The 72,089-nt window shown below is 37.1% G+C and overlaps 1 protein-coding gene across 1 annotated transcript; it reads left to right on the top strand.

The window, feature by feature from the left end:
- The first annotated feature begins 44,806 nt into the window (after positions 1-44,806).
- On the top strand, positions 44,807-50,326 carry PCDH20 (protocadherin 20). The gene is made up of 2 exons (XM_046028119.1): positions 44,807-44,938; positions 46,016-50,326. Exons 1-2 carry the CDS (start codon positions 44,807-44,809, stop codon positions 48,740-48,742), a joined length of 2,859 nt encoding a protein of 952 aa, XP_045884075.1. The 3' UTR covers positions 48,743-50,326.
- The last annotated feature ends 21,763 nt before the right edge of the window (positions 50,327-72,089 follow it).

The following is a 72,089-nucleotide window of genomic DNA, read 5'->3' as shown; positions in this document are numbered from 1 at the left end:
ATATAAACCAATTAATAACAAAATCAAGGAAACACAATGATAATAATACAATAATAGTAGGGGATTTTAACAGCTCACACTGAAATGGACAGATCATCCAAACAAAAGATCAACAAGGAAATAAAGACCTTAAATAACACACTGGGCCAGATGGACATCACAGATATATTCAGAAAAGTCCATCCCAAAGCAACAGAATACACATTCTTCTCTGGTGCACATGGAAAATGTTCCAGAATAGATCACATCCTGGGTCACAAATCAGGTCTCAACTGGTACCAAAAGACTGGGATCATTACCTGCATATTTTCAGACCACAATGTTCTGAAGTTAGCTCAAAGACAAGAGGAAAGTTGGAAAGAACTCAAATACATGGAGGCTAAAGAGCATCCTACTAAAGAATGAATGGGTCAAGCAGGAAATTAAAGAATTGAAAAAAATTATGGAAACAAATGAAAATGAACACACAACTGTTCAAAATCTCTGGGACACAGCAAAGGCAGTCCTGAGAGGAAAGTGTATAGTGATACAAGCCTTTCTCAAGAATAAAGAAAGGTCTCAAGTACACAACCTAACCGTACACCTAAAGGAGCTGGAGAAAGAATAACAAAGAAAGCCTAAACCCAGCAGGAGAAGAGAAATCATAAGGATCAGAGCAGAAATCAGTGAAATAGAAACCAAAAGAACAGTAGAACAAATTAATGAAACTAGGAGCTGGTTCTTTGAAAGAATAAGGTTGATAAACCCCGGGCCAGACTTCTCAAGAAGAAAAGAGAAATAAAATCATGAATGAAAGAGGAGAAAACACAACAAACACCAAAGAAATACAAACAATTTTGAGAACATATTATGAGCAAAATATACACCAGCTAATTTGACAATCTGGAAGAAATAGATGCATTCCTAGAGATGTATAAACTACCAAAACTGAACCAGGAAGAAACAGAAAACCTGAACAGACCCATAACCAGTAAGGAGATTGAAGCAGTCATCAAAAATCTCCCAACAAACAAGAGCCCAGGGACAGATGCTTCCCAGGGGAATTCTACCAAATATTTAAAGAAGAATTAATTCCTATTCTCCCAAAAGTGTTCCAAAAAATAGAAATGGAAGGAAAACTTCCAAACTTATTTTATGAGGCCAACATTACCTCGATCCCAAAACCAAAGACCCCACTGAGGAGAAGAATTACAGACCAATATCCTTGATGAACACAGGTGCAAAAATTCTCACCAAAATACTAGCCAATAGGATCCAACAGTACATTAAAAGAATTATTCACTGCAACCAAGTGGGATTTATTCCATAGCTGCAAGTTTGGTTCAACATCCACAATACAACTGATGTGATACAATACATAAATAAAAAAAGAACAAGAACCATATGATAATATTAATAGATGCTAAAAAAGCATTTGACAAAGGACAGCATCCTTTCTTGATCAAAACTCTTCAAAGTGTAGGGATAGAGGGTACATACCTCTATATCATCAAAGCCATCTATGAAAAACCCACAGTGAATGTCATTCTCAATGGGGAAAAACCAAGAACTTTCCCCATAATGTCAGGAACACGGCAGGGATGTCCATTATCAGCACTGCTATTCAACATAGTACTAGAAGTCCTAGCCTCAGCAATCAGACAACAAAAAGAAATAAAAGGAATCCGAATCAGCAAGGCAGAAGTAAATCTATCACTCTTTACAGATGATAGGATACTTTATGTGGAAAACCCAAAAGACTCACTCCAAATCTGCTAGAACTCATACAGGAACTCAGTAAAGTGTCAGGATATAAAATCAATGCACAGAAATCAGCTGCATTTCTACACACCAACAGCAAGACAGAAGCAAGAGAAATTAAGGATCAATCCCATTTACAATTGCACCAAAAACTGTAAGATACCTAGGCAGAAACCTAATCAGAGACAAAGAATCTGTACTCAGAAAACTATAAAGTACTCATGAAAGAAATTGAGGAAGACATAAAGAATTGGAAAACATTCCAAGCTCATGGATTAGAAGAACAAATACTATGAAAATGTCTATGCTATCTAAAGCAATCTACACTTTTAATACAATCCCTGTCAAAATACCATCAATTTTTTTCCAAAGAAATGGAACAAATAATCCTAAAATTTATATGGAACCAGAAAAGACCTCGAATAGCCAAACGAATATTGAAAAAGAAAGCCAACATTGCTGGCATCACAATTCCAGACTTTAAGCTCTATTACAAAGCTGTCATCATCAAGACAGTATGGTACTGACACAGAAACAGACAAATAAATCAATGCAACAGAATAGAGAGCCCAGAAATAGACCCTCAACTCTATGGTCAACTAATCTTCGACAAAGCAGGAAAGAATGTCCAATGGAAAAAAGATAGTCTCTTTAACAAATGGTCTTGGGAAAATTGGACAGCCACATGCAGAAGAATGAAAATGGACCAATTCCTTACACCACACACAGAAACAGACTCCAAGTGGATGAAAGACCTTAATGTGAGACAGGAATCCATCAAAATCCTGGAGAAAAACACAGGCAGCAACCTCTTCTACCTCAGATGCAGCAACTTCTTCCTAGAATCATTGCCAAAGTTGAGGGAAGCAAGGGCAAAAATGAACTATTGGGATTTAATCAAGATCAAAAGCTTTTTCACAGCAAAGGAAACAGGCAACCAAACCAAAAGACAATTGACAGAATGGGAGAAAGATATTTGCAAATGACATATCAGAAAAAGGGGTAGTATCCAAAATCTATAAAGAACTTCTCAAACTCAACACCCGAAGAACAAATAATCCAATCAAGAAATGGGCAGAAGACATGAACAGACATTTCTGCAAAGAAGACATCCAGATGGCCAACAGACACATGAAAAAGTGCTCCACATCACTCGGCACCAGGGAAATACAAATCAAAACCACAATGAGATATCACCTCACACCAGTCAGAATGGCTAAAATTAACAAGTCAGGAAAGGGACAGATGCTGGCAAGGATTTGGAGAAAGGGGACCTCTTCTATAGTATTGGAGGGAATGCAAGCTGGTACAGCCACTCTGGAAAACAGCATAGATGTTCCTCAAAAAGTTGAAAATAGAGCTACCCTATGACCTAGCAATCACACTACTGGGTAATTACCCTAAAGATACAAATGTAGTAATCCGAAGGGGCACGCACACCTGAATGTTTATAGCAGCAATGTCCACAATAGGCAAACTATACAAAGAACCTAGATGTCATCAACAGATGAATGGATAGAGAAGAAATAGTATGTATATGTACAATGGAATACTATGCAACCATCAAAAGAAATGACATCTTGCCATTTGCAATGACCTGGATGAAATTAGAGGGTATTATGCTGAGCAAAATAAGTCAATCAGAGAAAGACAATTATATGATCTCCCTAATATGAGAAATTTGAGAGGCAGAGTGGGGTTTTGGGAGGTAGGGAAGAAAAAAATGAAACAAAATGGGATGGGGAGGGAAATAAACCATAAGAGACTCTTAATCTCACGCAAAAAAACTGAGGGTTGCTGGGGGATGGGGGTGTGGAGAGGGTTCTTGAGTTATAGACACTATGGACGGTATAGGATATGGTGAGTTCTGTGAATGTGTAAGTCTGACAACTCACAAACCTGTACCCCTGGGACAAATAATACATTATATGCTAATAAAAATTATTAATTAAAAATATTACAATTGTATTTGAATTATACCTCAGTAAAGCTGGAAAAAAATGTTTCTTGGTACACAATAGGCACTGAACAATTATTTGTTGAATAAAAGAATCCCAACTTGATATAGATGATAATAAATAAATAAATAAAATCAACCACCATAATTATGGATTTAGTTCAATTGCGATACATAATTTAAGAACATTATGGAGACAAATTAAAATAGCACAGTTTTCTAGGGAATTGAATCTTTTTATCATTCTGAAGTAACTTTTATTTCTAATAATGGTTTTTGCAAAAAAAAACGTTTTGAATGTCATCAATGTACTTAAAATTGCTTTCTTTTGGTTGGTATTTATAAACCTGAATGAATGTAAATGTTACATTAGGCCTTTTTATATTACTCTAGTTCAGATTTATCACAAACAACTTATGATTGGATTTTATTTATTATCAAATAATTATCATCTTTGAGTTCACATTTGTACATTAACATATATGTTATGTTATATCATATATCATATACATGATTGCTGCAATATTTACATTTAATTCTCTCATATTTTATGCTTTTTATTTTTCTTCTGTTTTCCTGTTTTTGCCTCTGTAAAATTAAATGATTATTCTGTTACCATTCCACTTTTTCTTTTGTACCAATATGAGAGTTACATTTTGCTTCTTTCATTGGTTGCCATTGTGGATAGGATGGTGTTAAACAGCTGACCTCTAATTCATTCCTTTCCAAATTATAGGAAGGATGTTCACAGGAGAAAGACAGCAAGGCAGGTGACCTGGCTTAATTTCCTGATCATCATGACTATTGGTATTCTAGCTAAATAGATTAACAATATTTTCTAGTAAGTAAGTCTTTATGGAATGTTTTAAATAGGACTCTCAGACTAAAAGATTACTTATAGTAGTAAGCCTTTTAGAATCCATAAATTTAAGCAGCATTTTCTCTAAGAATACATCATTTTAAGCTGGGCATATGAAATGGACATGAATGAACCCTCCCAGCTATAAAGTGATATTTATATATCTCACTTAGAAATGACTTCCAGTCTGGACAGGGACTGGATATTCCTTAAGAGAAGGAAAGATTTGGGTAGATACCTCAATACCTCTCCCTGCTCTGCAGATCCTCTTTATCACCTCTATTCTTGAAATTAATGGTAAAGCTTGATATGGGTTAGGAGTTTGATTTGAAAATCAGGTCTTCTGTTGGTTCACTGGATTTCAACATGCATTCTCTACTTATATTTGCCAAATCTAACTTGAATCAACAGTTTTGTTCTCTTGATAAAGTAATTACCTTAATTTACTGAAATGGTTTATTCTCTGTCAGTTTATATACTATTTCTGCATTTGTTTTAATTCCCTATAATCCAAACATTTTCTTGTGTTTGGGTTTTTTCCTTATTTGTTTGTGGTTTTATACAATTAATGCTCATTGTTTCCCCTCCCCCAAATATTTACCCCATTATTTTGGTGCTTCATTCTTTTCTATCCCTCAGATGTCCCATTTCAGATCACTTTGCTTTATACTAACATATATTCTTTATAATTTACTTTAATGTACATCTCTGGGTGATGAATTGTATGTTTGTATTTCTTTGAAAATGTGTATTTTGCAGATTTTATTTATTTGGAGGAGAGAGCACAAGCAGGGTAAAGGGCAGAGCCTGAGGGAGAAAGCAGCTCCCCTCTGAGCATGGAACCCAATGCAATATAGGGCTTGATCCCAAGACACTGGGATTATGACCTGAGCCAAAGGCAGATGCTTAACCAGCTGAGCCACCCAGGTGCCAGAAAATGTGTATTTTGCAAGTGATTTTGAAATATATATTCATTGGGTATAATATTCCAGGTTAGATTTTTTTTAATCAAAATTTTCTGAGGCACCTGGGTGGCTCAGTCAGTTAAGCTACTGACTCTTGGTTTCAGCTCAGGTCACAATCTCAGGGTCCTGGAATCAAGCCTCGTGTTGGGCTCCATGCTCAGCGCAGTCTGCTTGACCCTTTCCCTCAACCTATGCTCGTCCTCACCTCTCTCGAATAAATGAAAAAAAAAAATCTTTAAAAAAATCAAAGTTAAGGGGCGCCTGGGTGGCTCAGTGGGTTAAAGCCTCTGCCTTTCGCTCAGGTCATGATCCTAGGGTCCTGGGATCGAGCCCCGCATTGGGCTCTCTGCTTGGCAGGGAGCCTGCTTCCTCCTCTCTCTCTCTCTATGCCTGCCTCTCTCCCTACTTGTGATCTCTATCTGTCAAATAAATAAATAAAATCTTAAAAAAAAATCAAAGTTAAAAACAAATAAAAATTTTCTATTACAAATATGTATTACAGAAGATATAAGTAATAGATTACTATAATTTTATAGTATCTTCAATGTCTCTTATTTTCTATCTCATATTTTCCATATTTTCTCTTTATTCTTTAGTAGTTCTGATTAATAAGCTTCATTTTGTTGCATTTAATCTGTAGTTTTTAATTTTAATTTTCATCTTTTCTACCTTTAGAGTTACTATTTGGTTGTTTTCCAAATCAATATTTTACTTTTTATAGTTTCTTACTCTCTATAATTATTTCCAAGATTTTCCCCACATCTTTTAAAGTTGGTTATTTCTGTCTGATCATTTCAATATCTCAAATTTTTGTGCTGTTGGGTTTTTGTTGTTGTTTATCACTGATTTTTATTTATTGTGTCTTATTGTGTGTCAAGTTATTTTAGGCTATAACTTGAACACTGTATGAAAATTTAGGTAGTTTGAGGTCTGGGTTACTGTATCTTTTTCCAAGAAAAGAATTTCATTAGTCTGGAATCCTATGGGCACTGTATTTCCAGGAAATATTTAGTCCAGTTATACATGTGAAGTTTACTGGACCATTCAGGAGCCAGAACACTAAACTGAGTTTTTGATAAAATACTTATAATTCCAATTGCTTTTGCCATGAAATCGTAGCCAATCAGGTCTAAACTTAAGATGGGGAAGGGTATCAGACTCTATCTTGTACACAACCTGGTTTTGGGCTCTTATCTATTTGTCCTTAAAGTGCCAAAAACACAGCTCAGTTTCATAGCTGTTTGGTCTCTATAAACAAATGTCCACAGGGTAAAGACAACTTATAGTGCTAGGTTTAAATACATGGATTTTTATCCTTTCCTAAAAATTTGGAAAGATTAAAAGTGATACTGTTAGCATTTCAGTTGCTTTTCTGAAGTTTTTTTTTTCTTTAATAATGGCTACATAGCTTATAGAATTTTTATTTAAAGAGAAATGGAAAACATTTATGTGATGTAACTTTTGCTTTTTACTGTCATTTCTCTTGATTGTTCTTGTCTGATGACACTATATTGCTGCTGTTTCATTTAAAAGAAAACATAAGAATATGCTAATGGCAGGGGTACCTAGATGGCAAGTTGATTAAGCATCTGACTCTTGATTTCAGCTCAGGTCATGATCTGAGTTTTGAGATAAAGTCTGATATAAAGCGTGGTGCTCAGCTCGGAGTCTGCTTAAGATTCTCTCTCTCCCTCTCCCTTTGTTCCTGCCATCTGCTTTCTCTCTCTTAAATAAATACATAAATTTAAAAAAAAAGGCAATGATAAGAAATGGTGACAAAATTCCCCATTGATAAGTCACTTTACACATAGAAAGGGCAAGTGATCCCAAATAATCACTATTAATTCAGTAACAAAAATTATAAAAAAACCCAAATTCATAACTTGTATACTAACAGCTTTATCTCAAACTAAAGAAAATTATTCCTGAACTTTTTTATATAGCAAACTTTATATTTATTAAAAAATGTTAATAACTATAGGTATAAAATTCTTTCCTTAAAATAACTAGCTGTTTTTATTGAAAATAAAAGGTAATATGAAGGAGTGAGAATGAATTAACTTCACCATTTTATCAAATGGATTTACAATAGCTTATCCAAGTGGCTGTGAGTTCTTCCCAATGCCCCTCTTATCCCTTGTGTTTCAGATAGTCAAAAGTTCATGGTTTTTTAAGGTTGATAGTTAACGTGGTTTCATAATATATAACTCTACTTGCACTTTTAACATTCTAATTTACTGGTTAGGCAAATGTTGCATATGTGAAATGAACTATCTAATTAAATTGTCAAGAACTAACTTCTTATGGGTGAATGGAGTTATATCAGATATGTCTAAATATTCTGAATAAACTTGGAATAAACATATATAGTTTATATAAAAAAGTTAGGGGCACCTGGGTGGCTCAGTGGTTTAAGCCTCTGCCTTTGGCTTAGGTCATGATCTCAGGGTCCTGGGATCGAGCCCCGCATCGGACTCTCTGCTCAGTGGGGAGCCTGTTTCTCCCTCTCTCTCTGCCTGCCTCTCTGCCTACTTGTGACCTCTCTCTCTGTCAAATAAATAAATAAAATATATTTTTAAAAAAGTTAATAAATTTGTAAGTTTATAGTCTAGAAAAACAAAATTTAAGTAAACAATTATAGACATTACCCAATTTTATTAATTCTTAACAAGCTGGCATACATCCTTCTTCATATATACTTCTCAAGAAGTATATTCATGTACTAATGACTCATAAAACAGAACCCATAAATCTTATCTTAATGGAGAAGTATTTCACATTTATTTTAGGAGATTCATCATGATTAGGAAAGTTGCATGCTTTACTTTGTTCCAAAATAACTTCCTCATGGGACATTAACTTATGAAACTTTGTCCTACAATGTTATATATCCATAAGATATTTTTATTTATTTTTTTTAAATTTTATTCTATTTTTTTTCAGTGTTCCAGGATTCATTGTTTATGCACCACACTCAGTGCTCCATGCAATACGTGCCCTCCTTAAAAACCATCACCAGGCCCTCCCAAACCCCAAACCTCCCTCCCCTGCAAAAACCTCAGTTTGTTTCTCAGACTCTATAGTCTTTCATGGTTTGTCTCCCCCTCCAATTTCCCCCAACTTCCTTCTCCTCTCCTTCTCCCAATGTCCTCTGTGTTATTCCTTATGCTCCACAAGTAAGTGAAACCATATGATAATTGCCTCTCTCTGCTTGACTTATTTCACTCAGCATTTCTCCTCCAGTTCCATCCATGTTGATACAAAAGTTGGGTATTCATCCTTTCTGATGGAGGCATATTATTCCATTGTATATATCTTCCTTATCAATTCGTCCATTGAAGGGCATCTTGGTTCTTTCCACAGTTTGACAACTGTGGCCATTGTTGCTATGAACATTGGGGTACAGATGGCCCTTCTATTCACTATGTCTGTATCTTTGTGGTAAATATCCAGAAGTGAAATTGCAGGGTCATAAGGTAGCTCTATTTTTAATTTCTTTTTTTTTTAAAGATTTTATTGATTTATTTGACAGAGAGAGAAATCACAAATAGGTAGAGAGGCAGGCAGAGAGAGAGGGGTGAAGCAGGCTCCCTGCTGAGCAGAGAGCCCGATGCGGGGCTCGATCCCAGGTCCCTCGGATCATGACCTGAGCCAAAGGCAGAGGCTTTAACCCACTGAGCCACCCAGGCGCCCCATCTATTTTTAATTTCTTAAGGAATCTCTACACTGTTTCCCAAAGGGGCTACACCAACTTGCATTCCCACCAACAGTGTAAGAGGGTTCCCCTTTCTCCACATCCTCTTCAACACTTGTTATTTACTGGCTTGTTGATTTTGGCCATTCTAACTGGTGCTAGGTGGTATCTCAATATGGTTTTGATTTGAATCTCCCTGATGGCTAGTGATGCTGAGCATTTTTTCATGTGTCTATCAGCTATTTGTACGTCTTCTTTGGAGAAGTATCCGTTCATGTCTTCTGCCTATTTTTTGATGTGATTGTCTGTTTTGTGTGTGTTGAGTATGAGAAGTTCTTTATACATCTTGGATTTCAGCCCTTTGCCTGTAGTGTCATTTGCAAATATCTTCTCCTACTACGTGGGTTGACTCTCTGTTTTGTTGACTGTTTCCTTTGCTGTACATAAGATTTGATCTTGATGCGGTCCCAAAAGTTCATTTTAGCTTTTGTTTCCTTTGCCTTTGGAGACATGTCTTGAAAGAAGTTGCTGTGGCTGATGTCAAAGATGTTACTGCCTATGTTCTCCTCTAGGATTTTGATAGATTCTTGCCTCATGTTGAGGTCTTTTATTCACTTTGAGTTTATCTTTGTATATGGTGTAAGAGAATGGTCAAGTTTTTTTCTTCTACACATAGCTGTCCAATTTTCCCAGCAGGATTTATTGAAGAGACTATCTTTTTTCCACTGGATATTTTTTTCCTGCTTTGTCGAAGATTAGTTGACCATAGAGTTGGAGGTCCATATATGGGCTCTCTATTCTGTTCCACTGGTCTATGTGTCTGTTTTGTGCCAATGCCATGTTGTCTTGGAAATCACAGCTTCATAGTAAAGCTTGAAATCAGGCAACGGGATGCCCCCAGTTTTGTTTTTCTTTTTCAACATTTCCTTAGCAATTCTGGGTCTCTTCTGGTTCCATACACATTTTAAGATTGTTTGTTCCAGCACTTTGAAAAATGCTGGTGGAATTTTGATTGGGATGGCATTGAAAGTATAGGTTGCTGTAGGCAGTACAGACATTTTAACAATGACATTTTTATTTCTTATGTATCTTTCGTTATCAATCCCCAAGTTTTAAAATTACTTCCTTAATAAAATCAAAGTTTTTCCATGTCCTGTTGTCAGAAGCAAAAGCTATTCACTTCCTTATAGTACAGCTAAGAGTTGTATATATTCTTGTGAGTGAGACAATGGTAGTTTTAGATGTGTATAAAGACTGAGTTTACAGTTTTCTAAACAATTTGTGGATTTAAAGTATGTCACTCTAGTGTCTTATATACCTGCATTTATTTTTCTGCCTTTTGTCCTGAAGATAAATTAACTCCAAATTTTTTAACAGGCTTATATAATAAATATTTCTAGAGGAGAGTAAATCGTGTTCAATGCAGCAGTGTTTGCACTGATACATATTACTATGAGATAAAAATTAAAATTAAAATATCCTTAAGAGCAAAATCTTCATAAGTATTAGAAATGAAATTTCACAAACAGAATGATTAGACAACAAAAAATCGTTGACAAATTTAAGTTATCCTCAATTACTCCAATATTTTTATGAAGATACATGTTTTAAATTTTTTGTTGTATTAAAAATGCATGGCCATAAAATTTACCATCTTAATCATTTCTAAGTATACAGTTCAATGGTATTAAGTATATTCATAGTATTGTACAACCAATCTTTAAAACTTTTTCATTTTGCAAAACTGAAACTTTATACCCATTAAACAAGTACCTATACTCCTCTCCCAAATACAACAAATAAATTAAGAAGATCTTTAAAATACAACATAGCGGCAATCCTTCTTGCCTTTACAGGAACCATTAAGCCTTTCTTTTTTCCAATAGAACCCAAATTTAATTCAAGTAGTCTCTGCATTGCCAACTTCAGGGTGAGCGTAAATCAATAATAAAATCCCTATTTCTGGGGGCACCTGAGTGGCTCAGTGGGTTAAGCCTCTGCCTTCGGCTCAGGTCATGATCTCAGGGTCCTGGGATCAAGCCCCGCATCTGGCTCTCTGCTCAGTAGGGAGCCTGCTTCCCCCTCTCTCTCTCTCTGCCTGCCTCTCTGCCTACTTGTGATCTCTCTCTGTCAAATAAATAAATAAAAATCTTAAAAAAAAAATCCCGATTTCTGGGGCATCTGAGTGGCTCAGTTGGTTGAATGGCTGCCTTGAGCTCCAGTCATGATCCAGGGTCCTGGGATAGAGCCCCATATCAAGCCCCATATCAGGCTTCCTGCTGAGTAGGGAGTATGCTTCTCCCTCTCCCTCTGACACTCCCCCTGCTTGTGCTCTCTCTCTGTCAAATAAATAAATAAAATCTTTAAAAAATCCCCATTTCTAATGACTGACTCAGGAGTCTAGACTTAGGACAATCCCCATATGACCTTCTCCTGTTAATCATTATTGCTCTTCAGGAGTCAGCATGCATACTAAGTTTACTAACCAGACTATGAGGAAGAACTTATAATGCAAAGTTGGAAGTACAAGTTGTTGGAAGATACAATTTTCTTTCTCTCTTCAACTAACCTTAAAGAAACAGGCTGCTTTAATTGTTACTAAAACCACATTATAACTGATCAAGACAGCCTTTGTAGCCCCCTCAGCTTAACTAAACTTTAAACAGGTTTCTCCCTGACTCAGCAGGCCTTGACTTCCCTTTCCTATGAGATTTACCTTAGAAAAGTTATAATTTTTTTTTGCCCTTTTGAGATATAGATCTTTCAAAAATACTTGCCAGTTTTACAAACCAGGGCTGTCTTTTTCAAGGATTTAAAGCCATCTCCTTGAAATGTAATCATCAGGGAAGATAGAACCCTTCCCTCCCAATTCTATGGGTGAGTAGGAGCCGACCTTCTGCAGTCCCTTTGCTCCAAGTAGTTTCAGAAGGTATGAGAAAACTTAATTTTCTTCAATTAACCATTATCCAATTAAGATAGGCCTATTATATACCACACCCTAGCTCTAAAAAATCCTCCCGGTTTTCACCATAGTTGAGTTTAGACTCAGTTCTGACCACTATCTCCTATTGCAATAGCTTTATTATTATTATTTATTGAAGTATAATTAACATATAGTGTTATATTAGTTTCAGGTGTACAATATAACGATTCAACAATCCTATACATTACTTAGTATTCATCATGATAAATGTATTCTTAATCTATTTTACCTATCCATGCCTTCCAGTTCCCCTCTAAATTATTATTATTATTATTTTAATATTTTATTTATTTGACAGAGAGAAATCACAACTAGGCAGAGAGGCAGGCAGAGAGAAAGGAGGAAGCAGACTCCCTGCAGAGCAGAGAGCCCGATGTGGGGCTCGATCCCAGGACCCTGGGATCATGACCTGAGCCAAAGGCAGAGGCTTTAACCCACTGAGCCACCCAGGTGCCCCTCCAGTTCCCCTCTAGAAACTACCACTGTGTTCTCTGTATATAAGGGTCTGGGATTTTGTTCATCTGTTTGTCTCTTTTTCCTTTGTTTGTTTTGTTTCTTAAATTCCATATTTGAGTGAAATCATATAGTATTTATCTTTCTCTGACTTACTTACTTAGCATTACACTTTCTATGTCCACCCAATAGTTCTGAGTAAGATCTTCAATGTCTGTTTGACTTTGTCTAATGCAAATTTTGCTTTGACATAATCATGAAGTTTGTCAGCCTGGGGACAAATACACTGATGTAAGGGACAGAGTACAGAGAAAAAGATCAAGGAGGAGGAGAACCACAGCCCCAATAATGCCTGTCTAGAATTCACCTTGTGTTTAGGCCTTCTGTCATGGGAGATAGTAAGTGTCAAAAATGTTTAAGTCAACTTGACTGAGAATCTTTTTTTTTTTTTAAGATTTTATTTATTTGTCAGAGAGAGAGAGGAGCGAGAGTGAGCACAAGCAGACAGAGTGGCAGGCAGAGGCAGAGGGAGAAGCAGGCTCCCCGCCAAGCAAGGAGCCCAGTGTGGGACTTGATCCCAGGACGCTGGGATCATGACCTGAGCTGAAGGCAGCTGCTCAACCAACTGAGCCACCCAGGCGTCCCTTGACTGAGAATCTTGTAGACATTTACAGTCATTCACAATTTTGTATTTTAATATCAGATAATAAATATTAAATTATTGTTGACTCATAACAAATAGTAACTAAAGTCAGAAGGTGAAGTAATTCTTACTTGTCCTCACTGCTAAATTTAGACTGGCTAAAGATTAAAGCTGTAAAAATTATAGTGAAATATTTATTTTATCAAAGTTGAAAAATTTTCTCCCAGTAAAGATAGAATTTTTTTGAAAAAGAATATAAGTTAATCAAGTTTAAATATATTCATTTTATTGTGCTCAGTTCTTAGGGCAGCATCCAAAGCCTCTGAACAATGAATAAGTGTGAATTTATCAAATGACCATTCCCCTATACCTCATACATAGTAATTTTATCTAAGTCCTATGAAAACCAGAAGAGATTATTCAAAAAGTATATTTTCATAATATTTTTAGATGATTACAGCACATTTTATAGGCATTGAATGAATGCTTTCTCTGTCTACTTTGCAAAAAGAAAAACTTACAAATTAGCAGTCACAGGGGAATACAGATTCATTCACTGCTGTCATTTTTTTGTCTCTCAATGAAAAGGACTCAGGTATAATACAGAATTACACAGTCAGATACACGAAATGGCTTAGTGCCTATGCAAAGTACTTATGCAAAACTATCAGCTTAAAGGGGATCAATAGTAAACTGTCAAATTGCTACATTGGCAACTGCAAGCAAGTCAGCAAGAAGCTTGGCAATGAAGAAAGAGAAGACTCTATGGATATACATACCTCTCCTTTTGCTGCCAGGATGGTAGACATGCTGCCTGTAGCCTATTGGTCTTGGGTAGTCAATTGGATGACACAGAATGCTATCAGAGAATCCTCATTCCTGTGTTCTCAGAACTGTCTGGCAAGGTCTACACCTTTCTCTCAGGTGTTGTACTCCACTGCAGGTGATAGAATCTTCCTTGAGAGAATCCAACTTCTGGAAGAAAAAAGAAAGTCAACTTCAGCTGTTGAACCATAGCACAGAGTCAACAAGAGCTTTGTCACAACTTTTAAATATTCATGAATCTCCAATAGTTGGAGGCAATGGGGAGACTAAGCTGGCCAGCAGAGGAATGCTGTCCCTGTGTTAATGTGATAAGAAATGGTATGAAAGACTTATGGTATTAAGCATTTCAGCTGTATCATATTAGCACTGTATCATAGACCACACTTTTCCCCAGCACAATACAGAAATCATTATTATGTTAAGACTTTCCTCCTAAGAAATAATTGGGAAAAAAGCTAATGGGATAAAAGTTCTAAAATACTTGATATTTCAACACTTTTCTTAAAAGGGAATCTTTAAAACTCTTCCCCAAATCAAAATATGTTTGAAAACATTTGGTTTACAGTGTCTTCCAAAAATATCATAAAATAAATTTGTGATAAAATTTGCATTACTACTTATTACTACTTATTGTATCTATTAGCATTAATGTGGGTATATGTGCAGGTGGATGTGTTTGGGGGGGAGTGTATGTGTGTGTGTGTGACTGTTTGAAGGTCTGTGTGGGATGTTAGTATAAGGTATGTGAATGTACTTTTACAAGAATAGGCAGTAACCATAAAATTAGAGCTTGGAAGGGCCCAGGAAATAATGTTAATTATTATTAATTATATTATTAATTATTATTATTACTAATTATATTATTAATTAATAAGTGAGATGTTGACCTTCAAATTTTCCAAATGACTTGTGAAGAAATATACATCATATATATACTATAAAATTCCTATTCTGTTCTTTAGAAAAGTGGACAATTTTAAAATAAAAATTCATGAGTAAATCAACATTTAATATCTGTAAGCAAAATTATCTAAAATGTTTCACCATTAAACGGTTCACTATCTTACTTGAATATATAGAATAAAAGGAGCTTTTTTCCTATTTCCTAATTTCATTTTGAAAAGTGAGAGGGGAGGGAAAAGGGAAGAAAGGAAAGAAGGAATGAAAGAAAGTGTCAAAAGTTAGAAATTGCTGAAGTAAAACCAATGATTTAACTGAAGTAGTAATTAATAAAAGTTCCTTGTGCACACACCAAAAAGACAGTTTGTGAACCCAGAACCCTCAGACCAAAACATGGAACGAGGCTCAGGGGCATATTGTCATAAAGCAGCTTATACAGTGAGAAAGTAGAGATGGTTTATTCTTCACAGCGATTGGTTATAATATTAGAATTCTCTTAAATGATATGGAATTGATTAGTGGTCACCTCATATCAATTATGGAAAAGAGTTCGAGTTTTGCTGATGATTTCCAGAAGCACAAGCAAGAAATGACCCAGGTCACGTTAGTCTTGGAAAATAAATTAACCTAAGCTTTGTTTGTATGATTAAATTAGTATGACTAAATTCCTGCTCAGGGAATTTTCAAGGCTGGATTTCATTTGTTTCTTATTTTAACAAAAGAAAGGAAAGAAAGAAACAGGATGTGAGAAATAGGAAGAGAGAAGAAAAGACAGTGAAAGTTCTGATCCTGATATGTACATCATTATCCCATAAACATCTATGCTTCCCTAGGCTAACTACTGAAAGTTCCCCTCCCTAACCACTCTTACACATCCTCAGGTTGCTTTCTGTCATTCCCCTTCCCCAAAGTTTAAAGATTAATGTTGGGTTAAGAACAAAGAAAAAGATGACAAGCACCAAACTCAAGAAGAAACTGTTTTAGACACTGTCAGAACTGAAGTCAGAATAACGGGAAAGGATTTCAAGGATTCTCAGTCCGATGGCCTTACTATACAAATGGGTAAACCAAGTAAACACTGGGACACTGTTTCAGTCCGCTGAAGCTGCTATAATGTAGTATTGCATATGGGCACCTGGGTGGCTCAGTCGGTTAAGTGTCTACCTACAGTTCAGGTCATGATCTGTGGGGTGCTGAGGTCCTGGGATAGCAGCCCTGCTCATCTGTGAGTCTGCTTCTCCCTCCCTTTCTGCCCCTCCTCCCCTGCCCCTGCATGTGAGCATACTCTCTCACTCTCTTAAATAAATAAATAAAATTAAAAAAAAAAAAAAAGGAAATACCATATAGATGAGGTGGCTTAAATAACAAAAAAATTATTTCTTCTGGTTGTGGAGGCTGGAAGTCAGAGATTAAGGTGCCAACATGGTCAGTTTCCTTCACACAGACTTTTCTTGATGTCACATACTGAGGGAGATCCTGTATCTCCTTCTCTTTATATGGGCACTGCCTATCATGATGGCCCACTCTCAAGGCCTAATCCAAACCTAATTACCTCCCAAGCCCTCCCCACCACCAAATATCATCAATATATGAATTTGGGGGAGAAACAAACATTCAGTCTGTAGCAGACACTGAGACTTGCCTTAGGACACTGCTCAGATATTCTGAAAATTGGTCTAACAGAATTTCCGCTGCAAGATGACTCAATACCTGTTATTCAAAGGGGTTAAAAAGAAGGGAAAGAAACAAATTATCAGGGGAGCCACACAGATCTAATCTTTTCAGGCATATGATTCAACTCTATCCTACCCACCTCTTTGAAGGCACCGAGCCATCCACTTTCCCATCTTCATTTTATCTCTCTCTCTATTCTATAAACTTTTCTTCCTTTAATTCCCATCATCCCATTCAACTACATCCCTAGTGCAATTCTTTTCACTGTCAAATGCTACAAAATATTCTACATTCATATATCCACTACCATATTCTCATCTGTTCCTCGGCATATGTACACTGTAGTCTGGTTTCTATCCTTCTCATTTCTCAAAAGTAGAACTGAGTAAAATCTCATATTAGGGGATTGCAAATGTTATGTAAACTTCTACTATCCAATCCTCATAGTGACAGATTTTATGTATGTTGCTCAATTTACCCCTCCAAAGCAAAGTGAGGATTGTTTACATTTCAGAGACGATTAAGCTGATACTGAAATATTAAGTAACTTGTCCATTGTTGCTCAGTTTGTCTAACTATACAAATCATGGCTGCCTATCATCTTTGTCTTATAATTCCTTTGTAAACTTCTTACCTCCAAGTTACATCTTAAAAAATATTTTTCCATAAATTCCCCAAGATTTAATTGATTCCTCATTCTAAAACACCAAATTGCTCTTACTATCCACTAAATCCAACGGCCTCTTTTTCAATCTTGATTTCATTTTCTAATTAATTTCCACTTGATTAATTTCTGGCTTTGGGCATTATCAACTCTCAATCTCTTCTGATACAGAGGGGCACTTAAGAGTATGAGCTGCACTCAGAAAGAACAGAGTTCCAGCTTCATCTCTAATAATTAGTGGATATGTGTGGCATTAAGCAATTTTAACTGTTCTCTGCTTCATTCACCTTATTTTTAAAATTAGGAATATAACATATTGCTTCAAAGACTGTGGGAAAGATGGCGTGAAAGAAAGTGTGTAAAGGGCTCAGTAGTGTCTAACACCTAAGGACTCTATTAAGAGTACCCTTTATTCCCTACTGAAATGATTACTTCTTTTGTCAGACCTACCAATATGATTTCTCTTTCTCAGCCTCTTATGGCAGCCTCTCGATTATTATAATCCGGATTTCTGCCTTTGATGCTCTCATTTCCCTAAGCATTATCCCAAGATGTTTTTAAGCAGTCCATAGTTCTCCTGCCACTTTTAAGCTGATTTTTTTTTAAGCTGATTTTTTAAAAATATAATTACATCTCTAAGTCTCACCTCTCCCCAGAAATTGCATGTCTAAGTACTCTTGTTTGTCATTCTTTCTCAAATAAGGAATATGAAACCTAACAAGTTTAATGGATTATTTTTCACCTTTCCCCATAAAATATGCTCCCAGTTATCAAAGAAAGAAATCACAGTCATCCAGAAATTTTCTCAATTCTTTGACAATTATCATCCAAATATATTAATATGTAGGGCACACTCCTCATATCTTGGTTTTCCTCTCTATTAACATATCCCCACCACTCCACTTTATGGCCTCCAAATGTCACAGTCCCTGGGCAACTTCCTCTCCCCAAAATGTTTTGATTTAGTCCTCCTGACCATCTTTGACCATGTTCTTTGCTCTACTTCTTTTCCTGTCTAGTAAATTCCTTTTGTTATATTCTTAACTTTTAAATGGAAGCACATAAAAGAAATCCCCATTAAGTCTTAGGGAATTAATGGGGATTTCTTTTATGTGCTTCTATTAACACTTTACAAGTGCTCTTCATGTAACAGGATATTATAATCATTTGACCCCTCTACTTCCAGTTGTCTCAATATTATTCACTTTTGTATACAACGAGATCTTGAAATTCTTTGATATCAATTCATTGAATTTTAATTTACCCTCCGATCATAATTTTTCCCTCTGAGGAAAAAACCAATTAATTCTTACATAAAAATTTTTATAGTTTCCAGAAAAAAATTAGCAAAAAGTTGAGATTCAGTTTATAAAAGTACACATGACTATAATTACTACTTAATGTTTACAATGCATAATACTTGATACAAGCAAAAGAATATGTCACAGATAAATAAATTCTGAATAAAAATGATGAATTAAACCACTATCCAACTTAACTAGATCAAACCCCCTGATTTTTCAATCTTTGTTCCTTTTCTATGCCATCCCCTGCTTTGTTCTCAGATATAACTACTAGTCTGGATTGTATATTCATAATTCCCTTCTGTAAAAAAAAAAAAGTACAGTTCTTTTACATACATATCTTTTACAAGGATATTTACATATGTAAATATCCCTAAACAGTCCTAAATTGTTCCCTAAGGCAGGAGGATCAATTGATCTACCACTAAAAGACCAGCAGTGTATCAATACTCCTACTGACTCTCATGTTTACCCATACTTGGTTTGGTCAGACATCTTCATTTTGACCATTTAGTAAGTATAAACACACCATCTCAATGAAGTCTTAATTTTAATTTCTCTGATTACTAATAAAGCTAATTCTATTTCTTTATTGGCCCTTTGATTAAAATGAGATCTTGTATTTTCTATTGAGTCTTGCTACCCAATGTGAGTTTTCAATACTGGACTATGACCTTAGCACAATATAATGGGATTAGTTTGGCCAAATAACTCCAAAGTCTATGTGAATTTAAGGATAAATTGTCTTTTAACTAGTGGAATATAAGGAAAAAGTTGTCAATTCATTAAAAAAGTTACTCTATGTTTCACTGTTATCTAATGTTTAAATCATAAAATGTGTTACAGAGACTCTGAGTCAGAATTTTTAAGAAACGAAGTTTAGATATTCTAATCCAACACATTCTAAAATAAATAATAAAACTGAGACACTGAAGAAAGTCAGTAATCTGGTTAAGATCATGGGAATGCTTAGAGAGAATTAAAGTCTATATCTTGTTCCCATTAATTCAAGATTCTATGACATCCTACAGGATTCTACACCAGCCAAAACTGTGACTGGTTTATTGCAGACTCAAAGAAAGAAGATCAGAAATCTGTGAGCAGGTAGAAACAAATTTCAGTATGTTATTAATATTTTAGATCTTTTTTAGCTATTGTTATATGTTAATTGTTGACTGATAAAACCAGAAAGACATCCTTCTGTCCTGTGTTGTTTTGGAACAATACAAATAATTTCTCTGAAGGAATGTAGTACTAAGAGATACTGAAATAAATATTACAAAAATCAAACTTTGAACTACCATTAAAAATGCTTTGATGCAAAAAAGTAAAAGCTTGTAATTACAGTTTATTTTTGAAATTAAAAGCTACTTTATGTAATTGTTCATGTCATAATCTCATACACCTTGTAAGAAGGGTCTTGGAGATGACTAAAATTGTATTGAAGGATTATGTGGAATAAGAAGGAATATGTAATGTGCAATATCCTTATGTGGAATAAGAAGGTGAAAGGCCCATTAAGCCTTCTAAAATCACAACAAAATTCATTACAATGTCAAGCTAATCAGGGTCTAATTCACTATATGCTGATATAAGGTTACTTCTGCATTGCCTCTACGTTGTTGCTTCACTTATGAAATTTAAGAAATTTATAGTAGGCATCTTCACCTATAATTACAACAGATAATAATATCCACAATTGAAAATTTATCAGAACTGGAATTCAATAAAAAAATAAAAGAGAAATATGTATGAATGTGAGATAGCTGTAAATAGAATTCACTTGTTCTACCTTGTGATTAGTGAGACATTTATGGCATGACCTTTCCCCATATATAAAGTGAGAGGTTCTTAACATGAATTGGGCCCTAAAGCATCTAAATGTGTATAAATCTAATAGATAATTCTAACATTAAAAAATATATAAGACAACCACGTCTGAGTTTACCTATATTTATTCTATTTGTATTGTTAAAGGGTTTTGTGTTCTTAGTATATGGTATTATATCATTGTCAATAATTTCAATATTTTTCTGACAGAGTAATAAAATAATTAGAAGGAGTTGCAATTTAATGCAAATCAAAAGAAAGACATCAATCTCTAAACACAAAAAATCAGGACCTTCAATACCTTAAATTCTTTATTTCATTGTTGCACATACTTTTTCTAGCAGGCCCATACAAATATGTAACCTTATGTACACCTAAATTCCTTTGACAATAAAATGTCTTTCTTTCCCCAGTAAGCACTCCTTAGAATGAGTTTAACACATCAGGGAGCACTTTTATCCATTCTCACAAGAAATTCAACATCTTCTTCAAGACTTTATGATCCTCATATTATTTGCTGTTGAACAGGCAATAACAAGAAGATATTCTGAAATCTAATGTGTGTTTAGTTTTTTGTTTTCCTTGACTAGACTAGAGTATGGATAGGAAAATCAAATCTCAGCATTTATAGCTTTTATAAAGTCTATGTAAATTATGATAAAGGAAATCTGAAATTCATCTGCTATTTATTTAGGACAGGAGGCAGAGTTTGCCCGGCTCAGAGTTACTAAAGTATTGTTTTCTTTATAGACTGAGAAAAAAGAATTTCAATAGCCCCAGGACATGGGTAGACTGTCCTGAATGCTTTGTCCTCCATCTTGACTAGTAGCCTTACAAAATAACAGATATAGTTTGAAATTTAAGAATCTGAAGAGAATGACCAATTAAGGTACACCTCTTTAAGCTATCAGGTAAGCCAGGCAGGCATTGGAACAGTCTCAGTTATTGCTGTTTGTTGTAAATATCATATATATTTATGTTAATTATATATGGTACTTACATACAAATTCAAATACATATAATATTTATTGGGAACATGCTTGACAGCTGTAGTCACTATGGAGGTATATTAGATAAAAGTAAATCTATGAATTTTTAAGAAGCCATTTCTTTACTGTTTTTTTTTTAAAGCAAAGGATTTTGGAATAAATGATTCCAAAACAAGTCAGTAAGTATATAACTTGGAGCAAGAATGGAGGTCATAAAATGACATCAGGTGTCATCAGATATAAACAATAGTGAGGAGTTAAAAGTATAGCTGATTTTTAGGAGTCAAGATGGTGGAGGAGTAGCAGACTGACATGATATCAGATCGCAGGAGTTCAGCTGGATAGTCATCAAACCATTCCAAACAAACCTAACAAGAGATCGAAGAGGAGAAGAGCAGCAATTCTAGAAACAGAAAATTGACCGCTTTCTAAAATGTAGGACATGGGGAGAAGTGAATCTGAAGCAATGGGAAGATAGACCGTGGGGGGATGGGATGGCTCCTGGCAAGCAGTGGAGCTGTGGAGCACGAAATCCAAACTATTAGAAGTCTACTCCACTGATGTGCAATGCTCTAGAGGCTAAGTGCCCTCGCAGGGACACTGTAGTCTCAGGCCCTGCAGGGTAACAGAAGGATTGGGGGGTGTCTGTGTGTAGCAGAGCTTGCAGGTATCAGAGCAGGGAAGTTGACTACATAGACAGAGCTGAGGCGTTTGCTCTTAGCTTGGATTTACCTTTAACTGTGATCCGTGACACAGTCGGGCCACTGCTCTTTGAGCGGCTACCCCACAAGTGGCAGATCCAGGGAGACCCATCTTCCTCCACTGGAAGAACAGCATGGCAGGACTCTGCTGGGTTTGGAGACTCCAAAAGGGGCTGTGTGCCAGAGACGGAAATGCTCGGTCATAGGCTGGGCAAGCTCGGCATATAGCTGGAGACCAGGGAGACAGGAGTGATTGATGGCTTTTCTCTGAGGGCATACTGAAGAGTGGGGCCTTGAGCTCTCTGCTCCTCCAGGCCAGAGATTGGGAGGCCACCATTCTCATTCCCATCCACCAGAGCTTTACGGAAAGTGTTCAGGGGAAAAAAGCTCCCAAGAGCAAACCCAAGCAGATTACTTAGCCTAGCCCCTGGCAAGGCTACCTCAGGCAAAGACATTTGAGAATCATTACAACAGGCCCCTCCCCCAGAAGATCAGAAAGAACATCCAGCCAAGACCAAGCTCACTGATTAAGGAGAACAGCAGAATTCCAGAGCTAGGAGAAAGCAAAGCATGGAACTCATAGCTTTCTCCCCGGGATTCTTTAGTCTTGCAAAGGTAATTAATTTTTTTAATTTTATTTTTTTCTTATTCTAATTTTTTAACTTTTCCTCTTTCCTCCTTTAACGTTCTTTAACTAGTTTATCTTAACAATATTTTCTAAAAAATATTTTAAACCTTCATTATTATAGTCATATTTTATCCTTCATTGTATCTAACTTTATTTTTTGTATATATATATATAGGGTTTTTTTATTCTAAAAAATTTCTTCTAGTAGATCAAAATATACCCTAAATCTGGCACAGGGCTTTGTTCTAGTCTCCAGCCTTAGCAAATTCTCTAAACAATTTTTTTCCTTCTTTTTCCAACCAACTTATCTTATCAATTCTTTTTTTTAGAATTTATTTAAAAATTTTCACCTTTACAGTCATATTCCATGCATTCATCATGTTTACCCTTATTTTTTGTATATATAAGTTTATCTTTCTTTAAAATTTTGGGAGGTAGTTTCTTCTAAGAGACCAAAATACACCCAAAATCAAGTGGGTGGCTCTGTTCTAGTCACCAGTCTAATATATATATGTATATTTTTAAAAATTTATTTTTTATTTCCTTAATCCCCTTTCTTCTCCCTCCAGTTTGGGGTCTCTTCTGATTTGGTTAACACATATTTTCTGGGGTCTTTGCCACCCTTTTAGTATTTTATTCTTTCATTCATATATTCTTATCTGGATAAAACAACAAGGTGGAAAAACTCAGCACAAAAAAAAAAAAAAAAAAAAAGAGGCAGTACTGAAGGCAAGGGACCTAATCAATACAGACATTAGTAATATGTCAGATCTAGAGTTCAGAATGATGATTCCTAAGGTGCTAGCTGGGCTCAAAAAAGGCATGGAAGATATTAGAGAAACCCTGTCTGGAGAAATAAAAGCCCTTTCTGGAGAAATAAAAGGACTAAAATCTAACCAAGCTGAAATCAAAAAAGCTTTTAATGAGCTGCAATAAAAAATGGAGGCTCTGGGGCTCCTGGGTGGCTCAGTGGGTTAAGCCTCTGACTTCGGCTTGAGTCATGATCTTGGGGTCCTGGGATAGAGCCCTGCATCACACTCTCTGCTCAGCAGGGAGCCTGCTTCCTCCTCTCTCTCTCTGCTTGCCTCTCTGCCTACTTGTGATCTCTCTCTCTCTCTCTGTCAAACAAAGAAATAAAATCTTTTTAAAAAAATGGAGGCTCTTACTGCTAGGATAAATGAGGCAGAAGACAGAATTAGTGATATAGAAGACCAAATGATGGAGAATAAAGAAGCTGAGCAACAGAGTGACAAATAACTACTGGACCACAAGGGAAGAATTTGAGAGATAAGTGATACCATAAGATGAAACAATATTAGAATAATTGGGATTCAAGAAGAAGAAGAAAGACAGAGGAGAGCAGAAGGTACATTGGAGTGAATTATAGTAGAGAATTTCCCTAATATGGCAACGGGAACAAACATCAAAATCCAGGAGGTGCATAGAACCCACCTCAAAATAAATAAAAATAGGTCCAAACCCCTTCATCTAATGGGAAAACTTACAAGTCTTAGTGACAAAGAAAAAATCCTGAAAGCAGCTCGGGATGAGAAGTCTGTAACATACAATGGCAAAAATATTAGATTGGCAGCAGACTTATCCACAGAGACCAGGCAGGCCAGAAAGAAGTGGCATGATATATTCAGAGCACTAAATAAGAAAAACATGTAGCCAATAATATATCCAGCTTGGCTATCATTGAAAACAGAAGGAGAGATAAAAAGCTTCCAGGAGGGGCGTCTGGGAGCTCAGTGCATTAAAGCCTCTGCCTTTGGCTCAGGTCATGATCCCAGGGTCCTGGGATCAAGCCCCACATCCGCCTCTCTGCTCAGCAGGGAGCCTGCTTCCTTTCCTCTCTCTGCCTGCTTCTCTGCCTACTTGTGATCTCTGTCTGTCAAATAAATGACTAAAATCTTAAGAAAAAAAAAAAAAAAGCTTCCAGGACAAACAAAAGCTGAAAGAATTTGTGAACACCAAATGGCCCTACAGCCCATTTCTTACAGGAAATTTTGAAAGGGGTCCTCTAAGCAAAGAGAGAGCCTAAAAGTAGTAGGCCAGAAAGGAACAGAGACAATGTACAGTAACAGTCACTTTACAGGCAATACAATGGCACTAAATTCATATGTTCAATGCTTACCCTGAATGTAAATTGGGGCTAAATGCCCCCAATCAAAAGACACAGAGTATCAGAATGGATGAAAAAACAAAACCCATCAATATGCTGTCTAGAAGAACTCACTTTAGACCCAAAGACACCTCCAGATTTAAAGTGAGGGGGTGGAAAACCATTTACCATGCTAATGGACATCAAAAGAAAACTGGGATGGCAATCCTTATATCAAATCAGTTAGATTTTAAGCCAAAGACTATAATAAGAGATGAAGAAGGACACTATATCATAGTCAAAGGGTCTGTCCAACAAGAAGATCTAACAATTTTAAATATCTATGCCCCTAACATGGGAGCAGCCAATTATATAAACCAATTAATGACAAAATCAAAGAAGCACATCAACAATAATACAATAATAGTAGGGACTTTAACACCCCCTCACTGAAATGGACAGATCATCCAAGCAAAAGATCAAAAGGAAATAAAGGTCATAAATGACACACTGGACCAGACAGACATCACAGATATATTCAGAACAGTCCATCCCAAAGCAACAGAATACACATTCTCCTCTAGTGCACATGGAACATTTTCCAGAATAGATCACATCCTGGGTCACAAATCAGGTCTCAGCTGGTACCAAAAGATTGGGATCATTCCCTGCATATTTTCAGACCACAATGTTTTGAAACAAGAGCTCAATCACAAGATGAAAGTAGGAAAAAACTCAAATACATGGAAGCTAAAGAGCATCCATCTAAAGAATGAATGGGTCAATGAGGAAATTAAAGAAGAATAGAAAAAATTCATGGAAAGAAATGAAAATGAAAACACAACTTCAAAATTTGTGGCACACAGCAAAGGCAGTCCTGAGAGGAAAGTATATAGTGATACAAGCCTTTCTCAAGAAACTTGAAAGGTCTCAAGTACACAATCTAACCCTTCACCTAAAGGAACTGGAGCAAGAACAGCAAAGAAAGCCTAAACCCAGCAGGAGAAGAGAAATCATAAGGATCAGAGCAGAAATCAATGAAATAGAAAGAAGAAACCAAAACAAAACAACAACAACAACAACAACGAAAAAAACCAGTAGAACAAATCAACGAAACTAGGAGCTGGTTCTTTGAAGGAATTAATAAGGTTGATAAAACCCTGGCCAGACTTATCAAAAAAGAAAAGAGAAATAAATCAAGAATGAAAGAGGAGAAATCACAACCAACACCAAAGAATACAAACAACTATAAGAACATATTATGAGCAACAATATGCATTCTTAGAGAAGTATAAACTGAACCAGGAAGAAATAGAAAACCTGAACTACCCAATACTAGTAAGGAGATTGAAGCAGTCATCAAAAATCTCCCAACAAACAAGAACCCAGGGCCAGACGGCTTCCTGAGGGAATTCTACCAAATATTTAAAGAAGAATTAATACTTATTCTCCTGAAACTATTCCAAAAAATACAAAATGGAAGGGAAATTCCAAACTCATTTTATGAAGCCAGCATTATCTTGATCCCAAAACCAGACAAAGATCCCATCAAGAAGGAGAATTACAGACCAAAATCTTTAATGAACACAGATGTGACAATTCTCACTAAAATAATATCCAATAGGATCCAAAGGTATGTTAAAAGGATTATTCTCCACAAACAAGTGGGATTTATTCCAGGGCTGCAAGGTTGGTTCAACATCCGCAAATCAATCAATGTGATATAACACATTAATAAAAGAAAGAACAAGAACCATATGATACTCTCAATAGATGCTGAAAAAGCTTTTGACAAAATACAGCATCCTTTCCTGATCAAAACTCTTCAAAGTATAGTGATAGAGGGTACATACCTCAATATCATCAAAGCTATCTATGAAAAACCCATAGCGAATATCATTCTCAATGGAGAAAAACTGAGAGCTTTTCCGCTAAGGTCAGGAACATGGCAGGGAGGTCCATTATTATGACTGCTATTCAACATTGTACTAGAAGCCCTAGCCTCAGCAATCAGACAACAAAAAGAAAATAATGCATCCAAATCAGCAAAGAAGAAGTCAAACTATCACTCTTTGCAGATGATAGGATACTTTATGTGGAAAACCCAAAAGACTCTACTCCAAAACTTCTATAACTTGTACAGGAATTCAGTAAAGTGTCAGGATATAAAATCAATGCACAGAAATCAGTTGCATTTCTCTACACTAATAACAAGACAGAAGAAAGAGAAATAAAGGTGGCAATCCTATTTACAATTGCACCCCAAACCAAAGACACCTAGGAGTAAACCTAGGTGCAAAGAATCTATACTAGGAAAACTAGAAAGTATTCATGAAAGAAATTGAGGAAGACACAAAGAAATGGAAAAACATTCCATGCTCAGGGATTGGAAGAACAAATATTGTGAAAATGTCTATGGTAACTAAAGCAATCCACATGTTTAATGCAATCCCTATCAAAATACCATCAATGTTTTTCAAAGAAATGGAACAAATAATCCTAAAATTTACATGGAACCAGAAAAGACCTCAAATAGCCAGAGGAATGTTGAAAAAGAAAGCCAAAGTTGGTGGCATCACAATTCCAGACTTCAAGCTCTATTACAAAGTGTCATCATCAAGACACATAGATCAATGAAACAGAATAGAGAGCCCAGAAATAGACCCTCAACTCTATGGTCAACTAATCTTCGACAAAGCAGGTAAGAATGTCCAATGGAAAAAATACAGTCTCTTCAATAAATGGTCTTGGGAAAATTGGACAGCCACATGCAGAAGAATGAAAATGGACCATTTCCTTACACCACACACAAAAACAGACTCCAAGTGGATGAAAGACCTCAATGTGAGACAGGAATCCATCAAAATTCTTGAGGAAAACACAGGCAGCAACCTCTTCGACCTCAAACACAGCAACTTCTTCCTAGAATCATTGCCAAAGGTGAGGGAAGCAATGGGAAAAATGAACTCTTGGGACTTCATCAAGATCAAAAGCTTTTTCATAGCAAAGGAAACAGGCAACCGAACCAAGAGAAAAGTGACAGAATGGGAGAAGATATTTGTAAATGATGTATCAGAGAAAGGGCTAGTATCCAAAATCTATAAAGAACTTATCAAACTCAACACCCGAAGAACAAATAATCCAATCAAGAAATGGGCAGAGGATATGAACAGACATTTCTGCAAAGAAGACATCCAGATGTCCAACAGACACATGAAAAAGTGCTCCACATCACTCAGTATCAGGGAAATACAAATCAAAACCACAATGAGATACCACCTCACATCAGTCAGAATGGCTAAAATTAACAAGTCAGGAAATGACTTATGGTGGCAAGGATGCAGAGAAAGGGGAACCCTCCTCCACTGTTGGCGGGAATGCAAGCTGGTGCAGCTACTCTGGAAAACAGCATGGAGGTTCCTCAAAAAGTTGAAAATAGAGCTACCCTATGACCCAGCAATTGCACTACTGGGTATTTACCCTAAAGATACAAATGTAGTGATCTGAAGGGGCACGGGCACCCAAATGTTTATAGTAGCAATGTCCACAATAGGTTGTGTGTGTGTGTGTGTGTGTGTATATATATATATATATATATATATATATATATATATATACACACACACACACACACACACAATGGAATACTATGTAATCATCAAAAAAAAAATGAAATCTTGCCATTTGCAATGACCTGGATGAAACTAGAGGGTATTATGCTGAGAGAAATAAGTCAATTACAGAAAGACAGTTATATGATCTCCCTGATATGAGGAATTTGAGAGGCAGAGTGGGGCATTTGTAGGGTAGGGAAGGAAAAAATGAAAGAAGATGGGATGGGGAGGGAGAAAAACCATAAGAGACACTTAATCTCACAAAACAAACTGAGGGTTGCTTGGGGGGCAGGTATTGAGAGGGTTGTTGGGTTATGGACATTGGGGAGGTTATGTGCTATGGTGAGTGCTGTGAGTGTGTAAGTCTGATGATTCATAGACATGTACCCCTGGGACAAATAAAACATCATGTTAATTAAAAAAAAAAAAAAAAAGAGTACAGGGTCTGAAAACCAGTCTGTCTGGATTTAAATCCCAGTTCCACTATTTATCAGTTATTGGGCTTTGGACAGGCTACTTAAACTTTTTTTAAAAAATTATTCTAAGGGTTTAAATGTGATTCTCCTCTCCTTCCTGAGCACAAGAGAGGACTATATTTCTCTATCTCTTACAAATGAGAAAGAGATATGATGAGTTCTGGCCAATGGCCTATGAGTGGAAAAGATACATGCATAGTGGGGCAGAGATCAGCAAGAGTTCTCCATGTTTTCTTCTTTCCAAAACAGTATCCCTCAAAGTTAAGAAATGAGATGTAGGGGGACACCTGGGTGGCTCAGTCATTAAGCATCTGCCTTTAGCTCAGGTCCTGATCCTAGGGTCCTCAGATCGAGCCTCACATCAGGCTCCCTGCTCAGCGGGAAGCCTGCTTCTTCCTCTGCAGTGGAATACTGCTTGTATTCCCTCTCTTGCTCTCTCTTTCCCTCTCTCTGTTAAATAAACAAACAAATAAATAAAATCTTAAAAAAAAAAAGAAATGGAATGGAATGGAATGGAGGGGTCACAATCAATGGAAATTCCTTCAACTTGGTCTTGAGTGACAGTACATGGAGACCAATAGTACACATGTAATATAAGCAAGAAATAAATATGGGTTGTGTGAAGCTGCTGAGAGCTTGGGATTAATTTGTTACACAGCATGACCTTGCCTAATATGGCTAACATATTCACTGTGTCTCAGTTCCTCATCTGTATCTGGAATAATAAAAATATCTAATTAGTTTCATGGTCATCAGGAATACTTTATTAAGCATAAGATCAATATATTTTTTTTATTTTGTTTTTTAAAAATATTTTATTTATTTACTTGAGAGAGAAAGAGAGCACAAGTTGGGGGGTGAGGAGGGGTAGAGGGAGAAGGAACAGACTCCCTGTTGAGTAGGGAGCCCAATGTGAGGCTCCATCCCAGGACCCTGATGGAGAGTATGACCTGAGCCAAAGGCAGACAGTTAACTGACTGAGCCGCCCCGGTGCCCCAATAAATTCCTATCAATAGTAATATTTTATATATACCTTCACTTAATAGATTTTAAATTATAGAATATAATTATACCTGTCATAAAGTCCAGATTTAGCCAGCAGTGAATTCACATTTGTGCAATGCCTATCATCTCAAATTAAAAATCAAAGTCTCAGATTCTGCTGTAATAGAAAATAGCTCTACTAGAATATATAATACTTTTGTTACGTGAAATATCTCTATGTTGACTGAAATATCCCAGTTACTGACTTACTAATAATAACTTTGGTTTTTAGAAACAATACAGTTTTTCTAGTATATAGTGGACCATAAGCCAAATAAGAGGGAGAAGTAGGGGAAGATAGAAAGAGACAATAGTGAAGACTAACAGACACGGCAGTACAAAAGATTATGGCAGGATTCTTCTATAATGCCCTGATGATAGCTCTATCTGTCAAGATTTGGGATTGAAGACTACTTGAACCCTAAGAGTGAAAAAAGAACTTTTTCTTTTTTGACTACAGAAATTTAAGCTCTTTATAGACACACTTTTAATCTGCACAACATCAGAGAAAAGGGTTATTTTCTGTACTTTGCAGATAAGAAAAATATACCATAGACCACAAGAGGAATAAAAGAAAGTCAGTCCTTACCCAAAGGATTTTACTCTATTGGGGCAGCAACTCTTAAGTTTTCATTCTCATTCAGTCAGTCATTTACTGCTCTCCCTCATGTTTTAAACTAGAGCCCAAAATGAAAAGAACAGTGTATCAAAGCAAAGAAAAAAAGGAAACATTTTCCCTGGAGGAGAAAAGTATCTTTACATTATTGTCATTTTGCTGAACTCTAGGTAAGAATTTATTGACCAAAGAAAGGAACAAATGGATTAGTGGATCTCACAGGACCAGCTGTCTCTGGATGCTAGGAGGTCCCATCCAGCAGAGATGAAAATAAGAATATGACACTTCCTATATTGAATCTGTAAGGAAAGAATTTTATATTCCTTCAATAAACAGAGTTAGCCACATTACACCTTAACTCTGGTAAAGGAATATTAATTACACCGTGTATGCTCACATTAGAGTACTACATAATATATATTATAGTCAAAGTACATTAATGTTAATACACATTATATTCATTAAAATTAAATAAATAGTGCTATGCAAGTACTGCATAAACAGGCAGAGTCTCCTGTGTTTAGAAATTTATTATCTGTGCTGCTAGTGAAACTTAAAGACATTTAAAAATATCTAATAAATAATTAAAATCTAAGGGATTAAGTGCTTTCAGCCATTTAAAAATTATTAGTTGAACATTAACCTTTTGCCCAGTCTGTCTGAACCATGATATATACAGAGCTTGTTATTTAATTGGGGAAATACAAGTCAAGTCAGAGCAAATAATTAAGAAATTTACCAAACATCTGAAAGAAAATAATGGCACCGTGACCCCTATTGTATAATGAACTCTATAAAGCAATAAGGAAAAGCTACCAATTCCTGCCAAAAATGAAAACATAAAAGAAATTTTCCATTTTCCCAAATTATTACCATTCCAATCAAAACAATAAATGCTATTTGGAACTCTCATATTGGAAATTATATATATATATATACACACACACACACACACACACACACACTCTAGTGGTGATATCAATAGACAAATGAGTACCCTCATATACTACAAGTGCTATTACAAACTACCAAAAAAATTCTTGAGATATATTTACTGAAACATACCAGAAAACCTTAAATTTTATAACCTATTTAAAATGCATATCTAGGGATGCTGTGTGGCTCAGTCAGTTAAGTGTCTGAGTTCAGCTCAGGTCATGATCCCAGGGTCCTGGGATTGAATCCTACATCAGGCTCTAGGAGCCTGCTTCTCCCTCTGCCTGAAGCTCTCTCTGCTTGTACTCTCTCTTTCTGACAAATAAATAAAGTCTTTTAAAAAAATAAAATAAGGGACGCCTGGGTGGCTTAGTTGGTTAGGCGGCTGCCTTCGGCTCAGGTCATGATCCCAGCGTCCTGGGATCAAGTCCCACATCGGGATCCTCTGCTTCTGTCTGACTATGCTCACTCTCCCTCTCTCTCTGACAAATAAATAAGTAAAATCTTAAAAAAATAAAATAAATAAATAAAAGAGATATCCAATATGTAGTAATATACTAAATAATAATAAATTTTTGCAAAGTTGTGGTAAAGGATGCTTCATTGAAAAGATATTTATATGAAATATTGAAATAAATAAAACGTGTATAATTACATGGCAAACCTATATGAGTAAATTCTATTCTGTCCAGGCACCTGGGTGGCTCAGTGGGTTAAGCCTCTGCCTTCGGCTCAGGTCATGATCTCAGGATCCTGAGATCCAGCCCACCATCAAGCTCTCTGCTCAGCAGGGAGCCTGCTTCCCCTTCTCTCTGTCTGCCTCTGCCTACTTGTGATTTCTGACTGTCAAATAAATAAATAAAATCTTTGGGGTGCCTGGGTGGTTCAGTGGGTTAAAGCCTCTGCCTTCGGTTCAGGTCATGATCCCAGGGTCCTGGGATCGAGCCCCACATCGCGCTCTCTGTTCAGCAGGGAGCCTGCTTCCCCCGCCCCCCCCCAACTCTGCCAGCCTCTCTGCCTACTTGTGATCTCTGTCTGTCAAATAAATAAAATCTTTTAAAAAATTCTGTTCTCTCTAAAAATCATGTAGAAGAATATGTGGAGATATGCAAAATGGTCATAACTTATTCTAATAATCTAATTACATTATACCTCATAGGAATCAAAACTGATGTGGATGAAGGCACAAAAGAGTAGAATGAAAAAGGTCCCATGCACTGGACTGTGAAGAATATGCATGTTTTGAAAAAGCAAAGCAAACTATAGGACTTTCTAACCAAAGAAAAAGGTATAGAAACCGTGATAATTATGTCGTGTGGTAAATAAAAGAAGCATGGTCTAATCTGAGTGAAAATGAAGGAAGGGAAGGAGAGGGAAAGGAGTGAATGGAACTACAATTTTCGCAGCTAGCATTGATTGAACCTTTTTCTGTGCCAGGGACTGTGACATGCTCTAAATGCATCCCCTCGTTTAAATACGTACCACTGGTAGGTAAGTACTCTCAATCCTGTTTTACCAAAGTACAGGGGGGCTGGGGAGGCAGGTTCTGGAGGCACACTGCTGCATTTCCAATCTCAGCTCCTCCACTACTGGCTGAGTGATCTGGGGCAAGTTATGAAGCCTCTTTATACCTCCTGTTAAAATAGTGACTGCTTTTAGGTCCCTAGTTTACAGGACTGGCATGAAGATTAGACATGAAGATGGGAAATGTTCCTGTGACAGTGCCTGGCAAATGGCAAGTGTGGAAAATTTTCACCATTTTTATTAAATGGAAAAATTGAGTCTTCAAAATTCTAAGTTAAACTCAAGGGTACACAAAGATACAAATATAGTGATCTGAAGGGGCACGTACATCCCAATGTTTATAGCAGCAACTTCCATAACAGCTAAACTATGGAAAAAGCCTAGATGTCCATCAACAGACGAAAGGATAGACTATTATGCAGCCATCAGAAAAAACCAAAATCTTGCCATTTGCAAGGACATGGATAAAAGTAGAGGGTATTATGCTAAGCAAATAAGTCAATCAGAGAAAGACAATTATCATATGATCTCACTGATATAAGGAATTTTAGAAATGAGATGTAGGATCATAGCAGAAGGGAGGGAAACATGCAACAAAACAAAACCAGAGAGGGAGACAAACCATGAGAGACTTTTAATCTCAGGAAACAAACTGAGGTTTTCTGGAGTGGAGGAGGGTGGGAGAGATGGCGTGGTTGGGTGATGGACATTGGAGAGGGTATGTACTAAGGTGAGCACTGTGAATTGTGTAAGACTGATGAATCACAGACCCGTAGCCCTGAAACAAATAATATATTATATGTTAATTTAAAAAAATAGCAAAGAAAAAAAAATTCAAGTGTACACCATGGGTAACTTGGAGAACAGAGTATTGAAGCCAGGTCCATCTGATCGCAAAGAGGCTAAAAGGCACAATGTGGTCCACTTTTCCCTACAAAGGCTACAGTGAAATGCCCTTCCATACCTCCCCCATAAGGAAAAACACCCTCTCACCTATCACACAATCCCAGCAGAAGCATGGAACTGCTCACTAATGAAAGTAGAATGGTTCCTCAGGCTTCTCGTCATACCCTAAGGTACTTATGTTTGTTGGTTTGTTTTTTGTTTTTAAAGATTTTTTTTTTATTTATTTGACAGAGAAAGATCACAAGTAGGCAGAGAGGCAGTCAGAGACAGAGAGAGAAAGGAGGAAGCAGGCTCCCTGCCCAGCAGAGGGCCTGATGCGAGACTTGATCCCAGGATCCTGAGATCATGACCTGAGCTGAAGGCAGAGGCTTAACCCACTGAGCCACCCAGGAGCCCCTGTTGTTTTGTTTTTCTTAAAGCATGTGTTCATCAGCAGACCAACCAGCTTTGGAAACAATAAAGGGAACATCCCAGAAGAAGTACAGATCAAACTACTGAGCCATGACCTGGAACTGAAGCCAAATGGCCGTGAGTATCCCATTCTCATTGTCTGCTCCGTCCTAGACTCAGCCCGCTATGAATAAACATTTGATTCACTTTATGGTTGGATTCTCTTAGTTCTTTTGCTTCCCAGTTAGATCTGTCTTCAGAGAAGAATGCACTGACCATGCCACAGACATAAGAAAATCTTTGTAACAGTTATATTTTCATTTGTACATCCAAGTTTCTATACCAATCTTGTAAATATAGTTAATTTAAGTTGGCCTTATATTTCATTATCTAAACCATAGTATTTTAGAGTGAAAATAGGTATTATCGATTCCCTGAAACGGTAGGCTAAAACAGACTTAGGAAATTGGGACATATAGTCAGGCCGGGTCAATATGAGTTAAATCTGAGATTTTAAAATACTCTGTCTCCCCTCCTTCCCCAAATTAGATTTTTCAGCTTGTGCAACTACGTAGTCTAGTATCATATAGTGCCTGAATTAAGGTAATGCTTGGAAGGTTTTTAATATGGCTGTGTGGGGGTGCCTAAACTGACTCAGTCATGCAACTCTTGATCTCAGGGTTATAAGCTCAAGCCCCATGCTGTGTGTAGAGGTTACTTAAAAATAAAAGAAAAACTATTTAAACGTGGCTGTATGATCTTGGATAATGTACATAAAGCTTTAAGCTATAATGTCTCCATGTTTAACTTGGAAACAGTTATTTCTACTTGATAGGGTTATTGTGAGAATTTAGGTACAACACACACATACACATACATACACATGTAAGTATGTGCCTATGTATGTGAATATGCATATATGTATATACAGTTGACCCTTAAACAACATGGGTTTGAACTACATAGGTCCACATATATGCAGATTTTTTCAGTAAATATAGTATAGTGTAAATGTATTTTCTTTTCCTTATGGTTTTTTCTCTAGCTTACTTTATTATAAGAATACAGTAGATAATACACAAAATGTGTGTTAATTGATTTTTTATGCTTATTGGTAAGGCCATTAGTTAAGTTTTGGGGGAGTCAAAAGTTGTATGTGGATTTTCAAGTGCCTGGAGGGTCAGCCCCCAACCCCTGTGTTGATCCAGGGTCAACTGTATATCTTAGTCCCAGGAATGTTCAAAAACTGGTGGCTGTTATATCCTTATGACTAATTCAATTCTCTGGGGCCTCTTGTGAGGTAGACTGCTGATTTTTCTCAGGCAACAGTGCTCAGTAATGCTATGTGATTTCTTCAAACTTCTGTATCTGCTATTTCAGCAGTCAGTTCTGTATGTATTGGTAGGGTGAAAATAAAACTAGGCACCTCAGTTCTGCCCTCCTTCAACAAATGGCAAGAGTACTTATTGGCTTCATGATATTTATGAACTACCTTCAGTAATTAGTAGGTTTACAAGCATGGATATTTCTGTTCTGTGCTAGAAGCACGGCTTCATGTTAACATTATTTAAGAATGGGCAATTTGAGTAAGAAGGAGCAAGTGTTCTTAAGGGAGGAGCTTAGGTGTCAACCTGGGAGACAGGCATTTTCACCTGCAGATGACTTCCGGTAACAGGAAAAGTTTTGGATGTGTAAGAATTTAGGGGCATTGGGAAGCCTAAATATAGAAAGAGATGACTAGAATTATAATGGAAGGGCTTCCCGGTGAGTGATTAGAAGGAAATAGAATCTTTAAGAAACTTATGGTTAAATGGTGAGAAGAAGAAATCCAACAAAGTCAATACAGGTCACAGGTATTAGCTATAAAACATACTTAAGTGTAACAGAGTCAGAAAAAGTAGACTATGAACAGATAAAGTCAATGAAAGCAAGCTATAAATATGCAAAAGCAATGACAATAAAAAGAGTCTAGCATCTTCTATGTTGTCTCTGTCATCCTTCAGCATCCGAAAATGTCTAAGGAGTAGGTAGTCTACTTGCCAAAATCTGTTGGAGGGAAAGAGATAAAGGTGACTCAAATAGCTAACATTTTTTGATTAACAGTAAGTGGAAGTGAAAATCTGTCCTTTCACAAAATAAATAAATAAATAAATGTTCACTCCTGCTTTGATTACTATTGAAGGTTAACAGAAGGCTGTGGTTTCACACCTCAGAGGGCCAGACTGGCAGACTGGCAGTCTAGCCTAGAGAGATTGCCTTGTGTATGCACAGATATGTGGAAATGGTACCTGGAACCAATCTTGATCCAGAAATACTACAAAAATGCTAAAATATTCATGTTCTCAGCTAGCAAGTCAGTCTTAGGTTTCTCAGCTTTATGACTAGTGTATGTTGTGTGTCAAATGCCTTTTACAATCATTAATCATTTAACAAGTTCTGACAGAGCTCTAATAGATTTGGGTGGTTTTTTTTTAATCTATTGGAATATGGAAGTGGAAATATTTTGTTTTTGTTTCAAGAAAACATGTCATGTATTTCCTCATTTAGAATAAAAAAATTTCTTCTATAGAAAATACATGTCATGCTCATGGCACATTCGAGGCATTTTTAATCCTTTCCATTTAGAGAAAAATACTGTAGAAAAAGTTTGCTTCCCACACAAATCAATCTTTTTTTTTCTTTTTTTGCTTTGTTTTCTTTCTAGCTTTCTTTTCTCCTTAATGAGTGTTAAATAGAACAAAATCAAAATTCTGCATAAGGACAAATATTATCTAGTAATAGTCACCTTATCTACATTGGTCTTACTTTAAATCCTAAAGGCACATAAAAATATTTAAAATAAATTAATAACACAATTTTGTCATTAAAAGCCAATTATTATTAGTGGTGCTTCACTAAAGTCTAGTTAACAAAGAATTTATTTATCCATTAAGAAGAAAAAAACCTGCATTTATTAATATTGTATTTAAAATAAAATTGATACCAACTTGATCACATTTAAATATCTATAATTAAGAATTGGATAGCCTTTACGATATTTATGATTTCATCATCCAGAAGAATATTACTTTTACCAAATGTCTTATTGGCATATAACTCCAAACCATTAATGAAAATTCATTTTTAAAATCAACTTCCTTTTTTGATAATCTAAATAAAGAAGAAAATATGTGTTATTTCATAAACATGACATTTACATTTTGTCAATAATTGTTCAATTTTTCTACAAGTTTGGTATTTTTTAATAATTCTGTTGCTATCACATTCTATGCATTGTTTATAATGTGCATGTATTCAATATTCAATACATGTGCTTATTTCACTGAATATATAGGAGAAAGATTCACCAACATTACAATAAACTACCTTAAATTTTTCTTGTTCAGTCCTAGCTTGGCCACTTCCCAGCTGTGCAACCTCAGGCAACCTACTTACCCTCTGAAATTCTCAGATTCTTTATCTTTAAAATGGGGTCATCATTAACTTGCGGGGTCCTTGTGAAGATCAGAGCTAAGGCTCCCCATGCACCGGGCAAAAGTTCCATACTCCCTAATTGGTAGATGTTAGCAGTAAATGAAACTGAGGTCAGCACTCTCTTCCCTCTTCCTAAAAAGATATCCAGCAAGAAGAAGCTGGTGATCAGAGTTCCACCCCGTGAAAATGTTGACTTTTTACGTCACTGAAAGAGCCTTTCGTTGACCCTGCAATACTAGCTCAGGGCTTTCATATACCACACACACTGAGATCAGAACAGTCACGCAGGTTTTAACAATCCTACCTTAGACTCAAAGAATCAGAAAAAAAGAGAGCTTATAAAACCAGGCAAAAGATCCGTCGATCCGTGTAAAAACACGATCTGAGAACAAATTGTCATGAAGCTTTTCCAAATGTTACACTTCAGCTTGGGAGTGAAGAATTGGTATCCAAGGGACACAGGGGCTGGGATCAGTGCCCTACAATAAAACGTAAAATGATCTCTCTCCTTCAGTGGATTTGTTTTGCCCCTGACCTAATTTCTATGCTAATTTACAGGGCTTGTGATTACTTTACCCTCTCACAGCCCATACCTCTCCCTTCTTTCAAGTCTCCCAGGGTCTGACTCCAGGAAGTAAGGCACATGTGTCATCAATAAACTGCATTCCCTTAACTGTTCATTATTCAGCGATGGCTGATCCACTTTGTGGATTTTCCACGCCTTTCATTTTGTCTCCTCCTCAATCCTACTACCTTTCTTTTGATGATTTCACTGCTCATTATCACCTCTACCAGAAGTGAGAAGAAAGAATGTGAAATTTAAATGAGTTGGAAATGACTTTCAAAATTTATTTTGAGGATCAGGAGAGAAAGTTGAAAATGTGAGCTAAAATTAGGCCTAGGGTTTTCTGATGACTTTGCCCAGCTATACTTATCCCTGCTCAAGTGAGGCTAATTAAGTCCTGAAAATAAAAGAACGATTCTACCCTACCTAACTGCTTTCTACCCTACTCTACCCTTCCTACTGGAATATGCAGAGAAAAAGGAGAAACATAAGATCTGTTTACACAGTTTTCTAAAACAAAAAGAACGTACTAGTTAGTATAGCCTAAAGTCACATAAATTGCGCAGTTCAGTATTCGTTTTAGAATACAAGTTTGTATTACAGTAAATTATTTTAATTGTGTCCTTCTGTGCACATGAATAAATAGTATATTTATTTACTAAAGCAACTTTTGTAAAGCTGTTTTAGCAAAAGAACCAATATGCTAATTTGCTATTAGCCTTACAATCTCTGAGTTGTGTAGGGAAAGTGCAATGTAAGCTTTTTTTCAAGTATGATATACTTGATATACTTGAATAACAAGTCACCTAAATTATAGCACCTCCCCCCCAACACACACGCACACACAACCTTCCCTCAGTTTTTTTTTGTTTTTTTTTTTAATATTTAATTTATTTATTTGACACAGAGAGAGAGAGGTCACAAGTAGGCAGAGAGGCAGGCAGAGAGAGAGGGAGAAACAGGCTCCTTACTGAGCAGAGAGCCCGATGTGGGGCTCGATCCCAGGACCCTGGGATCATGACCTGAGCCGAAGGCAGAGGCTTAAACCACTGAGTCACCCAGGTGCCCCCCTTCCCTCAGTTTTGCTTCCAGGGGTTTTAGTTACCCACGGGCAACTGTAGTCTAGAACCAGATGACCCTCCTTCTGACATATTATCAGGTCAGGTCAATAACAGCCTAATGTTAGTCACGGTGCCAGCCCGCGTCCTTCCCCCCCCACCACCTCATCTCATCATGTCTGCATTTTATCATCTCACACCATCACAAGAAGGGTGAGTATACAGTACAGTAAGATGTTTTGAGAGGCCGCGTTCCCATAACTTTTATTACAGTATGTTGTTAAAATTGTTCTACTTTCTTGTTAGTTTTTGTTCATCTCTTCTTGTACCTAACTGATAAATTAAGCTTTCTCATAGGTATGTATGTATGTATAGAAGAAACAGCCTTCAGTGCAACATGGGGTTTCAGGGCATCCCCTAGAGGTCTCGGAACACCTGCCCAACGAAAGAGGGGGAGCTCCTCCATTACTGTTTCTTAAGTATATTTGTAAATTGGAAAAATAAAATAATATAAAGTAACTAACTGGTACTTAGGGCAACATTTAAGATCAAGGCTTTTGGAAGTCATAGAGGGTGAGAAAATAACTGCTCTTTTTCTAAGTTATCCTCTAACATCAGAGCCAATCCCAAGGCCAAGATCTACTATTCCAAGAAATAGGAACACTATTAAGATTTGAATTAGTTATGCAGCACTTCTCTTACTCTCAACTAATATACAAAATGAGGGTTAACGAGGCGATCCATAAAACTACTTAGAACTTTTCAGGGCTTTCATGTACACACAATACATCTACACACATAATATATTCAGCCCACAAGTCGTAAGGAGAATAAAGCTGGCCAAACACAGAGGAGTGTGTGTTTCTGTATATATACCTGTTTACATGTAATTGACTAACGAAGTTTTTACTTCAAAAAGGCATCATATAGCAAATCTATGCCTCCAATGTTTTTCCTGCTACAGGTAAGTGATAAACGTTTGTTGGCTTGAAATACATTTAAATGTATATAAGCCCTAGATCCATCCATTCAGGTGAGAAGACGTTGTTACAGTGTACGGAGTAGAAAGAACATGTGCTTTGGGGGCCACGGTTCAGGGCCAAAGATACTGACAAGCCCACAACTTATAGATGAGAAATTGAAATAATAATACCTTATAAAACTGTTATGAAGAGTGAGCAAATAAACATGTAAAGCACCTAGTAGCATGTTCAAAACATAACTGCTAATAAATGTTGATTTTATTATTTTTCGAGTGTTGTATTGATTTTATAAATGTGATCATCTCTCAGTCTTGATTGTTGGATAAGAAAAAGAATGTGTGTGTGTATGCATTTGTTATGTATGTGTATTGTGTAATGTGTATAAACATATAATTTATATTATAAAAGAATATATTTTGGGGGAGCCTGAGTGGCTCAGTGGGTTAAGCCTCTGCCTTCAGCTCAGGTCATGATCTCAGGGTCCTGGGATCGAGCCTCGCATCAGGCTCTCTGCTCAGCAGGGAGCCTGCTTCACCCCTCTCTCTCTGCCTGCCTCTCTACCTACTTGTGATTTCTCTGTCAAATAAATAAATAAAATCTTAAAAAATATATATATTTAAAAAAAAGTTGTGTATAAAAACATTTAATTATATATTATAATTATTTTATATTATACTGTATATTGTATTCCTATATTTTATGATTTACATTTACATATATAATATGTATCATAAATATACACACATACATCTAAGTCATCCAAAAGGATCATTAATTTCATATATTAACAAGTAAAAATGGAGTGATCTTAAAATAAGGTCATATGCTAAATTTATATTTATTTACACCCTTAAATTACTTAAAACATTTATAGAACTACAGTTCAAAATAAGTTTAAATATCTGTATATTCATATTGATTACATGAAACTTGTGGATACCATACTGTTACTGAAATACTTTAAATGGCTCAGTTATAAAAGTTACCTGGAAAACACAGTACTTCAAATATTTTTAAAATTTTAGGGTATGTTTGATAAATGGACAAAGTTTGAAGATGGTATCCTGATGAACACTTATAATCATGCTCACACTTTATAAAGAGATAAGACTACAAGGAGAGGAAACTTGCAGTAAATGAAAATTATTATTAACTTTCAGTGATATCAGGCAGTAAATACTTATCAAAGTAACCTGTGTATCATTATTTAGTGTCTGTTAATGACAGATATTAGGTAAGCCACTTAATGCATATAAGTCCATGTAGTATGTAGGAGCGTATTTATAGGAAATTTGAAACAGAGAGGTGTGATTACTTACCTAAAGTCACACAGTAACCTATCAGCAATCCAGAGAATGGAATCCAAATTTCCTGGTTCTGTTCAGTGTACCATCTATTGTATCAAATTGTTTTCCTTGTCTATAGAAAAAATAGGCTTGGGTGGCATATAATCTAACTATTCTTGTAGATCAATTTTTACAAAACACCTGGGAAGCAGGTCCAGAGCAATTGAGACATCTGAGAAGTACGGAAGTATTATTTTCAAGGGAGGAATAGCACAGAAGCTCTCCAGATCATCTTTAGAAGGAAATATGTCACACCAGATGGTAGGTCACAGGGCTGCCATCCTCAGGCACAGGAGTTTGGGAATGTTTTCACTGTACCCAGGATAAAGGCGCAAGAGAAGAAAGAAGGGTATTTGGACTTTTTTTTTTTTCCTGAGGCCTAATTACAATGTAACCCTGCATGAAACCTCTGCTTAGATCTTTTGATGACTTGATGTCTTTTGATGACAAACTTCCATCCAGGAACTTTGCAATCACAGTGCCATGGGAGTTATTATTGTCACTGTAAACGTTATCTCCAGAATGTTTAAGTACTGTGTTTCAACTTACATTATAGTTAATACGGTCATGCTTTCTAGAAACACTCTAGAAAAATTATTGCTAGATCTATGTATTCTAGAATATATAGGTTAAATTTCTTGCCTACATAATGAAGGGGAGGAGAAGCACTAACCTTTTCCATAGAGATCAGCTGGATGATATGGTCAGAACACCAAAACTCTGCTGGGGTGTGGTATAGGGACACTTGAAAAACGGTGCCGAAAGTATCCACTGCAAAGTAGAGAAAGAAAGAGCTTATGAGTCCAGGGGAAACCAAAGACACTCAACAAAATAATTACAAAGAGACGATGTCACTTCAACTGGATTATCTTCATAAATGACAGCTCTAGTGTACTGTCACTGTAAACAAAGAACAAACTAAGGAAAGAGAGTCCTATATTTCCACCAAAATAAAAGTTGAGTGATTTTAACCTATGGGAGAGGGCATGAACTGTGAGGGGGATACACAGTCTATCACGGTTGCTGTCTGTGTAGACATAAAAGTCATTCAGACTGGGGGGTCCAACCTGTGTGTACGCTCACTGCCGACATTTTGCCTGCTTCTGTCCATGTGTCCCAAACTTCCAGAAGCTGTAGGTATTATGCGAAGACATAAACACATTTCAGAAGCAGCTTGGTACTGATTTTTACAGTCGGACATGTCTCAACTGCAGATCCCTCAGTAAATATTTACCAATTATGGTAAAAGTTCATCTGGAGGGCAGAATTAGCAGCTGAAGAAGAGACATATCCTAATTCCCTGACTGTGCTTTGTTTATCAGCAGTATAATGGCTTCACAGCCATGTGTACATGTTCCTCTGTGTGTTCACCTCTTCATCAGTGCTCCAATTTCATTCTAAAGACCCTAAAGGAACTAATTTTATAAATCAGATCCATATCATACGCCAGGTATATACTACAGGGAATTTTGTGTACTCCATGTATGGTCCCATTTGCACAGTAAGCAACCATTCCACACACCAGGTGTTTTGATGTAGTGTGTTGTCAATATTTAGGACTCTGTGTCTCTACAATTCGTAGAGATGAAGAGAAAATAGGAAGGAGCGAAACAATTAGTTCAGCCAACCAATTTAGATTCTAGTTAGTATAGGGTAGAATAGGAAAATAAGGTGGTTCTTATGGAAAGCACAGGATGTTAGACCTTTCTGTGACCCAAGAGGAAGATTTTTCTATTTGGGGCTCAGTCACTAAATATGCAGTGGGGAGGATTTTATGTTCAGGGCAGTGCAGAGTCTATCTGGAAACCCAGTGATGAAGAGAAATGTCTACTCAGGGAAAGGCCAATGTTCTTTTCCATTATTTCTACGGCACCCTGCAGATCAAAAAGTGTTTCACAGACTTAATGCATTGGAGTCTCTCACCAGCCCTGATTTTAGAAATGAAGAAACAGGTCACATGACTATTTAGTGTGAGAATCAGAGGAAATATGCAAGCATTTTTGCACCACACCCCTCCAGGATTCCTTTCTAAAGGGCCATTTTCCCAGTAAGCATTCCAAGAGAAAGAAAAAAGAGCGACATTTTGAAAAGTAACCAATTTTTTACCTAAGCTTCAGTGAAAAAAGAAAATGCCCCCCTTTGAGAATTATGTTAAAATTGCCACAGGCATAACTACTTGTGTTAGTTACCACACAATTGTTTCCACTTCCCCCCTGGGCTCTTTCCCTTGGCCAGAAGCCACAACTGCCTCTAAAGTAAGACCACAAGGCAGACACCCAGAGACCCTTGCGCCTACAACTAGGAAACTAGCAGAAGCCTGCCACCACCAACAGCGTAGATTCAAAAATTAGAGCATGTCAAAACCCTCACCGAATTCATCTATTTGCTCTTCCGGCTCAAACCACCTTACAAAGAGTTTGAAGTTCCTTCCGCAGAGAAGAGTGGATTTTCTTTCTCTGTGCACACACTGCTGGAAGCAAGTCTCTCCGAAGAACTGGTGGTAAAAGCAAGCGTTTTGGGATCGCGCCTGTGGCTGCCCTGTAGCGCCGACCACCTCTCTCTATATATTCAGATATACATGCAGGCTTATTTATTAATTCTAATCTCCCTCTCTCGCGCGCTCGCAGCCTGTGGACTTGGGTTCTGACTGGTGCGGCGAGGAGGGAGGCTGGTGGGCACGCGCTCCACTGCCCGACCGGGTGGCGCCTCATCGCAGTCTTCAGAGCCAAGTCCCCCGTTTCGGCTCCTCTGGCTGGGTCTGAACTTAGCTGCGTCTGGGGAAGGAAACCATGACCGTGCCCTTCTGCCCCGCGCCTTGCTGCCCCCGGCCATCAGCTCGCGTCCGTAATTGACAAGCCAGTGACTATTGGCTGAAGTTCCCCCAGCGATTTGCATGAACAGAGAGGGAGTGTCTTCTGCCGCCCTCCCGACAGGAGCGCGCTGACTGCAGCCTCCCTGGGAATGCGCGGCCGAGGGAATGCGCGCAGCTCCCGGGCCCTGGCAGTGAGCTGGCGCCCGGCGATCTGGCACCCGCGCCTGGATATGGGGCGTCTCAGTCGTCCCAGGAGCAGCACCAGCCACAGAAACCTGCCGGTAAGGGTTGGGGTCCGGGAGCCCTGCAGCCCCGACAAGTTGCAGTGCTGTGAGGCAGTTCCTACTCTTGATGGGTTTTCAAACCTTTCCCTTAATCCAAACTTTACGGGAAGGTTGGGGGGGAGGAAGGGAAAGGGAGTTTGGCATAAGGTGTCTTCATTTTAGCAAGAAATAGGCAAGTCTTCGGGTCGGGAAAGTAAGTTTCTGAAATAGAAATGTAGGCAGATGTGTGTGTGGGGAGGGGTCGATCCGCTTGAGATACTGGGGTGCGGAGATTTCTCTGCTGCTGTCGGCACCTGCTAGGACTGCCCACTGTAAATGGCAAATTGTTTTTGCATAAGCATTTTCTGCGTTTACTTCTTTTTCCTTAGGGGAGGGAGACTAGGGAGGGCTTGTTAGGAGGTGGAGATTCAGATTCTTTCTATTTGACCCTAGATGAGAGCTAAAATGAAAATTACTTCTCTGACCTAAAGTGTTTACTTAATGGGGGGGGGGGGGGGGGGACAAGATCCGAAGGGAAAATGTCACTGTTTTCCATATAATAATTGTTATTAATATTGTCGGTGGTGGTGTTCTCATAATAAGGGATGTGACATATTTCGCGTACCGGAAACCTTAGTGGTAGAAACATTTCAATGGGAAATAAATGATGAATTGCCCATCGTCGCTCAGTCCTCTCCACTACCAACCTCTCCCTCTCCATAACCTACCTGGGTGGTTTCCCTGCGGCGTTGCGCAGTCCCTGAGTTGAGTGCTCTCCACTCTGGCGTGTGTTTCCAGGGATGCTTTATGGCTGGGGATTCCGATTATTAATTGAATAAGGGCGCCGATGGGGAGCTGGGGAAAGGAGGGGTAGGGTAGAAAGTGAACAGAAAAAAATTAAGTTTTGGCAACAGTGTTGCCCCATAGATCTCTTCTTTGCAGCAAGTTTTCCTCTTCATCCCTCTCTCACTGGAGGGTTTGCCTTTGGTAATGGGGATGGGGGCAAATATGACCTTGTGGCCCTGATTTCTGACTCCAATCTCCGTGTTCCCGCATGTGTGTAACGAGCCTTCTCCCCTCCCCCTCCCCTTTCAGCATTTGTTTCTGTTTTTCCTCTTCGTGGGACCCTTCAACTGCCTCGCGAGTTACAGCCGGGCCACGGAGCTTCTGTACAGCCTGAACGAGGGACTGCCCGCGGGGGTGCTCATCGGCAGCCTGGCGGAGGACCTGCGGCTGGTGCCCCGCGCTGCCGGGAGGCAGGACCAGCTGTCGCAGCTGCCCGAGCGCACAGTGGCTGAGCGGAACCCCCCTCTCTCCTTCAGCCTGGCTTCCAGGGGACTGAGTGGTCAGTATGTGACCCTAGACAACCGCTCCGGGGAGCTGCACACTTCGGCCCAGGAGATCGACAGGGAGGCCCTGTGTCTAGAAGGAGGTGGAGGAGCTGCCTGGGGCGGCAGTATTTCCATCTCCTCCTCCCCTTCCTCTGACTCTTGTCTTTTGCTTTTGGATGTGCTGGTCCTGCCTCAGGAATACTTTAGGTTTGTGAAGGTGAAAATCGCTATCCGGGACATCAATGACAATGCCCCGCAGTTCCCCGTTTCCCAAATCTCAGTTTGGGTTCCAGAAAATGCACCTATAAACACTCGGCTCGCCATAGAGCATCCTGCCATGGACCCAGATGTAGGCACGAACGGAGTGCAGACCTACCGCTTACTGGACTACCACCGCATGTTCACGCTGGATGTGGAGGAGAATGAGAATGGGGAGCGCACTCCTTACCTAATTGTCATGGGACTGCTGGATAGGGAGACCCAGGACCAGTACGTGAGCATCATCATAGCAGAGGATGGTGGGTCTCCACCACTGTTGGGCAGCGCCACCCTCACCATCGGCATAACTGACATTAATGACAATTGCCCTCTCTTCACAGACTCACAGATCAATGTCACTGTGTTTGGGAATGCTACAGTGGGCACACCGGTTGCAGCTGTTCAGGCTGTGGATAGAGACTTGGGAACCAATGCTCAGATCACCTACGCTTACAGCCAGAAAGTTCCACAAGCATCCAAGGATTTATTCCATCTGGATGAAACCACCGGAGTCATTAAACTTTTCAGTAAGATTGGGGGAAGTGTTCTGCAAACGCACAAGCTCACCATCCTTGCTAACGGGCCAGGCTGCATCCCTGCTGTGACCACGGCCCTGGTGACCATCATCAAAGTCATTTTCAGACCACCTGAAATTGTTCCTCGTTATATAGCCAATGAGGTAGACGGTATAGTTTACCTGAAAGAACTGGAGCCCATTAACACTCCAATTGCATTCTTCACCATAAGAGATCCAGAAGGTAAATACAAGGTGAACTGCTACCTGGACGGTGAAGGACCATTTAGGTTATCACCCTACAAACCGTACAATAATGAGTATTTGCTGGAAACCACAAAACTGATGGACTATGAGCTACAGCAGTTCTATGAAATAGTTGTGGTGGCCTGGAACTCAGAGGGATTTCATGTCAAAAAAATTATTAAAGTGCAACTTTTAGATGACAATGACAATTCTCCTATTTTCCTGCAACCCTTGCTGGAACTAACAATTGAAGAAAATAATGCGCCCAATGCCTTTTTGACTAAGCTGTACGCGACGGATGCTGATAGTGGAGAGAGAGGCCAAGTTTCCTATTTCCTGGGACCTGACGCTCCCTCCTATTTTTCCTTAGACAGTGTCACAGGAATTCTGACAGTTTCCACTCAGCTGGACCGAGAAGAGAAAGAAAAGTATAGGTACACAGTCAGAGCTGTTGACTCTGGGAAGCCACCCAGAGAATCGTTTGCCACTGTGGCTCTCACGGTGCTGGATAAAAATGACAACAGCCCTAGGTTCATCAACAAGGACTTCAGCTTTTTTGTGCCAGAAAACTTTCCAGGATATGGTGAAATTGGGGTAATTAGTGTCACAGATGCTGATGCTGGACGAAATGGATGGGTAGCCCTCTCGGTGGTGAACCAGAGTGATATTTTTGTCATAGACACAGGAAAGGGCATGTTGAGAGCCAAAGTCTCTTTGGACAGAGAGCAGCAAAGCTCCTATACTTTATGGGTCGAAGCTGTTGATGGGGGTGAGCCTGCCCTCTCTTCAACTGCAAAAATCACAATTCTCCTTCTAGATATCAATGACAACCCTCCTCTGGTTTTATTTCCTCAGTCCAACATGTCCTACCTGTTGGTACTGCCTTCTACTCTCCCTGGCTCCCCAGTTACAGAGGTCTATGCTGTTGACAAAGACACGGGCATGAATGCTGTCATAGCTTACAGCATCATAGGAAGAAGAGGTCCTAGGCCTGAGTCCTTTAGGATTGACCCTAAGACTGGCAATATTACTTTGGAAGAGGAATTGCTGCAGACAGACTATGGACTTCATCGTTTACTGGTGAAAGTGAGCGACCATGGTTATCCAGAACCTCTCCATTCCACAGTCATGGTGAACTTATTTGTCAATGACACTGTCAGTAATGAGAGCTACATTGAGAGTCTTCTAAGAAAGGAACCAGAAATCAACATAGAGGAGAAAGAACCACAGATCTCAATAGAACCAACTCATAGGAAAATCGAGTCTGTGTCCTGTGTGCCCACTCTAGTTGCTCTCTCTGTAATAAGCTTGGGTTCTCTCACACTTGTAACAGGGATGGGCATATACATCTGCTTAAGGAGAGGGAAAAAGCATCACAGGGAAGATGAAAATTTGGAAGTACAAATTCCACTCAAAGGAAAAATTGACTTGCATATGAGAGAGAGGAAACCAATGGCTATTTCTAATATTTGATATTTCATTGTGGAATAGCACAGAGATGTAGCTGACTTTGGGTAGTTTCCATCACCTAAACAAGAGTGTGTAGATGACAGTTCCAATGAAGGACGACTAATTTATAACTTGTACCATATTGTAAATAAGCTGTTTACAGGTTTTTAAATTTAAAATCAGAGGTTATAAAATGTGTACAGCATTTTTTAATGAAAATTAGTACTAACAGCTATAGAACTGTATAAAAAAGCTTGGACATGATTTGCAGCTTTCATTCACCAAGCAGAATGATAGAACCTGAGAATAAGGTAAGAAAATGGTACATTGCATCTTTTTGTCTAAAAAGTCCTTTAACCACAAGAGGGCATCAGCTGTTCCTTTGCAGGGAACTGTTTTGAGGTATTGTACAGGACAGTTGTTGTACATGAAATTAACGAAAGAGTATATTTTAAATATATTGTTTTTAACATTTAAGAGATATGAAATTGAAATAAATTGAATTTCACTGCACTTCAATGTATGATAAGAAAGAAAAGAAATGCATTTGTAAACAGAATGTTTATTACCTCACAAGTACATCATGTATAGTTTGAAAGAGAAGGTGTTACAAAGAAGCGCAATTTCTTTTTAGCAAGGGTGAAAACATGACCATGTGTGTGTTACAGAGTTGACCTGCTGAAGAGTATTTGGCTCTCCATGTACTCAAAAAGCTTTCTGTTCCCTTTATCACTGCGCTTGCTATTATTACAGGGGAAATATGTATATTCTCCCTTACAGACATTGTAACTGGAAATTGTGTCCAAGGAGAACAGCCAGGAGCAAAGACCTGTTTCAACCCTTAGTTGCTTCGTAGGTGTTTATGACATTTTGGTGCTCTGACAACTTGTCGGTAGTACTTCTTACTTGGGTTAAATATTAGGTTTTTATGTGCTTGAACTCATTTATCACCTGAGAAAATAAAAATCATATTAAAGCGGAATTATTCTAGGAGCTAGTGTACACTACTGGTTGTTTTAGTTGGGCCCTTTATATAAAAGTTATACTTATCTTTTTGTTGTTTGGGTTTGTTGGCTACCGTTTCTGGCTTCCTTTCTTTGGCTTTGGATTAGGTCCAAGAGTTTATTTGTAAGCCCAGCAGCAGATTTCTTTGATAACTTAGCTTTTACTGAATCCTTTACAATGAAGCAAGCTGGTTCCTTAGTGATCGATCTCTTTTACTTCATTGTGTTGAGCTGGGAATTTTATTTTATATGAGAGCTATAGCAAAATATCTGTGTAAACAAGGAATGTGTTAGCTTAAGCTGGATCATTCTACTTTTTTGGCCTCATGTGTCTGTACTGTACCAAACGTGTTTATATGTCTGCAAATTAAAGGTATATATTTTCATAATTTCTTTCTCATTTTTACCATTTTATATTTGAATATGGGCTTGTTCTTTCACTGAAGTGCCTGCTATTGGCATTTGTTTGCTTTTAGAGGTAAATGTGGGTAAAGTAAATATGCTGTTTGCTAAAGTTTATATTAAACTAATTCATTACTCAAACATTGGGTAAATCATTGAATGTATGTGTAGATGGAGAGATATACATATATAGATATATCTAATATATATATATTATATGTATATAATAGAGAGTATGCCTAGATGTTTGACAGGCATTTGGATGAAAATTTATTCCCATGCGTGTGCACATGCATATTAATTTTGGCTTTGTATCAACTATACACATTCATTTTACTATATACCTCTGACAAATCCCTCGTTAGCTGTGTTACAATAGCTTTCAATATATTTTAAACATACATTGCAAAAAAAAATTGAATGCAAACACCCAGGACTTTTCAAATTTGTATTAACTCATTTTTCTTTCTTTCTTCAGTTTGACAATTTGAATAAATAAAACAAGAGTCAGAAGCAGTACTGTTTGTTACAAAAAGGAAATATATTCTTATTGGAAATTTCTTTTGTATGAGAGGCACGTGAGCTAAGAAACTAAGATCATTTAACCCCCAAAACTTTTCATTCATAATTAATGTATTGCAATGGAGGAAACCATCCTCTAGTCATTTTCATATCTTCTTCTTTCCCTTTTAAAAGAAAAGAACTACATCTGAAATACGTAGCACCTCAAATTTTAAACAATCTTAAGGGCAGTGATTTTACCATGAGTATAAGTAACAAAATATTCTGTTTATTTCTAAATTTGAAGAAAGTTCACGTGTTTGGGGGTATAGGCTTTGTCTCTAGTATGAGAAATGCCTATAACGTTAATAAAAAGGAATATTTCTGAACAACCTCTTGTGCCAGGATTTCCTTTACAAAAACATCTCATTCACATTAAAAGCATTTATAACAAGGAAAGTTAAAGTAAATTAAGCTCAAAGATAAAAGCCCCTTTTTACTAACACCTTGTGCTAGAACAGTTGCCAAAATGTATGCTAATCATGTCAATGTTGTTAGTTGAGCTGGCACAAAAATAAATGTTCCATTCATTAAAAACCCCGATATCCATTTAACAGTTTGAGAACCAGTGAATCCTCTTTGCCCAATTTAATGAAGAAGAGATTGCTCTGATCTTTGCACTGCCAAAGCCATTCTCATACTACAGAGAAAATTGTTCATTAATTTGGATTGGGAAATTTAAAAGCAACATAGCAATTTCAGCTACAGGGGAAAAAACAATTTACGTTACTTGAGTCTTCAGAGTAGATTCCCTGACCCTATTAAAGAAAAAAAAAAAAGTTGTCTTGGCAGTTATGCTTCTATCAATAGCGGTTAAAAAGGAAAAAAAAATATTCTTCTTTTAAAACAATTTTAATAGTACGAATGTAATGAAAATAACATCCAAATCCTTTGTGTTTTGGGTGTTCTTTATGAATTTTATGAAAACAACATGCATAATCTTGTTATGGAAAACATCACTGACACAATATTAGGGATGGTATAAAGTTGACTTGATTCCAGTAAGATACCTCATAAGGATTCCAATTTGTGCTCCCAGAAAATGTCTCAATTAACAACTGTAAAAGGAGGAAATATGCAATCCTCTGCTGAGTCAATGGACACTCGTTCTAATCTCTTATTGGAGAAGTGAAGAGTGTTGGGTCTTGATCTTTGACCATGGAGAATGGAATGACCATGGAGAATGGAAGACAGTGTGGAACATATGGTGTTTTTCAACTCCACATTGGGCAGTCTCAGTTCACAGAGGCCAGAGACATAGATATCTGAGAATTTTCTCCCCTCTAAGGTAGATTTGCTCACTTCAAGAAAGCAGTCAATTTCTGCAAAATACCATTTGGCTGACATGTGCAATCTCTGCTTACCCATGTGCCTTCACAGTATGAATTATAAATAAATCTTTATTAAAACGTAGAAATGACAGTCATACAAATAGGTAAATAGACTCAAAGCAGGAAAAAAATTTGGAAATTGATAATTTCTCAAAAAAAAAATGACCCCTATAATGTCTTTTCTAGTTGTCTCTACATCTGATAAGAAAAGATCATACCTATTTTTCAGATTAATATATACATACATGCATACAGTCTAAAATAATTTTTAAAATGTCATTGTACAGAATTGTTTTTAAAATAGTAGCATTTTTTTTCTCTGATAAGCCCCTAAATTGGGAATGTATTGCTTTATGGGTATTGAACAACATTGGATAAACTTTAAGCCTTAAACCCACTAGTGTCAAGAAGTAAGATACTGGAATCATTAAAACAAACAAACATTCATTCATTCATTCCATTCGTATTTATTTTAGTACTCTTAATTACCAGGGATTTAACTGAGAGCAAGACAAAGTATTTGGCCCTTGATGAGTTTATTTTTTTTTAAGATTTTATTTATTTATTTGACAGAGAGAGATATAGCAAGAGAGGGAACACAAGTAGGGGAAGTGGGAGAGGGAGAAGCAGGCTTCCCACTGAGCAAAGAGCCTGATGTGGGGCTCAATCCCAGGATACTGGGATCATGACCTGAGCCAAAGACAGATGCTCAACCGATTGAGCCACCAAGGCGCCCCCCACACCCATGACTTTAGATTATGGTGCAGAAGGCCAATAAGAAGACCTAGCAATCTCAAAACACCGCGGGGGAAAAATGCCTACTCCCAGGATGTCAAGAGAACAGGACCTAACTCAATCTTAGAAAGTACTGGAGAAAGCTTCCTGAAGCGGCCAATTTCTAACTGGGGCCCTCTCAAAGGAGGTGATGTCTAATTGAAAAATTTAGACAGGGGAAATTGGCAGAGGAGAGAGAAGGGCATTCAAGGAAGAGGGAATAATGTATAAGCACACAGGCGAAAGTGGGCATGTCGTGATCGAAGAATCATAGTTGTGGCTGAAGGGATGAAGAGAATGAACAATGAGCTTGGAGCTGTAGGTGTACTTCAAATAATGAAGGGACTCATTGTCATACTTGGAGCTTTCAGTTTTATCCCAGGGAATGGGTGTTTTAAAAAGATCATTTTGGCCATGTATGAAGCTTCTGTTGAAAAAGATTCTAGAGACTCATGGCAGGTAGTAGTGATAATTCAAGGGAAAGGTTGGGCCTTAAGCAAGGGAATATGAACGAGATATATTTCAGTATGGAATACAGCAGGTAAATAAGTTATAGCTGACAAAGCTATACACTAAAGCTATAAACTTGTGAGTTCAATAGAAATTAAAAATCCACATGTGAGAAGCCAGAAAATTCACGATTTTCATAATTGGCTTTCAAGCCTATTTTACAAATTTGCTAAGGATAGGGAACTCATTTACTAAACATTAAAAAGCAATGAGAGCACTGGAGCCATAACCCTCTTTCTAATCTTGGGTTTTATGACACAGATGGAATTATAAAGGGCACTAATTTACCCAGTTTATTTCGTATTTATGACTGTCTATTCTATTCAATTTAACAAACATTATTTTGTGCCCATGTGGTAGATATTCCAACATGGAGTTGACCTCATGAAGAATATTTTATCCATTTGCAATATTTTGTTTGTAGTTGCACTAAACATCTCCACAGGCAGAAGAGTCATACTAAAAATTTAAGAAAAAAGGCAACAAGATTTCAAATGGACAAATATCAAGAAACAGTGATACGTCTGTTGCAGGTAATTCTGAACAAGAGCAAGGAACTAGGGACAGGTGAAATGGGTAATTACAGTCAAGAAGTACATAAGTCTTGAGGCTTAACATCACTTTTAGATGAAAGAAGTCATTTAACGTATCTTATGCCTCAGTTTATCCTGTGTGAATGAATAATTTACCAGTATCTAGTACTCACTGGTGGAAGTTTCAAATCCAGGCTAAATGAATGTATAGAAGATATAAAAACAGTATTGTATGCAGTCCTAGCTTCAAGAAAAGTTATTTGTCCTCTCTTTGAAAAAATTGCCCCTCCTAAGATCCTCATCTATGTGGAAATGATAAACTTGTTCTATCTCCTCGTAAAATTTTGCAAATCAAATAAATCAATTCTTGCAAAATATTTCACACAAGTGAAGTATTCTGCAAAAATTAGCGATTACTATTGTTTTTGGAATTAACTAGCATGTCGTGAAATTATCTTAGCAGTTTTTTACTCATTCTTCATTCAAATTCATTGGATCAATATCTTTATTACAAAATCCATAAAGTTGATACTGTTTTAGATTATAGGCCCGTATGTTCAAAGCAATCTAATGAACTTATTCACTTCTTGAGCCCTTTGATCCCCCCCCCCCCCGTTTTACAATGAATTTGTATGTCCTTTCTCATTTGGAAATCTCATGAGGGCCAGAACTTTGATTTAACTTGTCAGACCACAATATTTCAGAGATAATGTAGTCCAACCCTCTCATTTTTCAGTTGAACAAACTAAGCTATAGAATACCTAGAAAAAAATTCGACAATATAAGGGGTTAGAAGAAAAAACAGGAATCACGAATGAAAAAAAATTCAAAATCTTACTAAAAACAAAATCCAACTTTTCCTTCAAATGTTTCCCTTAAAACATATATTTTCTCTTTACCTTCATCAGAAAGTTAATCAAAGTGTTATACTTACAAAGACAATACCAAAAATTAAAATTAAAAAACCTCTGAGATGAAATCTCAGCTAAAAATGAGGTCAATCAAAACTAATTTATTCATTTTAATTATTGAGATTCATGTATTTTCCCTGCATGCACTGGGAGAAAAAAGCCCACAATTTTAAAGATAAAGTTTAAAGATAAAGAAAAAGATAACTTATCTTTTCTATTATTCTCTTATATTAAAGACAAAAATATAGAAAATTACACAATTAGGTATTTTTCATTTTTGTAATTTTTAAAAGATTTTATTGATTTGAGAGAGAAAAATGAGTAAGAGAGAGAGAGCGTGGCGGGTGGGGGCAGAGGGAGAAGCAGACTCCCTGCTGAGCAGGGAGCCCCAGAGATGCTGAGCTCTGATCTCAGAACCCTATAAGTCAAAGGCAGATGCTTAACTGACTGAGCTACTCAGGTGCCATGCAATTATGTATTTGACAGATTGGTAATTGCAAGAAAATAGTAAGAAAACACAAAACTTTAAAACATTAGAGAATAAGGGAGAATAATCAAGGACAATTTTATGAACCCTACAGAAATACAGAAGGAATAAACTTGACTTAAAATGTAGGAATAACTATTTACTTGTGCAAAATTCATGTTTATATTATAGAAAATGTAAGTCCAAGGGTGGATAAAAGGATGTGGTTGATTTGACAATGAATTGGGTCACCTGGGTGGCTCAGTCAGTTAAGCATCAGACTCCTGATTTTGGCTCAGGTCATGCTCTCAGGGATGTGCGATCAAGCTCCATACTGGGCTCTGCACTGGGCATGGAGCCTGCTTGGGATTCTCTCTCTCCTTCTCCCCCTTCTAAAAAATAAAAAGCAAAAAAAAAAAAAACCAAAAAAAAAAAAAAACCACCACCACCAACAACAACAACAACAAAAAAAACCAAACAACAACAACAACAAAAAACACCAGAAAGAAAATGAAGATGACCAGGCTTACCTATGTAGTAAGGTAAATGAAGGTAAACCCAGAATGACTGAATGTTAGGAACTCACTAAATCACAAACTTCACTACCTCAAAGGAACTTTGGATTATTGTCCTTCTTACAGATTTGGGTACAATATCCTGAATCTTCAACAAAGTTAAAAACTATTATCATTAACTATTTATTTACTAAACACATTTGCTAAACATATCAGCCAATGCTTCTTACAAGCAAGATATTGTGCTAGTCACAAGAGTAAGTCTTCTTCCATCCCCAAAAAGGTTACTCCCCAGCTGGGGAAAAACTACTGTGAACCACACAAATACAGAAATGAATATGTTGCTTCTCCTATCAGCTCATCACCTATACCTCTTACCTGCGTACCTCCACCAGAGAGACAAAGGTCATGACAACAGATCAGGGTGTTACCCAGAGATATGCAGTATATCAAAAGCTAATAAGGAGAATATAAGAATTATTGAAGGACTATCATCTTTGCAATGTATATGAATTAATGAATAGAAATTGTTTTCTGTGGGTAGAATGGGTAAATTTAAAGAATTTCATAACATATTTCTTTCACCCAGTTTGAAAATTGGAATTCCCTATAACTCTCAAAGGAAACTTTCACTTAAAAAATTCAAGAAATAAATGCAATAGGCACTGTAAACCAGTTACTCCCCTTAGAAAGATCATAAATTTTAGATTTCAGAATAATTAAAATGTAACTCTGATATTCATTGACTCTACATACGTACAAACAACCTGCCACACTGTGTTTCACAAATAGTACTGATTTCTATTTTGCAAATACACTTTAAATAATTTCAAATTCATAGTTTTGTGTTAATAAGCTTTCTTAAGGTGCTTTCTTGGCAATGTGAAGCTTTGGTTTAATAGGAATGTAAAATGCACATTGGGAATTGTTATGTAAATCTTTCACACAATACTATGTAACACTTTTTTTTTCAAAGTTATGAGATCTGGTGAAATGTATGATGAGAGGACATTTTATTGTTAATATATAAAAATTACTGCACATACATTTTGAATTCTCCATCTTATTATGAAGAAAAAATACTCCAGAGAAGGTAACTCTAGAAAATTCACAGGAAAAAGATTATATTTTAAAGTACAGTGGGATGGGCAGAGGAAGAAAAATTTAAGTGAATAATAATTTTAAATTCTAAAAAAATTAAATTACTTAAAAGTTTTTTCCCCCTTTTGAAAAGCAGCATTCACCCTCCTCCGCACCACACTCCCCACACCCCCCACTGCCTTATTAATTTGGTAAACCAGTTTCCTTCACATTTTGTAGTTAAATTATAAGATCCTAAACATTTTCAGAGTCTAAATGAATGTGAGCAATGCTAACCATAAAACAGGTGCTAAAAAACACTATTGCTTTGAGACAGCTTTCAATTTATGATCCTTCATTTTTTGACAGTAAAAATTCCATTTTATTTACAGGATTTTTTTGTAAATAGCAGTTAACATTCACTGCAAGGAGAGTAATTTCAATAACAGGTATTTAGCTTATCTTTAAAATACTTACATTGAATCATCTAAGCATTCAAATTTAGCAAAGCCAACTGTCCTGCCTATGTCTAATTTCTCCATCTAGTCCACAAGACTTTATCCTTCAAAAAGCACTATAGAACCTACCATTTTCCCCATCTCATTTACGAATGTGGTTAGCAATTTAAAGTACAGATTTCTGTGAAGAATAACTAAGTATAAGCTGCCTTGTAAGATTCTTTGAAATAAGACATTGAATACAACTTAAGTGGATCGAATTAATTTCTTTTTTGTGCTTTATGCCTGTTTGTAGTACCATGTCATACCAATATTCTCCGTCAAACCGTTGGGTGGTGATTGTCAATTAGCCCAACTGGAGATGATTTCTAAAAGACCTTAGTGGTGAAGGTACATATTAGAAAAGACCTAGGAAAACTTATAAAATATCTGTCTCAATGAACCAGGAGGAAACTTCAGATATCAATGTTTTCTTCACCTTTGAGCTTCCTTGATCATATTCAACCATTCTGTCAGTGTTTCCTAGCCAAAGCTCAACATTCTCAGAATCCTTCTGTTAGCCTATCTGTAAGGAGAATAATGCCCAAAAGATACCAGGCCTTCTTCATGCATGGGATCTATGGATATGTTCTGTAACATGGCAAAAGGGGGCACACAAATGTAATTAACTTTATGGACCTTAGAACTGGGGGAATAGCCAGACTTAAGGAAATAAGACTCCTAAGTCACAGTCAACAAGAACGCAGGCTGTAACCACATGGAACTGAATTCACAAACAACCTGATGAGCTTGGAAGCGGATTCATCCGAAGAGCTTCCAGAAAGCCACAGAGCCCTGCTGACACCTTGATGTCTGCATTACAAAGCACCAAGCAGAGGACTGATAGAGTCACTCTGTATTCTGTATTCGGACTTCTGACCAGAGAACGGAGAGTTAATAAATGGGTGTTACTCTGAGATGTTAATTCGGTGGTAATTTGTTAAAGCAGTAATAGAAACTAGGACAGTATCCTGAAAAACATATTACAGATCCACTAAGGGCATGGATCTTAGTTTAGCTGAATGATTATAACAAAATCTGGTTGTATTTTGGGCAACTTTTACAACAGATGTTTGAATTTTCCTTTACAGGAGTGTTAAGTACATACCTAATTGTACTTTCCTAAGTAAAGAAAAAAAAATTAGAATAATCAATATAAATATATATGGAAAATAAAATCATGTGTTACAAACGTACAGTGTTCCAGTCAGCGAAACCCTGCCAGTTAGATTCTGTGTTCATTTTACTTTTACTAAGTCACAGAAATAAACAGAAAACCAGAGGTGTTTTTATTACCATAAAGGATTTTCTCGGTTGACTAGAGCTGGAATGAACAGTGCTGAATTGTTGAATTCATCTCAGACCCAGTTTGGGATGAGATGAATTGAATGGCTGATATTTGTACCTGAGATACACCGTGGGTGGATGTGTTATGATTACATATGTAAAAGGTTGCTCTGATTGAAAAAAAAGATGCATGTTAAAATGTATCTTTCTTTTTTGTTGCAGAAAAAAAAAGCCTTTCTAATGGATGAGTCTCTCTAATCGATGGATCATTTGAAGTGATTTGTGATCTTTAATTCTTTGAAAACAAGCACTTTGGGAGTTTTTTTTTTTTTTAATACATTCTTATTCTACTTTTCTACCAACTTGACTTCCTATTCAAAAGCTGTTTACCTCTGTACAATAAATTCACAGAAGATGAAGTTCATTAGAATCATTAAGTATGCATGGACTTTTTTTTTTTTTTTTAATGTTGAGTTTTTTTTTTTTTTCTCATTTTATTTATTTTTTCAGCACCCAGTGCTCCATGCAAAACATGCCCTCTCCATTACCCACCACCTGTTCCCCCAACCTCCCACCCCTGACCCTTCAAAACCCTCAGGTTGCCCCAACCTCCCACCCCTGACCCTTCAAAACCCTCAGGTTGTTCTTCAGAGTCCATAGTCTCTTATGGTTCGCTTCCCCTCCCCAATGTCCATAGCCCGCTCCCCCTCCCCCAATCCCACCTCCCCGCAGCAACCCCCAGTTTGTTTTGTGAGATTAAGAGTCATTTATGGTTTGTCTCCCTCCCAATCCCATCTTGTTTCATTTATTCTTCTCCTATCTCCTACCCCCCCATGTTGCTTCTCCATGCATGGACTTTTATTGAGCATTATTATTGGCATAGCCAATATGTAATAGTCCAATAGGATTATATTATAGAATACATTTTGTACTGGTAGAATAATATCATTTTGCAAGAACTGTCAAATATTTTGGATTCCTATCAGGACTCCTATGACTGAAAGGTTAAAATTCAAAGTCACATTATTCCTCATTTGGCAAAAAGACAGGTCTCTTTCTTAAATGTGTACATTTCTCTTTCATTTTGCATGTCAGCCATTTTTTATGATAGTAGGATTTTTGTTCTAAACTCTAATCTAAGGAAAAAATTGGGGACACTGGTTCAAGTGCGTTTGAAATTCAAACATTAAAAAAATTTAAAATAAAAACATATTCCAAGAATAGAATTTTCACGTAGCTAAGAAAAAAAAATTAAGGAAAAACAATTGGGGAGACAGGAGATCTTATGTGATAAGCTAGAACACATTTTTGTAAGAAACTGGGGTGATCACTCTTGGGGCCAAATAACTCATTTCTAGAACTTGCCCGATTCTAAGCTCTACTCCTACAAAAGGTATAGGTCTTTCCTTCCATCATCCATCTAACCACCCACTAGGTTGTGGAACAATTTGTAGTCAGGTTATTCACTTATGAAATACATTTAGAACAGGCAGAAACTACAGAACTAAAGTTCCACACATAGGTGAAAAGCCTGGCCTTCTCTTCTCTTCTGGAGACTTGGCCATTGGGTAAACATCAATAAGCAAACCATGTGTTCTGATGATGGTATTTCCAGAACACCTTCAAGGAGATCAGCACCTACAGATCTAGGTCCCAGTAGTTCCTGCTCAAGCTTGGGTGCAGAAGGGGAAGTTTTTAAAATTGTCAGAAAACCTACAACATTGCAGTCTCTTCCCTGAAAGCTTTCCCCTAAGCGGTCCTTGTCACAGAATGCAGACATACCTCCACTGTCCTGAATGGGATTTGAAGTAACCACTGCCCAGTAAAGGGCTAATGGCTAGCTCCAGAGCTCTTCCAGCCCTGATAAGGTGAGAACTATTGGTTAGAGCCTTGACCCTCAGTGTGTGCAGCGCAGACTAGCAGTAAAAACATCTGGCTAGTCCTGGGGCATGAAGAACCTAGTCCCACCCAGGCTCTATTAGACCAGAATCTGTATTTAATAAGATCCCCAGTTGATTTGCATGTACATGAAAGGTTGATAAAAATGTGTGTGGATCATTGGCTCTCAAGCTTGTCTGCATGCTGAAATAACCCAGGGAGTTAAAACAAAGAAACAAACAAACAAAAACAACAGCAACCTAATACCTGGGCCTCACTAACCAACTTTCTGATTGAATGGGTTTGAGGTGTAGGATGGGAATCAAGATTTTATAAAAGGTCTCTAGGTGACCTGAATGTGAAACAAAGTTTGAGAATCACCAGGTGTGAGTCCCATTATTCCTGTAATTTGCCAGTTTTACTTGAACTCTACTATTTAGCCAATTTGGGATTTACTTCATCACTGGCATCCTCTCCGAAGATGCTATTTAAAAAAAATGCAATTTCCAACCCTCCCTAGAGACTGAACCTATAAATTTGCATGAATCAGGTCTTTTTTTTTTTCTTCTTCTCTCATCAGAATGTTGTCCTCATCATCATCAAAAGCATGCAAAGTAGCTAGAATGGTAACTAGTATGTCTGGAAATTTTGGTCTAGGACAGTTACTAGAATGTAAGCCAGATGCGCACAGCAACTTCATCTTAAAAATAAAAAGTTGTTGGGCGCCTGGGTGGCTCAGGTTAAGCCGCTGCCTTCGGCTCAGGTCATGATCTCAGGGTCCTGGGATCGAGTCCCGCATCGGGCTCTCTGCTCAGCAGGGAGCCTGCTTCTCTCTCTCTCTGCCTGCTTCTCTGCCTACTTGTGATCTCTCTCTGTCAAATAAATAAAAAAAATCTAAAAAAAAAAATAAAAAAAATAAAAAGTTGTCATTCTAGGACCTAAATAATGTCTTCTACCCAGAAGAGAGTTAAATATTTGTGGAAAGAATGAAAGCAAGAATGGCAGGTGGTCCTTACACATAAATTGGAATAATTATGTATTTCAGAAGAAAACTGTCATATCTTGACTTTAAAAGGCAACTGAGCAGAGGCTTGGAGCTAAGCCTGGGAGTACCGCTCTAAGGAGGGTCCGCCCCATCATCACACAGATCTTATGTTCTGGCTCATGCAAAAGCGAGAGAGTGGGTAACAGAAGTCTCACGTATGGCCACTGGGGCAACAACAACAACAAAAATGTAATTATTCAGGAGGCTGTCTTTTCCAGGATCTGGAAACCCCCTTTCAACTACCAATATGAGAGGTATTTAGTAAGGAAGAAGAGTAAGAGAAAAATATAGAAAATCTATTTTAAGCATGAAAATCTGAGGGAGACAAAACCAGAATTACTATCAATTTTAATTATTAGGAATGAAAGAGGTACTGATAACAAGCTCACTATTCATCCTCTCGTTTTGTATGACTGGAAAGAAATAGAAAAATACTGTCTAGCTCCATAAAGTAAATAAGGACCAGTAACATTTGACAAGGTAAACAAAATAAGCATTTACTAACCCTGGATCTTCCAACTACCAGTGTTAAAACCTTAAGGACATTTTGTAAGTACCTATGAGCCCCATGTTCCCCAAAGCATCCACACAGGAGGATGCCTTTCGAGTTGTTCTGAGGACTGGAAATAATGCATGTAAGTGCGGAACACTAGATCTTGTACACAGTTCAAATATTAGTTCCTTTTTTTACTTCCCTTTGCCCACGCTGCCTTATTTAAAGTACTACACATCAAGGGTGTAGAAATTTCCAAGGCCAATTTTTGTATCCTCAGGGCTTAGCCCTAAATATCTGATGAAATGGACAAATAATTTTAAAAAGTGGTGTGTTTCATTCTGAGTTTTAGTTGCTTTGAATGGGGGTGGGAAGTAAGCCCATGGAAATATGTGAAAATTAATTCATAAATTAATTTACCAAGAACTCTCATTAAGCATCTAAGATGTGGCACGTACAGAGAAACTATCCAAACGTGCTATCAGAACTCTTCTTTGGAGCTCAGAGTTTAGTTAAGGACACTGAAAAATAAAACTGCAATTTAATGAGATAAGTGTCTTAATAGGGAATGCATAAGGCCAGGAGAATCAATTGAAGCATTTGGCCTACAGTATTTTGTATGCAGCTGGTTTCAGTTTCAAAATTAATAATCTCAAGGCTGAATACATTTTCAGCAAGTGTCCATGTACATTGTTATAGCAGAACAAGCAGGAAAGGCAAGCTGAAAGATTTGGGGAGTTGGCTAGAGAGGCATCATCTGCTTCTTAGTTTACAAGACTTTTCTTTCTTTTTTCCTGCCTCCTGCTTCCTAATTACATCCAAATGGTTCTCTCATTTGTTTTCCTGGCCCTTCCATCTGAGACAGGGTGCCAGTAATATATGCCATCTTCATTTGGCTCCTTTCTCTCTAATCTGCGCTGCTAACCTATTGTTTTTGTAAAAATGTTGGATTTGTCAATTCCTTCTCACACCTGTCATACTGCTTTAGGTAGACACACTGACATATTTATGATTAAAAATTAAGTCACAAGATAGTAAATGTGCTAAGACAACCATCTCTTTCACCCTTTACTAACCAAACCATAAATGGACACATTAAGATAACTACAGGCAGATCCTGCTTTGTGAAAATACACATAAAGAAATTCTCTTCAAACAGAATTGCATTATCATATTGACAATTACAAAGCTACATAATTTCAAGGAGTCTGTGCTGCTGGAAAATTCAAATAAGTAGATTGTGGATGCAAGTAAAAACTGGGAATTGTTTTCTGCAAGGCTATTGGCCAAATTGTTTTCTGGAAGGCATATGGCCAATGTATTAGAATACATTCTAATAATTTAGAATGTATGTATACATTCTAAATTGTGCATTTAGAATGTATGTATACATTCTAAATTGTGCATTATTTTCCCCTTGCACTTCGCTTCTAAAAAGATAACCAAAGAAAATTGCTTCAAAGTTGCGTGTATGAGCATACTTTTTGCAGAGTTTAATAGTAATGAAAACACCCTATATTTACATCAATATATAGATTATGACATAAATATTGTAAAGACAATAATTGTCTGAATTGTCACAAATGCCATAGCAATTTTTTGTCTTCCTGTGTTATCTCTAAAATTACTAGAGTCATCTTGTTTTTCTCACACATGAATTTATCACACTCCTGACAATGATTTCCCATTCATCTAGAACAGGATATCTTAACCTGGTATGTGTATAACTGAAATATGTGTAGACAATAAAAAATAAGGTGGGACAGGACAGTAGGGGACACATTATCAAGCAATCTGCATTCACGCATAGGATAGTAGTCATAAAATGAATACATACTTTGTGATCCAGCAATATGGGAGTATGGCACTGCTGGTAGCTATTTTGATTTCTCTGTGGTAAAAGCCTATGTGAGGATCAGGCTAACACAGAAGGGAAAAGAGGGAGAGGGAGGGGAGAAAGGAAAGGGAGAGAAAGACAGGAGAGGGAAACAGAACAGAGAACTGATGGCATCTTTTAAGTCCTCCCATCCATCTGTGCTTGAAACCAGCCACTCTGGAGACTTTCCAGTGTGTGAACAATAAACCCACTCCGCTGATTTTAGTCCTCCAAACTATTTTGAATTGTCACCCTGGTAATGGTAATAATTAATTTTATTAATTATTTTGGTAATGATATTTTTTAAAGCCCGGACTAATAATTCATTGGGACAACTAGTTGTAGTTCTCTACACAGATCAGGATATCTATGTTTCTGCATTTTGTACATGCTGGTCCCTCTGCTTAGATGCCTTTCCTCTCTTATCCATCTGAAAAACATCTGCAATCTATTAAGTCTTAGCTCAAGTACGATTTCTTTAGAAAAGCGTACTCTGGAGAGCTTACTTTCTTCTGCTTTCAGGGCCTTTCACACAGACCAATGCCAGAGCAATGCACTGAAAATTCTTGTGGGTTGTATCTATTCTTCTGCACGATTTTCTTATCACCAAAATATAAGTTTCTCAATGGAAAGAGATTTATAAAGAAAAAGACAAAAGATTCGAATTGTTTCCCCCATCAGATTAGAAATCATTCAAAATTTGTTTTTTTTTAAGCCCAAACTAATTTCTCACAATGGGTGAGATTTTACTCTCTCACTGTTTTGTTTTTGGTTTTGGTTTTTTTTTTTTTTTAGATTTTTGCTTGAGTCAATTTATATTACTTAGTCTGTCTCTAACATGTTCAGTGTCTTCATGTTTGCTCAGAAATTCATGAGGCAAAACTATTCTCATTAGCTTCCCCTTTTCCCAGAAATTTCTGGGTCATCTAAATTATTAATAACTTCAGATGCTGTGGCATCTGCTATCAATGTAGGCCATGGAAATATAGGATAGTAAGTAAAAAATAAATTGTAAATGTCCATGGAATAATGAATATGAGAGTATAATTGATTCACCTTATTTTATCATCACAAAATATAGGATCCTGAGTCAGAAGCCCTTGATTCAACTTTTGCCAGCTGAGTTATGTTTGTGATGTTGACCAAATTAGCGTTCAGAGTGCCAGTTTCTTATTTAGAAAATGTAGATAATACTATGAGATTGAAATAATACTAAAAGAACAGCAGACAGGTGAAAATAATTTGGATATTTTAAAATGCTAGATTTGATTTAGCAGGACAGAGGTCACTGTGGCCTTGACAAGAGGAGTTTCAGTACATGGTGTGAGGGAAGGCAAAACTGCAGTAGAATTTAGAGTCATCAGAAAATAGGAACAGACAATTCCCTTTTGGAAATGTGGCTTTTAGAGAGAGGGAGGAAATACGAGGCAAAGTTGAAGAGTGGTATATGGTTGAAGGAGGTTTTCTTTCTTCCTGTCTCCTGTGAAAAATATTGGATGCAGTGGAATTAATATGAAAGGAGATATAGAAGGAGAAAATAAAGAAGAATCAATAGCTCAGGTTGAAGGTAATTCAGGCAGAGAGCATGTTATCCAAAGAAGAGGTAAAGGTCAAAGATGGGTGATATTGTAGAATAGGTGAAATTATAAGTTGGTTGAAGGAACTTAAAGGAGTAATTACCTATTCTCTCTGTGAAGGACAAAGAAGTAGAAAGATGAAATCATCTGTTGAGAATTAAGGGGAGATGGGAGAGTTAGAAATTTGTGGAGAGTGGAGGATGTTTGAAATAACTGCTTTTGGAAAAGGAAAAGGAGCTAATTATGGAAAAGGACAGCAATGGATGCTTTAAACATGAATTGGCATGATTTTGTGTTCTTCTAAATCACTCTTCATGCACACAGATGCCATCAGGGAGAAAAGGGACCTATGAGTCTCAACCTAGACAGATTTTCTGAGACAGTAGTGATGAAAAGAAAATGGGGCAGAGGAGATGAAGATACTAGAAGATACTAGAGTGGTTGAAGTAGATATAACACTAAACTTAAGAAAGACATAATTCTGATGAGAGAACTAAGGTGGAGAAAGCAGAGGACACCATAGATTAGGAATACATAATCAGGTGGAGGAATTGAGTTATTTAAATTAAAAGAATACGTTAGAAGGTTGTGGTCAGACAAAACAATATATTTCTTATTTTAGAAGTGGAGCAGTTCTGGCCAAATGCCTGATCCAAAGTGTGCCCGGCGGGGGGGGGGGGGGGGGGGGGGCAGAGGCTTACACCTTGTGGGTAAGAGGGTCACTGGATAGAAGGCAATGAAATACTACACTGGTGCCTAGATCAACTACCTGGATGATAAAGTAACCCAGAGAGTGTCAGGACTTAAATAGGGATGACTTCAAGGCATATGTTATACCTTCAATGAATAAGTGGGAAAGACAATGAACTTTGGGGTTGGCAGTGACCAAGAAAATTATAGCAGAATATATATGTATCCTTCTAAAACACTGTTTGTGACATGAAACAGAAAGCTTTGGGTTTGTTCCCCCACTGTTCCTTAGCATTTATTCATTTACTCACTGTGCCCAAAGAAAAATCACAGGTCTTACGGTTTCTCTGATCAATCCTAAATTGTTTTTTTAATTAAAATTTTTTTAACTGTGAAGTGTGTAAACCTGGTGATTCACAGACCTGTACACCTGGGGATAAAAATACATTATATGTTTATATAAAAAAATAAATAAATAAAATAAAAATTAAAAAATAATAAAAAAAATAAAAATATAAAAAAATAAAATAAATAAAATAAAAAAAATTGGAAGGGGAGGCTAAAAAGTAAATAAATAAATACAGTCATCCCTTTGGTTAGTAAAAAAACAATTTTTTTTTAAAAACCTTTTATCAATTCTAAATATCAAAACACTATTTCAACCCTAAATCCCCTTTCATTCATCTTCTCATTCTCAAGATTTCTATACCCTTAAATTGAATGGCCATTCAAAGTAACATGACTGGTTTTATCTAAATTATTTGAAAATTCTCACTTTTGTTATCACAGTTTGAAAAGTGATGTCAATTATATCTCATTAGATTAGATAAAATTCCATCCTATAAATGCTCTCAATTTTTGTGTTTTTTAAAAATTATTTATTTATTTTAGAGAGACAGAAGGAGAGAGAGCATGCAAGCAGTGGGGGGGGGGGGTCAAAGAGAAAGTGGGCACCCCACTGAGTGGGAAGCCTGAAGCAGACCTCAATGCCAGGACCCCGAGATCATGACCTGTAACAAAACTGAGTCAACGTTCCACTGACTGAACAACCCAGGCACTCTAATGCCCTGAATTTTGGAGGAATGTCCATAAGAGGAGTTCCTACAGGAAATTGGGGTGATGAAAATTATTACCAGGTTCATAGAGTAAAGAGGATACAGGGCATCCCATGACCCTGAGCCACATGAAGTATGGGGAAATAGAGAATTAAGGGCATTAGAGAAGTAGCATCATCTAGAAAAAGCCATGTTTCTGCTTAGTTCAGAAAATGAAAGAAAAAATTATAGAAGAGTATGAAGATGTTAACTGAGTGTGACAGAATACTAATCTAAGACATAAATTGTAGAATCTTTGTTCTGCTACCCATGATCACTGAAATTCAGAGTGAAGGAGCCAGGATCACCATTCATAACAATGAATAGTTGGATTCAAGCCAGGAAGAAAAGAGACGACATTTTCCATTTCCAGGAACAAAAGCTTAAGATTCAGATGTGAGGAAGAAAGCCCACAGGTACTGGCCAAAGACATTCTTCCCTGAAAACTCTGAACTAGAAAACTCAGGATGTGTAAAGAAAAAGAAAAAGTTGGGGGGAAGAAAAGCTAATGTGTTAGAAGTAATTTGTGTGTATGACAGAAGATAGGTGGGTGGGAAAGTGTGGGTGAGTGGTGGTGGAAAATCACTGCCTCCACCGCCAGTCTGGAACCCTTCAAGTTTGGGGTCCAAGAGTAAGGATAACCTATGCCTCTAAATCTGAGTTCAGACTGCCATGAGATGGTTTTTCCAGTATAGCCTGGACCATCCCCACTGGAAATTTTATGAAGCTATAGCTCATGTATCATTGGGTCATTAGCAGCAGAAAGTAAAATGGAAATGGAATAATATAATTTCTTCAGCTCACCATTCTTATGCCCAAGCATAAGACCTCAGCTCTATTTTATATCCTGAAGAATCTAGAGAGTCCTATGTCCACAATGACCCTCTAGCAAGAGATGTGCCCAGCAGGACTTAAAATTTAATTAACCTCACTATGGAAGGGTAAGAAGAAGACCTCAGAAGTACAGTTAAATCTTAACATGATTGAATTATAAGCCCATATTAAACAGAAATAACAAATTTGACTGAATTCACTTCGAATTGGCAAGATTAAGTTTTCCATTACTGAGTGGAATGAGGTTTACAATAGAAGTTAAATTGAGATATAGAAAAATATGGTTACATTTTTATACATGTGAACATATAAACAGTAAAATATGTACCTGCTACAAACACAATAGAGTTTGGGTCAGGCAAGTTAAAAAACTAGGGCCCAGATGGAGTGGGAAACTGGCTCAAAAGAAAGAACAATATGAGTTGAACAGAGGACTGAAGAGGGATGCATCTGGAATATAGACCATGCAAATAAAAAATGGTGGGTTTAGGATGAACAAAATTATTCCTGATGGTCCCACAGAGAATAGGAGGTGGGAATTTGGGAGAAGAAGATACTCGAGACACTTAGGGTTTACTTGAAGATAAGTTACACGAGAGATCAGAGTCTGTGAATATTTATACTCTAGTCTTGAAAGGTACTGATCATGGTTTGGCTGAGTTCAAGAGTTTAAGCAAGCAGACCAAGGCTCAAGACCATGGGTATTTCTTTTAAAGCTCTCCATGAAGGATCCCAGAATTGATAGTAGAAGTGGCATTATCATAGCTCATGAATTCTAAGAGGCAAAATTTTGTACATGTATCATCTCCAAAATAGAGATGGATTTTACACTTGGAGTTGGCATTGTTCTTGCTGTCTTAGCAGTACATGTTATAATCTATGATACCTAAGTTCCAATAAAATACAGTATTACAAAGATTTTAATAGAAGAAACCACAGTTTCATATCTGGTTCCCTCTTGACTGGAATGCAAAAGTGATTAAATCTTGCTTTTGAACCCAAATCATCTATAATCTAGTAAGAAGACAATTGAATGGAATGTGTTTGCAAAAGGCTACTGTGGCTTGGAATTCAGCTCTAAGTCAGAGTTAATTAATCATGCACAAGACCTTGACAGCAATGAAATCTTACATCTAATAAATAGAATAATATATGGCTCAATCCTAACTTTGTTTTATTATGAGCACTATATTTCACCTAAAATATTAAAAGTTAGCATCAAGTGACAAAATGTTATATGTTTACACATTTCATATTACAAACTCTCATATGAATATGTAATGATAAAATGTAATTTAATAATTACTTTTATATTTTAAGTTATCACTTGGATTATGATCTTTTTATTATTTTAAAAATCCAGAATTTTATCCCATTTTTCAAAAGATTGGGTTTCTCTCCTCTTAATAGAAAAAAAAAAAAGCACTTAGAATTTGCACACATTCTCAACAGGTAATGTTAGGTGCCTGAATATAATGGTCTTTTACAATTTAGGACTTTTGATAACTCAGGGGTAAGCTGCTTTTTGCATTTAAAGTTTTTCTCTTCAACTAGAAAAACTAAGCTAATGTTTAATGCCTTTACATTAAAAATTTTAAAAACTCAATTTCCCTTAGTTTTTACATTTATTTTATGTCTTCTTTTTTTACAGTTATTTTAACAGTTTTTTTAACAGTTATTTTTGAAAAGTGATTGGCCCCATTTACAAGCTTAAAAGACATTAAATCTTTTTTATTTTTTTTTAAACAGTAGTAATTTTTTTGGTGGAGAGGCAGGCAGAGAGAGAGAGGAGGAAGCAGGCTCCCCGCTGAGCAGAGAGCCCAATGCGGGGCTCGATCCCAGAATTCTGGGATCATGACCTGAGCAGAAGGCAGAGGCTTTAACCCACTGAGACACCCAGGCGCCCCAAGACATTAAATCTTAATACAATATGAGATAGTTTTCTTTTATCATGTTAAAAAAGTAATCTCACACTACCAATCTAATTTCTTTTGAAAAATTTTGAGTACTAGCAAATATATTTCAGCACATTTTTTTTTCAAATTTTTACTTAAATTCTAGTTAGTTAATATATAGTGTAATATTGGCTTCAGGAGTAGAATTTAACGATTCATCACCTACATATAACACCCAGTGTTCATCACAAGTGCCCTCCTTAATACCCACCACCCATCTAGCCCATACTCCCATCACTTCCCCTCCAGCAACCCTCAGTTTGTTCTCTACAGTTAAAAGTCTCTTATGGTTTGCTTCTCTCTCGTTGTTTCCTCTTCCCTATGTTCATCTGTTTTGTTTCTTAAATTCCACATACGAGTGAAATCATATGGTATTTGTCTTTCTCTGACTTATTTTGTTTAGAATACACTCTAGCTCCATTCATGTCATTGCAAATGGCAAGATTTCATTCTTTTTGATAGTTTTCAGTAATGTCATACACACACACACATACATACATACATACATACCATTTCTTTTTTATCCATTCATCACTTTATGGGCGTTTGGGTTCTTTCCACAATTTGGCTATTGTTGATAGTGCTGCTATAAACTCTGGAGTGCATGTGCCCCTTCCAATCAGTATTTTTGTATTCTTTGGGTAAATACCTAATAATACTATTGTTGGATCATAGGGCGGATCTATTCTTAACTTTTGACTAATGTCCATACTGTTTTCCAGAATGACTACACCAGCTTGCATTCCCTTGCAAGAGGGTTCCCCTTTCTCCACATCCTGACTAACATCCTGACTAACATCTGCTGCTTCCTGTGTTGTTAGTTTTACAATTCTGGCAGGTATGAGGTGGTGTCTCATCATATTTTTTAAAACATTATTGATACTCATTTCTGATTTTTCTTGAATATGGTGTTGAATTATTTTCAGGCATATTAATTAGGATTCTGCATTTACATTCATAAGTGAAATTGAACACAATGGAAATTAATTTCTTCTTTTATTTTTTTGTTGTTCTTCTTCATTCATTGCATTCTTTAAAAACTTTCACAATGCAGGGACAAACTAAAATCATGAAATGAAACACTTCCATGCATTTCATCCTTTGGAACAGTTAAGCAGAAGTGAGTTTAGAAAGGCTGAGTGGAGAGGCACCTGGTGGTTCAGTGGGTTAAGTGTCTGACTCTTGATTTTGGCTCAGGTCATTATCTCAGGTTATCAATCTCAATGAGATTGAGCCCCACATCAGGCTCTGCACTCAGTGAGGAGTCCGCTTAAGATTCTTTCCTCTGCCCCTGCTTTCTCTCTTTCAAATTAAAAATAAATCCTAAAAAATAAAGAAAGAAAGAAAAGATTGAGTGGAAGCATCTGACACCACCATTCAAGCGGCAGTCTCAAGAATGTTTGGTCAAGTCAGCCATCTAGGAGTCCTGGCGGCCCTATGTCTGCCAGAAACCAGTTTGCCTCAGTATCCCAAAGTCACTGTCCTGGAGCAGCCTGTGGGAGGTACAGCCATGGCACAAACATGGTGATGGATTTCAAAGTACAGCACCTAGAACCCTTGGTCAATTACATTCTTTGTAGTAGCAGAATACCAGGTACATTCTCATGACAACCATAAACACTTTTAAAAAGTACTCTATACACCTCATCTGTAAAATAGAGTAAAAATATCTTCTTAACCTGGTTTGTTTTCAGGAACAAACAGTGCATGACTTTAAAAAAGAAATCTGACACAAGATAAGGGCTATAAAAAGGTTTTAAAATTAAATTAAATTGAAATGTGCAAACCATTCCTAAGAATACTCCCTAGATAGTCTATTTACAAATGCAATGTAGTCTTCGTTCATATGAAGAACTCACAGTGTTTTCTGTTTGTAAGGTTAAATCTATTTTGAAGGAAGGCAGCGTCTCCAAATCTCCAGAGACCTGGTTGCCACATGCGTTTTATCAGTAGGATTTTTTTTTTGTAGGATATGCTTTCTGTTGCTCATGTTTTCTGGAGGAAATCTATGCTTGTTCAGTATTACAGCAACATGGAAAGTAGGCTGCATTCTGTGAA

Source organism: Meles meles, chromosome 14 (assembly GCF_922984935.1).
Source record: "Meles meles chromosome 14, mMelMel3.1 paternal haplotype, whole genome shotgun sequence".
NCBI lineage: Eukaryota > Metazoa > Chordata > Mammalia > Carnivora > Mustelidae > Meles > Meles meles.
This window is presented reverse-complemented; position numbering and strand designations above follow the sequence as displayed.

Coding starts and splice junctions, on each gene's coding strand:
- PCDH20 (XM_046028119.1), top strand. CDS start 44,807: ATGCGCGGCCGAGGGAATGCGCGCAGCTCCCGGGCCCTGGCAGTGAGC. Junction 44,939..46,015: donor CCAGCCACAGAAACCTGCCG/GTAAGGGTTGGG, acceptor CTCCCCTTTCAG/CATTTGTTTCTGTTTTTCCT.